At 41.7% G+C, this 65989-nt stretch overlaps 1 protein-coding gene across 1 annotated transcript; it reads left to right on the top strand.

The window, feature by feature from the left end:
* Positions 1 to 15768: 15768 nt before the first annotated feature.
* LOC147891345 (uncharacterized) lies at positions 15769 to 65386 on the top strand. The gene is made up of 23 exons (XM_087389948.1): positions 15769 to 15869; positions 15919 to 16130; positions 16309 to 16406; positions 16508 to 16633; positions 27229 to 27285; positions 27493 to 27558; positions 34922 to 35133; positions 53795 to 53869; positions 54030 to 54128; positions 60519 to 60645; positions 60794 to 60921; positions 61148 to 61214; positions 61335 to 61424; positions 61650 to 61712; positions 62119 to 62217; positions 62334 to 62435; positions 62526 to 62621; positions 63506 to 63578; positions 63710 to 63789; positions 63895 to 63966; positions 64047 to 64241; positions 64657 to 64803; positions 64893 to 65386. Exons 2-23 carry the CDS (start codon positions 15980 to 15982, stop codon positions 65028 to 65030), a joined length of 2361 nt encoding a protein of 786 aa, XP_087246074.1. The 5' UTR covers positions 15769 to 15869; positions 15919 to 15979; the 3' UTR covers positions 65031 to 65386.
* Positions 65387 to 65989: the final 603 nt, after the last annotated feature.

Below are 65989 nucleotides of genomic sequence, written 5' to 3'. Positions count from 1 at the left end.
GAAATTGAGAGAAAAGTAAGGGGGATAATGTAAGTAGAGAAGGGGGAAAGGGAACGAGTAACTAGAGAAGAGGGAGGGGAGCAAAAAGTGAAAAGAGACTAATATAATAAGGGAGAACTTGTAAGGGGGGGGATTAGGTTGTGATAATAGTAAATTTTAGAGGGAAAAAGGGAATTTAAGGGGAAGAGGGGGGGAAAAGTGAATGGGGGGGAATTAATTAGAGTAGGGAAAAACCGAATGAATAAAGAGGGGATTTTATAGAGAAGAGGGAGGGTATTTGAGTTTTGGGGGGCAGGAAAACAAAGTCACCAATAACCTATGAGTCCATGAATGTGTCGTACATGGGAGGAGATGAAAGAGTTAAAGAAGGTTTCATGCATGCCCACAATTGTGTAAAGCAAAAGAGGAGGCGGGACAAAGTCTAAAATCGCACGAGGGGGGCCGATGCAGTCGTCAGGGGATGATAAGAGCATGTGGAGCATAGGAGAGCCATAGGAGGTCAGTGAGTATAGGTGCAACCGCAGGAGTTGTGAGTACATGGGCATCAGAGTAGAAGCAGAGTAGTACAGGGGGGTCGGAGAGAGCATAGCACTTTTTTGGGGGATGGGTAGTACAGGTCATTGAATGAGGCAGTGGAGTGTGATGAGGCAAGAAGAGCTAGTTGGGGGGAAGCTTTATTAATAGGCAGAGAGAAAGGAGTAGGGAAAGAGAGGGGGGAAGCCTTTCCCTCTCATAAAATGGCGAGCGGGCAGGCAGCCCACGAGCCATTTTATGAGGGTGAAAGGCTAACCTCCCCTTTCCCTTTCATCATAGGCGCGGGGAGCGTGCCACGTGTCAGATATTCTGACTGCAGTTAGCTTTTCTGGGCAGGGGCGAAATTCCCATTCTACCATTACACACGACCCCAGCCTTTGATGATAAGTAGAAAGGTAGTCGAGGAAGGTGGAGAATTTGGAAGGAATCAGACAATCATAATGATAGGAAAGTGGAGAGGCACGCGAATGTCAAGAGGGTGAATATACAAGGTCTTTGTGCAGAATGTAGAGTAAGGGACTAGATGAGTACGTGGTGGGAGGGGAAGGGCTAGCAACATATGTGGTTTTGAGTGACAGGAAGAGTTTAAGTATAAAAATTGGAAGGGGGAGAAATAGTGGTTTAATGGGGGGCTTTAGAAATGGTAGAAGAGTAAATAGGAAAATAATGTTTAGGAATAATACAAGAATAAATAGGAAATAGATTGAGGGTGTAGGAGGAATGTAAGGGAAAGAAATAATGATAAAATTAGGCGCAAAGAAAAAATTAATTAAAGAGAGAGAAAAATATATTTTTTTGTTTAAGTCAATTAAAACATAGAAAGTTAAGAAATAATTAAGGGAAATTTTAAAGTAAGTAAAGACAAACAATAAGGAAAATGTATTGAAAAAGGAAGAGAAATAAGTGAAAAATAAGGAAAATAAGAATAGATTAAGTAAATTTAGAAAAAGATAAGGAAAATTAAGGCAAAATTTTAAATTAAGAAGTCAGGATTAATGAGTAAAAAGGAATATTAAAAAGGATAAAATAGGAATTATCTACGAGGAAAGGACAATATGAAGGAAATTTAAAAATTAAGAAGGGGAAAAAACAATTAGCAATAATTAAGGACCTGGGGAAAAAGAAAGAAACAATAATAAGTTATGAATTACTTGGAAAAATAGGTGAAGTGTGAGCTTGGAAAATGGAAAAAGCATGGTAATTTAGGAAAAATAAGTGAGGAAAATAGTAAGAAAATTTTGAAAAAATAGAAAAAATATACCGGAAATTTTAGGAAAAATCTAAGGAATTAGAAAAAAATAAGGGAGATTGAGGAAAAATACAGAGAAAATTAGAGACAAATAAGGGGGAAACAAGGGAATTCGAGGGGAAACATTAGGAAAATCAAGGGGAAATATAGAAAAAAATTAAGGGAAACTAAGTAAAGATAAGGGGAAAATAAGATAAAATTTAGGAAAATTAAGATAAAATATAGTAAAAAAGGAGGAAATTAAGAGAAATTAATAAAGAGAAGAGAAATAAGGAATCTAAGGAAAAAAGGAGAAAATTAAGGGAAATTAATAAAAAGAAGAGAAATAAGGAATCTAAGGAAAAAAGGAGAATTAAGAAATTAGTGGATGAAAAAGAAAAAGGAGAATTGTAAGTTTTCGAGAGAGAGGGTTTTAACAAAAATTAGGTAAAAGAGCAGGAAGAAGGGTAGAGAGAGTTGGGGGGGAATTATTAAGGGAGGGAGAGGGGAGAGGTAGTTTAAAAACAGTTGTCAAAAGATTTATAAAGGAAAGAAAAGTAATTTGCAAGGACAAAAGAGAAAATGAGAATTTTGTGTGTGTGCGTGTGTGTGTGTGTGTGTGTGTGTGTGTGTGTGTGTGTGTGTGCCCCTGTGTGTGTGTGTGTGTGTGTGTGTGTGTGTGTGTGTGTGAGAGAGAGAGAAGGAGAGTTTGAAATCATTGTACTCTAAGAAGCCTTTATATTACTTAGATGAATGGGCTTGTACACAATAACTCCACACACAAGTATATCTATGGGTACTACCCACCGCATTCGCAACGGTTCACATTTCTTGGTTGGGCCATTTATTTTGTATCAATCTGGGTTGATATAATTTACCCAAGAAAATACTTCATGCATGTCCTTTGATGGCATCCTTGGTAAGGAGGTGTGACTTTGCATCACAATAACACTTTTCTACCCACACTATGTCTCAAATAGTCAAGTTCCTTCATCAACTCCCTTCATCATGTTTTACTACTTGCCTTTTGTCTGGTGTCATGAGGCTTAGCTCTTTATTTGTTCTCTGTTGTGCATGGTCTTCATGACCTTGATGTGTGATCCATCCCTGCTACCTTTGAACTATGCACAATGTTGATAGGTGAGTTTGAGCTACTCCCCACTTTGCCCACAACTTCCCCATTCACTCGTGGATCAAAGCTCCATTCACTCGCTTCATCCTTTGTTCAATGGGCTTTCCTTAACCCAAACTTGATACTTGAAACATCCATTTTGATAGTCCACATTCTATTTTGAGCCATGTCCTCGTGGCTCAATTCTATCAAGTCTACTCTTGGCATTGTTTTTGGGTATTGCCTCACCATGGCATAGTTGGAGGAATGGCACATTTTCAGAATAATACATAAATCTCATGGACCTTAGCCTCAAAGATCTCATTCATTTGCTAGTAGATGTTTGTGGCCATCTTCAGATCAAGTATTAGATCATGTTGGTTCCATGCATCATGGAGAAACCCTAGGTGTTTGGATTTTTTATCAAAGCTAAGTCAGTGGGTTATTGCCATCTCATGGATCTTCCTTGCTCGTTCACACACTAGCTCATTTCCACGTCATCTTGGTGTTAAGAAGGGCCATTAGTTATATAGGGGGAGGAGCATCCATTAAGCTTTGCTCCTTTCCTCTTGTGTTGCCTTGCGTTGGGCTTGTTTAGGGTTTCTTCATGGAGATGGTGAACTTTAAGGATCCTCAACATTGAGATTATTTTTCCTTCGACATTGCCCTTGCCCTCTCCTAATCCCTTATTTTAGTGATTCACTGTTGTTGGACTCATGGATTTCATTGCATTGCTTGAGCCAAACTTGGAATTTAGAATCGATGGCCTCTCACTTGTTTGTGCTTCTTGCTTGGCTTGCACCTTGGCCTCCTCTTCAAATCTCTTCCTCATTATGTTGGCTACTTGGAATTTGACTTTGTTGCAGTTCTCATGCCTTTGTTGGCTCAATGCCTCACTCCTCTTCGATCGTGTTGACTTTTTTGTCTACTCAATTTCCTTTTCACTTTTGCTGACTCCCTCCTTCTTCTTCACACTTGGTTGCCTTTTGGGGGGGGTCATAGGATTTGATAATCCTAGCATTCTTGTGGCCAATGTGTTTATGGCTCTTCCACCACCATCTGCTTCCTTGCTATCATCGTTAAGATCAAAACTTTTGATCTCACCTACCGTATTTGGTTTGTCGTGATGGATTTCCATGGACGGCCGGATGGATATGATGTAATTCTAGGAAGACCCTTTATGCATGCCTTTATGCATGCAGTAGGTCTAGTCCATGAGTGGTCCTCCAATAGAATCTATCTACATAAGGATGAACAAATTGTAAGGGTCAGCTTGGAAGGCCCACCCTATCACAAGTAATCTATTTGTGGTGGGAGGGTAGAGTTTGACACACTACCTCTAAAAACGTTTTCAAAGCCTACAACAAGAAGGACATAGAAGAGGACTCATGAACATTGGTATGTTTCTCTACCAGAATCTGAGTTCTCATAGAATTGGATGCCTATCCTTGCAATCATAAATTTCGTTGAGAAGACTGGGACACCAATGGTGGCATATAATACCAAGTTACCTAGGGCTATAGTCCATGTAAACATGATTAATTTTTTGAGGGCACCTGAGGATGGAAAGTGGATATGAAAGGTTGAGACTAACCTCCATTGGTGCCATTACTATGCACCATGAATTCTCTTCTATTTGGGGAGCCAAATTAGACATAATTAAGGCCCCCTAGGATACCAAAGGGTAGATGAAATCCTTTAACCATGGATAAGGCCCTGCTAGAAACTAAAGCCCCACACGAAGATAAGGCCTCGAGGGCCAAAAGCACAAAGAATTCTCTTAAAGAGAAGCAACCTACACCAAGAGTTGTGGAGGATGAAAAAGAGGAAGAGACCGCAGTTCCCCAAGCATTTCAAGGTCTACATGGTCCAAAGTTGTAAAATACTTCTCGAGCAAAAAAAATCGACTGCCAAAGAGGGAAATCGATATGGATATGACGGTCTGCTAAGGTCAAGGAAGTGGACCTTGCATTAGAAGGCGAAGACCCCAAACCATTCTACATAGCCAATGACCTCACAATCGAATTTAAAAAGGCCCTAATTGCCCTCTTGCATGAATATGAGGATTGCTTCACTTGGAAGTATAGTGACATGAAGGGCATGCCACCCAAGGTCATGCAACATACCATCTCGATGATGAATGACATTAGACTAGTGAGGCCAAGACCCTACCCTATGAATCCAAAATACAAGATGATCATGAGAGTAGAAATACAAATGCTCATCGATGCCAAATTCGTTTATAATATCAAACATATGGACTAGGTGTCCCCCATTGTCATTATTCTGAAAAAGAATAGTAACATTCAAGTATGGACTGGGCATCCCCCATTTTCATTATTCTCAAAATGAATAGTAACATTTGAGTATGTGTCAATCTAAATAGGGTAAATGCTATAACACAAAAAAACCATTATCCACTACCCTTTACAGAGCATGTTCTAGAGAGAATTGTAGGAAAGGAGGCTTATAGCTTTTTAGATGAATTCTCTAGGTACAATCAAGTATCCATAGCAGCAATGGATCAATACAAGATAGCATTTGCCAATGGATTGGGGAGTATATACTTCTAGGGTGATGCTCTTTGGGCTCACCACTGCTGCTCCCCCAACATTCCAATGATTACTAATCATAGCTTTTAAAGAGCACTTTAGGGATTTCCTAGAGGTGTTTTTAGATGACTTCTGTGTACATTCCAATGATTACTAATCATAGATTTTAAAGAGTACTTGAGGGTGAGGCGGTTTTAGATGACTTGTGTGTACATTTTACATGGGATGATCACCTTAAATATCTTTGACTTATTTTTGAAAGGTGTCATTTCTAGAGGATCTCTCTCAACCCTCTCAAATGCCAATTTGGGGTCGAACATGGGGTTATATTACACCATGTTGTATCCAAAAATGGAATCTCAATGGATTACAACAAAATTAAGCTCATCCTAGAGCTACCATCCCCTAGTAATGCAAAAGGGTGTGCAAAGGTTTACTAGACATATGGGCTACTACCATAGATTTATTCATAACTATGGCCAGATTGTTTGCCCCATCATATTCTGCTAGATGGAGGATTGCCAAACCTTCTATGAAACCCTCCCCTAGACTCATTCTGGCTTCTGCCCTGATCTTGTGAGCACCAAATTGGGATTTAATATTCCATGTTCATATAGATGCCTCCAACTTCACAATAGGCTACATGTTGGTGCAACTGGGCAAGTATAATTTGGACTATCCAATATATTTTACTAGTCGCTAGCTCAATGATGCAGAGATGAATTATATGACAATGGAGAGGGAAGGCCTTGCAATGGTTTATGTTATAAATAAGTTTCATCACTACTTGTTAGAAACAAACAAGTTTGTGTTCTTTGTGGATCACTAGGTTCTCTATATCTAACCGAATCCATCATGCAGTGGATGCTTATTCTTTTAGAGTTTGATTTCACTATAGATTTATGAAAGGGACACACCCATTTTATGATAGATCATATGTCCCAAATTCCAAATGGAGAACATGCGGGAGTCAATGATAATCTCCCCAATGCCCTGTTATTCCTTGTAGACTTAATACCAGAGTGGGCAAGAGACTGGACACCTTTTTGCCAATAGGTAACCATAGACAAGGACTTCAATAAGGATGGAGCCCAAAAACTTATCAAAGATGCAGCTCCATACCAACTAATAGCTAGCCAACTCTGCCGAATGGGTAAGAATGGTATAATGTGCCACTGCATCCCATAAAAATGAGTTTGTAGAGGCGTTGGAAGAAGCCCATGGGGGCATCTCAGGAGGACATTTTGCATGAGAGCTCATAGCCCACAAGGTGCTACAAGCAAGTTTATTGTGGCCCACAATCTATGATTGTAGTCGAATTTGTAAAGCACTACGACCCTTGTCAGCGAGGTTCCATACTACTTAAGCAAGATTATATGACTCTAATGTTAGTCTTGACTATTAAAATCCATTGAACATGATTGACGAATCTAGCCCACCCAAATCTTACAAGTTTTGAGCCACAAATGGCTCAAGACCGAGGTAGTCATTGGGATCGCCCAAATTGGCAAGGATAACACAAGATCCATTTGGATCCCATATATGGATAACACAAGAGCTATTTGAAGATAGAGGGAAGGTTGTGAGACTCAGCATATGCCTTGGCACCATATGGTCCCAAGTGATTGTAATGAGAGAGAGAGAGAGAGAGAGAGAGAGAAAGAGAGAGAGAGAGAGAGAGAGAGAGAGAGAGAGAGAGAGATAAGGAAAGGGTTGCCCTCCTTTCAAAAGGTGACATGTATAAGGCTAAGTGGTTGGCTTTGGTCTTCACTCTTGTATGCGATCTTTGAGAAATACAAGCTCTCTTCTTGCTCATGTGTTGAGATTGAGGTTTGCTTGCTCTCCTTGTTTGCCCTTGGTGTTTGCCACGATCCCCCTTCACCTTCTTCTCCTTCTCCCTCCCCTTCCCTAATTCCCTCCCCCTCTCCTCTCTCTCTTTCTCTCCCCCTTCTTCTCTATGGAAACCCCATTGCAATGATCCAGTAGGCACTCGAGTGACACAATTGAAGGCCTTAATTGAAGGCCTATGCAATGCTCCCACAAGGAGTTGTGTGAGAGTGAGGAGCTCTATTGGCACACTTCCAGCATCCCCACGACACGTGTGTCTCCACCAAACAACACATATTTGGCACCGTTGTTGAGGAGATATGAGGTATTTTTGTGTTTGTTTAGCTTCCTCCCATAAACAACCCATTGCACATGCCTTTAGGCCTTGTTACTGGAGTTAGGGGTAGATTGGAAGTGGAAACTAGTGAAGAAAGAGTGGTTTTAGAGGAGGAAAACTCACTTTTCAACTTTCTGTCCATAAAGCAATTGTCATGCATTTGAAGGAAAGGCAAGAAGGCCACTAGCAATTGTATCTACCATATCAATGGCCCCAATCCCTACGTCTTCCCTAAAAGAGAAAAGTCATCATTGGATTCTTAAAGGTTTGCTCTCGGCCAATACCTTCCAATATCTAAAGGATCAACTTCATCGTGCAGCTTTGCTTCGACCCTTACTTCCTACACCAGTTCGATTGCAAGCTAACCGACCAAAGAAATCTAGAAGAAGGAGATGTGCGTCAAAAAGCAAAAAGCAAAGAAATCACCCCATGTGGATTCCTAAGAAACTTCTTGAAGCTTAATGCTACTACAAAGGAAACGAGTATATTTGGGTGCCTAAGACTGGCCACATAGCCACTCCACCTTCCTTTGGAAGCCCCATTAATACTAAGCAGTCTTTGATATCATCTAGTGGCAAGGCGACACTAGCACCACAAGAACTTGCCTCTAAAAGGAGGTAGACCCACAAGAACCTATTGGTGGTCCCTCAAAGAAATTTATCGCTAAGGCAAAGTTAATGGCAACTCCCTTCTACCCATGAATTCTCATGTTGCAAGGGAGGACATCATCAACCACCACAACAATCACCCAAGAACCTACTCCTAAAAAGGGAGCAGCAACACAAGAACCTATTGCATCGATGGAAAGTCTAAGCCAAATCACCTGGCATGCCCTGATGGATTCTCAAAAGAAAATCATAGAGTACTACTGAATCATAAGAACCTTCTCCTAAAAATGGAGCAGTGCCACAAGAACCTATAAACCATGCAATTCAACATTGATGAGCTGTTCCTCAAGTTTATGATGACCTTAGAGCCATACTGCTTCCATGCAATTCAACACTGATGAGCTGATAACGTTGCTTCTTCTCCTCTAAGGCGCAACTCTCCTCCCTCTTTATAGGTGCACTCAGCAAATATGCGGCTTGGAAGGAGGCCAATTACACTAAGCCCCTGTACATTTGATTTCATTGATCATATCTTGGGTCTAGGTGAAAATAGGCAGTCCACGACATAGGTAAAGATAGGCAGTCTCTGCAACAAGTCCAACCTTAGGTGAAAAAAGCAGCCCCGCTGCTGGTTGTAGTCTACACTAAGGAGGTCGTCTTATCACAAGTCATCATAGGTGACTAGGGTTGTGAAGTCCACAGAAGTTTCATTTATAGGGTTCCTAGATCACCCCATCACATTCCAAGTCAACATGGCATTTTTGTCCACACGTCATCGTCAAAATGTCAGCACACCTCCCCCATGCACTCACCAGCACATAGGTGAAGTATACATCTAACATAGATCCTATGGTCCTATTGTTATATAATGTTGGTTAATGCTTTAAGCCTAACGCAACAACTTCATAACATGACAACAATACTTTAAGGATAATGCCACCCACTGCAATAATAATGTTGACTCACTGTGCTATAATGCCAGTCTCACTATGCTAGTAATGCCTGTCGCTGCATTACAAATAATGTTGAGCCATTGTGTTACCAAGATCCCTATATAAGAAGGCCATTCTATAGCTCCTCACATTTCAGTGTACCGAGGTGATGCCAACATTTTCCAAAAATTCCAAAGCTTTCGTTTGCCCTCCAAAGATCCCTATATAAGAAGATGGACCATTATGCTACTCCTCACATTTCAGTGTACTGAGGTGATGCCAAAATTTTTCCAAAAATCCAAAGCTTTTGTTTGCCCTCAAAACTCAATCCTACCCTCTTCCACTTATGTCAGACAATCCCTTGTGCTCTATGAGTGTGGTCGATCACTTCTCCATCAAGGAACTTGTAAATGCTCTCCCAAGCCACAAGGCTTCCTCCACATTTCCATCTTCTACTGCCCCATTCATCTCCCATACTATTTCAGTTCCTCTCCCATCCCAAATGGAACATCATCCCACTCAAGAGCCTGAGCCTTTAGCCTAGCATTCCACCTCTAGGCCTCAAAAGAAGTGCCGATTTTCCGACACCGAGAATATCATAAACTACATAGAACATAACATGTAAGTCACAAGATTTCACCCCTTGGAGCAAAGTGGTTGGAGCAAGTGTAAGGAGTGATAATTCATTCTCAGTTCTGATGCAATGCTAAGGACTTTCGACTCTATTACCAAAATGCGGCAAGCTATCAGATGCTCTGGGACCTAGAAGTGGCCCCTCTCATTCATGCCATGGTCCTTCAATCGGTGGTGACAGGTTTCTGTGCTACATGAACCTCTGAAAGTGGTGGATTTTGTAGATAAATTCAACAATGCCTCCAAGACAACATGGTGGCTATATGCAGAGCACATACAAATTCTATCAGCTCACTCCTGCCACAACAAGAGTATATCTCAGATAATCATGACTCAAAAACAAGAGTATGCAACCCAACAAGCCTTCACCGCACACAATGCCTGGCTACAAAGTGAATACTACCAACAACAACTCAAGAGAACAGAGGCCACACTAGAGAAAGAGAAGGCCGAATGGTTGGTCATGGAAGCTAGTAATGTGGAGGTAGTCAAGGAGCTAAAAGCCAAACTATAAGAGAAGAAGAAGCTCTCGTCACATGCAGCGCCACCACCAAGCCACACTAGATCGACAATAGCATGAGCTTGTCCAGGCTCATAATATGGTTTGAAAACTCAGCTCACTCAATAGGCCAACCAAATAGAGAAGCTACATGCGGTCCTCCACCAACGGTAGCAACATAATATCCAACTCTAGGAATAGCTACAAACAGAGCAGAGGGCCTCTCCTCCTCATCAATAGCACCCCAACAAACTCCAAGAGAGACTATTGTATGCATGCACATTTGCAGCCTCACTCGCCTTCTCTATTTACACAATTGAAGACACCTTCAACTACTACCTCCACACCATTTTGGCTGCCACCACACGCTGGCCACAACCTCAATTTTGCACATTCGTTCTCCTCTACTTCCTTAGACACACTCCTTTGTCATAATAATTTGCAAGCACATCCTATTATCAGCAATAGCTACAAAGAAGTGACATTAGCTATGTTATTTTCCTCTAAACCAAACACAAAAAATGTTGTGCATTATAAGGACCACCGTGACTCCGGTGACTGGCCATCAAGTGGAAGTGATGTAGCTTGATGTGAGAAGCCTGTGAGCATCAACTCAATGAAAGAAATTAAAAACAACATAAGTGAGGAAGTCATCTCTGCAATGACATTATTTTGGCACAATAGCACAAGAGTTTCTACATTGTAAGTTGTGGAGGGGATGCAAGCAACATGAGGATCGTATAATACACATGGTTGACACAACATAGGTTAGTATTCTGACTTCTAATGTTGTCAAATACTATCTTTTTCCTCATAAATCATTATGCTGGTTAATCTTCATTTGCATCTTGCGTAATAATTTGGGGTGGGGGAGAGAGAGAGAGAGAGAGAGAGTGTGTGTGTGTGTGTTTTTGCAAGCCTGGTGGTTGAAATAACAACCACCATACTAGTAGCATACAATGTGCTACATGGCTCATACAATGTGGTAATGGCACATGGTGTGTAAAATTGCACATTCATATTAAATGTGACATAACTACAGACTAATGCATGATTGAGTATAGCCATTTGAGAGAGCAGAGCATCGATATTCTTATAAAAGAGATCAACGTGTGGGTAAAAGCCACCTGGTTGAGAGCTATGAAAGCTCTTTTTAGTAATGTTGAACACTTTTTCAACACTTTTACACATTTTCATATTTTTACACACTTTCTTCCACTTGCTAGCACTTTTTAAGCTCTTGTCTTTTGAAATTGAGGTGCACACAGAGAGAGAGAGAGAGAGAGAGAGAGAGAGAGAGAGAGAGAGAGAGAGAGAGAGAGAGAATTATTTTGCACTAACACAGTGCTTGAAATAATAACCACCACTGTGCTAGTTGAAGCCACCATGTTGGTGGTTGCATCTTGTAGACACCATGTTGCTACATAGGTTTTCAATGTACTCTATAATTTGTTGGATGAGCAGATAGAGCTATACATGAGATTTAAGGCTAAGAACCCTGACATAAGGATCAAGGAGAGGAGCTTTGAGCAATGCAAAATCTGGAATGTCAAGTGACTCAAAGATAAGAATTATGGTACTATAAAACACACATAGACTTTGACCTAGCCCATCAAGCTTTGTATGACCTAAGATGTGGTCTTACTAAAGCATTGGTTCATGGAGATAGAGGCCATGTCTCACATCTGAATGTCCCATTTGTCGACCACTTAGATCCTCATTGTGTGTTGCAAGGGCAAGCAACTTTAGCATGCTACATTCTATGTGGGAGCTTCTAGGTGGTACCAAATTGAATGCATTCATTGCAAATTCCCATGGTGTGGTGTGAAGGATAGTGCAAAGCAAAAGTGATTTGTCTGTCCAAATTAATTTAGGAAAGACAACCTTCTTGTTGTAAAATGGAGGAGATTTGAAATGGCTGATGTTGTAGGATTAGACAAGATGAGATGATATTGTCATACAAGACCACTCCACCACAGGAGCTTATTGATCGTATAGTAAAATCCATCCCAAAATATGTGCTTCACAATTTCATAGCATGCTGGTAAGACAACCAATTCAAGATGTGCCTTGCTAATTTACCCAAGGACACAATTATCTCTATGATTGATTTTGGTAAAGATTACTCACACAGGTACAACAAGCAAACATAAATTTTAGTGCATATCACCTACAACCACTTGTCGGATTCTATGATTTGATACCAGCCTTCTAGTAGACTCAAAGGATGTAGGAAAGTGCAACAGACATAGCGTTTCTAAATTTTGGATGACAAAGAACATTAGTCCTTGTTTGTCCATCATGCTTTTCTATTGTACTGGGAACTGGTAACCAAAGACAAAAATCCCAAGTAAAGGAAACAATAAAACAACATTTGGTGTGGTCAAATGGCGTTTCCTCTCAATTTAAGTTAGCCCATGGATTCTACTTTGTTGCAAGGGCTGTGGAATTTCTTTGGAACTAGCCATGGAGAGGGAGAACATGACAAATGAGGCTCGATTATTAAGCGAGCTCTTCATTGAGGTGAGTTAACATGGCCTCAAGACAAGTTACAGAATGCCCACGATGCAACAACATGGCTTGTGTCTAACCTCTCCACAGGGGCATAGTTGACAAACAATAAACAAAGACTCAATAATAGCTTAGTTCCTAGAGTGTTCCATAAGGTGAAGGTGGATAAAGTAGAAAGGAGGAATAGATGTGATTTGTAACACCATCAATGGATTGGACATGAAGTTTAGAAAGCATACGGGGCTTTTCACATAGCCACCTTTGGCTTCAAACATGATATTCCTACTTTCACAATACAATCAATCATCAATGCCTGCATGACACCCCATGATTTTCTCATGAGTGTCTACATCTATTTGAAGAGACTTTTGCCCTTCTTTCCTCGAGGAATTACTTGCTTTTGAAACTTCATAGCTCTGATAATGAGAGGAGACAAAGGCGTATTGCTTGTTATCTAAGAGTCTCTATCTATGGCCTTTCTTGGATGCCTTTCATACCAAATATCTCCAACCACTACTTCCCACTTCCCATAGCTCGTTTCATAATGATCCTTAAATGCTTCTTTCACACTATATTTGGGTTTGGTACAATGCAACATAAAGTATGGGTCTTCTTACTTGTTCTCCTCAAAGCCAATGACAATTGTAAAGTTATCCCCCTCTTCAAGTGCATCAGTGAAGTCATCGAATTCCTCCCCAAATTGTGGTCCATTGTTTGTCTCTTTGACACAGCCATCATGTAGAGGGTAAATTTGACGTAGCTTCCATTGTTTCGCATTGCTATGTCCTCACAATTCTCAAAATCTCCTAGATAGTTGTTAAATGTCCATAAGCCATTGGGCTAGATGCCATCTAACCAAGGCCGTAGCAAGTCTCAAGATAGTAATGGAAGCTGCCCCATGCTCTTGTGTGAAAGTGGCATTACAATCCAATGTCCTAGGTTATAAGGAAGAAGACTAACTCCATCATCAAAGCTCTACCCTCAAACGAGTTTTGTCAGCAGGCCTCAAATTTGAAGGGTAGCCTAGAATTTCATTTTGTCATCCTTTTAATTAACATGCTGTCGATCATTTTTGAAGGGCACTACGAGAAATTTTTCCCAATGTGGTACTTCTTTTTGTTTTTGAAGTTTCATTTCTCTTTTGTCCTCGTCGAAAGGGAAAAACCCCATTTGGAATGCATTATACTCTTCACTAATGTTAGAAAATAGTTTTGTAACATTAAAGATTATTGTATAGAGACAATGGACTCTAGTCTACAGCCTGCAAGTCACATGTCATAATTGAAATTTCAAAATCCAAACAACAAGGAGGCTAGGCCACAAGGCAATTGGCAACCACCCAAATGAACACAAAATACAAAAGAGAGAAATTAAATTATAGTCAATCATCATATAGGTATCATGATTGAACTACGAAAGTGAGAAATTCGATTATAGTCAATCATCGTTTAGGTATCATATAGGTATTCTTTCCACCCATGTTTCCTAATTATAGTGTGGTAATCCCATATCATGATTGAACTATGAAAGTCAGAAATTCAATTAAAGTCAATCATCATAAAGGTATGATATAGGTATCCTTTCCACCTAGGTTTCCTACTTATAATAGTGTGCTAACCCTACTTGGTTTCCTACATGTTATTAAAAGTTTTAACTTGGGATTTATAACACCAATTCCATCGAAACAAATTGTAAACAACATCTAATTTTGCAAACAAAATTCAAAAACCATTGCATTACCCAAAAGTTGCATTACATATGTGGGCTTCAAAGCAGCCTCATTACAAAAAAGGTATTAGTCCAAGAGACCCTGCCATTAGATATAAAGCTAAATACATTGTCACTGGCCCTTTACAGGCCCATAAGACACCTCAACTAGTAGGCCCTACACAGGCATGTAAGACACGTCAACCAATGTGTATTCCAATGCGAGCAAAAGTAATCAAAGGGATAAACTCAGGCACACGCGGGATCGTGCTACTGATGGTTTTTGACTCATACTCTACCACCACCGGTTCCTACCCTAGCCTTCGACTAGGTGCATCTCCTTCCTCTACAAACTCTGGCTACTTTGCTTCCTCCACCAACTTTGGCTACTTCCCACCAACTCTTGTTGCTGCTTGAATAGGCACATCAATTGGACTCTCACTCTTCTACATTCAACCGTTAACCTTAGTGTTAAAAACCTTAATTTAATTAAACACGTGTACCTCAGGCTAACCCCCACCCACACTCACCATACACAAATACAAATAAGTGATATTTTCATACGACGTACAAGGTGGCAAAACATTAAGATGGGGAATTAAAACACATATCCTAAAACCTATTAATTAATCTACCCTTCCCCTGCATTCGCGAATTAACCAATCTAAAACCTATTAATTAATCATCCCTTCCCTGCTTCATTTCCTTCCTCCTTTGCTCCCTTCCCTGCTCCGTGTCTCCTTCGCTCCCTTCCCTACTAAAGTCCTTCCCTCCTCCCCTCCTCCTTGCCTCCTTCCCTCCTCTATCCTCCTTCCTCCTTCTCTCCCTCCTCTAGCTTCCTCTCCCTCTCTACCTCGTCCCTTAGCCCTCTTTCCGCTTTCCTCCTCCCTTAACCCCACTCTTCTCCTTCAGCCCCTTCCCCTTCCTCTTCTCCTCCCTCCCTCCCTCCGTCCTGCCCCCTTCTCCCTCCCTCCTCCTCTCTTACTTCTCCCACTCCTCTCCCTTCGTTTTCTTGCTTGTTTGGGAAGCTTTTACAGCCCCCTTCGCTCCCTGCATTCTACCTACCCCCCTTCCTCCTTTTAAACTCGTTGTAGAACCTTCTTGATGGTGCAGGGCGGTGGCTTCTCAACGAAGCCACTAATCTGCATAGGTTAATTCACTCCTTTCTGCCCCCCACCCCCCGCCCCCCTCATCGTTTAAGTTGTAGGTCTTTATGCTTCGTCAAAATGTGCATTTAGTTTCAGAAATTGATGGAAATAAGCTTATCTTAGTTTGGGGGGGGAGGAGGGGCCTAATAAAAATATTAAGATAATTAATCCCAAGGAGGAGTCGCAAATGCCCCGGCACCATCTGCACAATCCTCACCAAACAAGGAAGGGAGCGAGAGACAGTAGTAGAGTGATCTTCACAGCCCTGCAGTTGATCTGCACTGCAGAGAGAGAGATCGATCTTCACAGCCTCAAGAGATACAGTGTGAGAGACTGATCTTCACTGCAATCCATGGATAATGGATCAGCTCCCGCAGCTCCCGACAGTAAAGAATTGATTCGTGCTTGGACCCCCCCTCCACCCTCTGGCCGTGGCCTCCGATTGAATAACTCCTTATGCGGCTCAAAGAAGGCTTTTTTCACCAGTGATGGTTCCCGCCGAAGTGCGTTTCCAATTTTCTGTGGCTTATTTACATGGAGCGAAGATTTTATTTTTTTGTTGTTTGTAGCACAGGATGTTGCCTTCATTTGCTCTTTCATTGCCGACCTGTTAGCGGTAATTAGTGGAAACTTTGCCACGTGGCAATGTCAACAATGATGCAAGAGCTGTATTTTCTGCAGTTACCTGGTACATCTGTGGCCCAACTGTTTATGACACATCCCATGTTGGTCACGCACGCAACTACTTAACTTTTGATATCATACGCAGAGTACTCGAGGTAAATGGGCTGTCTCTTTTGGAAGTTTTATAAACGCTAATGGTTATATGCGCAATTGAATGAATGAAAACATTGACGGTTGGCTTTTTGGCACTCATCAGGGTTACTTCAACTACCATGTTTTCTATGTCATGAATGTCACCGATGTGGATGATAAGATAATCAACCGAGCACGGCGAAATTATTTATTGGATGAATATTTGAAAACAGCTGCAGACACAACAAAGGTTTGACCTGTCCGATTTCTAATACATCTTAGTCAAAACTGCTAGCTTTCTCAAAAGCCGCTTCCAAGAATCTGTTAAAAACTCAGCATGCCAGTAAAAACATGCTGAAATAGAAAGTGACCCTTACTTTGTTATGGGTATCCCGAGAACGGGGATGTGCAATCCATGTCAAAAGGTTTTCGACTAATGCATGGAAGAGGGCATTTTTTTCGGGCAAAAAACAAAGAGGGCTTTTTTTTTTGTGGCAAAAGGAAGAGACGGCATGCCTTTATCATGCATCGAACATGTATCCTATTGAGTTTGGGATCGAACATGTTCTTTTGGGCTGGATCGAACATGTTCTTTTGGGCTAGATCGATTGATGTATGTTTTTACTTGGGGATGGTGCGGAACTGTGTTCTGTATTTGAATGTGCATTTTAAAGGGGAAACTTGGGATGAAACCAATCTGGAGGACATGAGAAATGTTTAAACCTGGATTGTGTTCACTCCAACACTGCTGCCCTAATTTGTGAGCTGAGCTGTCACAAGCTCTGTAGAAGCAAGAGATTCAGAGCTGCAAATTATATCAATAAAATCTGAGCCCTGGCTTGTGTGTTTGGGCTTAGCTGTCCAAAGTAGAGAATGTAAAATTCTCCAGACAGAAAATGAGTTTGAGATTCAGTCACCTATATGTTTTTTGTTGCTGCCTGATTTTGACAACCTTGAGTATGCTTTAGGCCTTTGGTATACTCACGGCCATCTTGCCGCCCAAATATCTGAAATGTGACATCTATAAACCCTCAGCCGGGAGGCATGCATGAACAAATCAGCTCTATGTGTGGTGATACCGCACAATTGTATGCTGTGTGAAGGTCCCCACTAGTTTACTGATGTGGAGGAAAATGAAGATCTCTGCTTTTCATTCACCATAAAAGCCCACTTTCTGAGCTGCAATGCCTCAGTTAATGAGTCTTGTGGGATACTATACCAGCCATTCATGTCGTCTATCTTACTGGCCTGCTTATATTGTGAAACTTTTTCCTATTATCAACGATGCATTGTTCTAGCAGGTGCCTTCCCAAAAGTTTTTTGCTTAGAACTATTCGTTTAGAAAGAAAAATGTTGCCTGCAGAAACAGTTGGTGTTAATCAGACCCCACTGCCGGATTGGTGGGGACACACTATCAGCCAAGTCAGCTGATCGCCACCTCTTGAAAAGAATTAGACACTATGGCTTCTTGGTTTTGGCAGCTACATATGTCAGGTCAAGACTGTCAACTCCATGCATAACAGGGAGCTAATATAGCACCCAAGCTGATGCTGTGCCCATTGTCCTTGACTGCGTCAGAATATCAGTCCTGGAGGTTGGAAGACATGGAATGGCCTTTTGATTGTCCCCTCGAACTCAAGCTAGATTTTATATGACTCTTTAGGAGTGATTCCTGTTGTAAAATTTTTTAATTCCTCTCGAAGCATTCAGGAAAACGAGTCTCCTATTCTCCTTCAAACCTATGATTTTACCACGCTTTACACAAAGATTGAGTTGGAAGACCTGAAGTTTAGAATTAAAAAGCTTGTGGCTGAAGTTTTCAAGCTGAGATTTGACAAAGATAGATGTAAAGTGCTAAAAGTTGAGAAAACAGCCTTATGCTTTGACTTTTTGTGGCTAAAAAATAAAGATCATGACATAGGTTCTAAAAAGAAAAGATACACAAAGGCAGTAACTGTAGAAGATGTTCGCTCTTGGATAGATTTTCTTTTAGATAATCTTTACATCACAATAGGTGATTCTTTGTTTCAACAAGTTATAGGAATCCCCATGGGCACTAATTGTGCCATCTTTTTAGCAAACTTTTATCTTTTCACTTATGAATTTGAGTTTATGCAATGTCTTATTTCTATCAATACCTGCCCTATCATTTTTCATAACCTTAGTCAAGTTAGGCGTTTTATAGATGATTTATTTGTACCAAATGTTCCTAACTTTCAAGACTTTATGTACAAAGACGCTAGAGCTTTTGGAGAAGGAATCTATCCTCGTGACTCTTGTGAACTGAACTGCACTTCAAGAGGGATTCTTGTGTTTTCTTAGATCTTAGACTTTCTCAATCTACCATAGGATTAGAGGTTGATATATACGATAAACGTGAACAACCTGAATATAGTGGTTTACACATTATAAAAATGCCTCACATTGACTCAAACATTTCTGATTTGGCAAAATATGGAGTCATTTCTTCCCAATTCCATAGATTTTCCCGCCTTTGTACAACTAAGGATCTTTTATCACTCAATGTAGTAATTTGATCACTTTACTAGTACACAAGAGGTATAATCCAAGGAAAATAATGAAAAAAGTTCGCACATTCTTAGATATGAAGTCTTTTATCTATGGTGTTTCGGCCTTAGGTTTGTTTAGAATGATTGAACATAAGCTGAAAACAAAAAGCGGGAAGCTGAATAGCCCGTTTTTCTTTTAGTTTCAAAAGAGAGTTTGTTTGAGTATACTTGTGCTTTCTAAGTTAGAAATGTATTGTTGCCTCTTTGTAGAAACGAGACATAAGCGTAAAGGGCCATTTAGCTTTTTATGTTTTAAATAAGAGAGAGAGAGAGAGAGAGTTTTTTGGAAGTTTTTGTTTCTTGACTTGCTTGTTTATTTTTGCTTAAGTCACCTGCTTCTTTTCTTCTTTATTTCTTGTTTTCATTCTCTTTTGTTTATTTGACGTATTTTAGTAAGCACTGGGTTTGCCCAAGAGACTTCGTGGGTCTTTAGAAACCCAGTATAGCTGCTTATGCTTGGGCACTGATGACGACATAAGTGTTGCTTTGCTTGCTAAGTATGTCTTCCTTTTGTTTTTCATAAAAGTTTTTGTTTACCTGTTTTTTCTTCTCTTTCATTTTCTCTTTTATTTTCTTTGTAGATTTTTAATCTTTAGAACAATAAAAATTCTAAATTTGTATGATTGGACTTATTCTTGAGAGTGCTCTCAACATTCTAAATTTGTATGATTGGACTTATTCTTGAGAGTGCTCTCAACGGAAGCAAGAACGGAAGAAGGAGAGAGAGATAGAGAGCCACACAAGTTTGGTGGGTGCAGAACCACCCTAATCTTCTTTTTCATTCATTTATATATGTGTTTGAGTATTGTACATAACCGGGGTAAAGGCACAGTGACCTTTAACCCCCACAACCTCCCACTTAAAGGACAATGTGCCTTTAAGGGAGAACAACCAGTGAGCATACTGTCCAATGCCCATCAATACACGACAATACTCAAACCGCTGACTAGGTAGACTCTTCGTCAGCATATCTGCAGGGTTATCATCTGTATGAACCTTGACAAGCTCTATGTGCTTGTCCTCAAGTGCCTTCCTGATGAAATGGTACCTGACCTCAATGTGTTTGGTCTTTGCATGAAAGACCGGATACCGTGCTAGGTGAATAGCCCTCATGGAATCACTATGCAATGTTGGTACACCTGTATGAATTCCCAAATCTCCCACTAGCCGATCAAGCCATATAGCCTCCTTGCAACCCTCTGTGGCTGCAACATACTCAGCCTCTGTGGTAGACAAAGCAACACACTTCTGTGCGCGAGACATCCACGACGCTGCTCCACCTGCAAAGGTGAACACATAACCAGAAGTGGATCTCCTACTATCCACATGCCCTGCATAGTCTGAATCTGTGTACCCAAGTACACGCATGTCTCCTTTACCAAAGCAAATGTACATCTCCTTGGTACCCTTCATGTACCTCATGATGCACTTAACTGCCTCCCAATGCCTCTTTCCTAGATTAGCCATATACCGGCTTACAACTCCCACTGCAAATGCAATGTCTGGTCTAGTAGCTATCATAGCATACATAAGACTCCCAACTGCTGATGCATAAGGAACCTTGGCCATCATGGCCCTCTCCTCATCTGATTTGGGACTATCTGTATGACTCAGTTTCACATATGGAGGCAATGGAGTACTCACTGCCTTCCCTCCCTCCATATTGAAACGCTGCAATACTTTTGTAACATACTCTTTTTGTGAAAGCCAAAGGAGTTTTCTACTCCGATCACGCGTGATGCGCATACCAAGAACATGACCTGCAAGTCCCAAATACTTCATATCAAAGGCCTCATGCAACTTGGCCTTTAATGCATCTAGCTCATAAGTATTCTTGCTAGCCAATAGCATATCATCCACATATAGTGCCAAGATTATCAGGCTACTATCCTTAGCCCTTTTAGTATAGAGGCAATGATCAATTTCACTCCTCCTAAAATCCTGGGACCGAATGAAAGCATCAAACTTCTGATACCATTCTCTAGGCGCTTGCTTAAGACCATAGAGACTCTTCTTTAGCTTGCAAACTAAATGCTCTTTGCCCTTTTCTTCAAAGCCTTCCGGTTGCACCATGTAAATTTCCTCATGCAAATCCCCATGCAAGAAAGCTGTCTTGACATCCATTTGCATAAGCTCCATATCCTCTACTGCCACTAGTCCAAGCATGCATCTTAGTGTGGTCATCTTCACAACCGGAGAGAATATCTCATCCAAGTCCACACCCTTCTCTTGCTTGAACCCTTTAGCGACCAAACGGGCCTTGTACCTAGGCACATCATCACCTGTGACCTTCATTTTGTAGACCCATTTACATGGCAATGCTTTCTTTCCATGTGGCAAAGAAACCAAGTCCCAAGTCTTATTCTTCATAAGTGAACTCATCTCTGATTGCATAGCATACTCCCACTTGCGTTGATCCTCACACATCATAGCCTCTCTGTAGCAAGAAGGCTCCCCGCAATCAGTAAGCATCACATAGTCTACCCCTGGAACAAACCTATCAGGCGGTCTAGACACTCTAGATGATCTTCTCAATGGCATTTCAGTTTGCTGTCCCACCTGCATATCAGCCACATTTGGCTCATCATTTCCACCAATAGATGATCCATCATCTACCCTTGATTGTATACCTGTGGGAGTACATTTGGTGCATGGACAGCTTGCTGTCTATCAACATATGCAGGTGGATTCACATCCTGGAAAGTGATTCTCCTCATTTCCACATCCCTCATGGGTGCCTTATGCATCTTCTTCTCATTGAAGACCACATCATGGCTGCGTATGATCTTCTTTGCTTCTGGATCCCAGAGACGATAGCCCATCTCTCCACTTTCACCATAACCCAGAAAGATGCATTTCCTAGACTTAGGATCTAGCTTATTTCGAAGCTCTTTTGGCACATGTGCATATGCCTCACACCCAAATATACGCAAATGAGAGTAAGAGGGCTTCTTGCCACTCCATGCCTCTTCAGGAATACCACCATCCAAACTCTTAGTAGGTGATCTATTGATCACATGCACTGCAGTCTTCATGTCTCAGCCCAAAAACCACCAGAAAGACTTGCATTGGAAAGCATGCATTGCAACCTTTCTTGAATGGTACGGTTCATCTTTTCTGCAACTGGATTTTGCTCTGGAGTACGAGGGGATGTGAGCTCCCTCTTAATCCCACGTGTATCACAGAAATGCTGAAAGTCATGAGAGAGATACTCTCCACCATTGTCAGTCCGTAGGCATTTAAGCGTCCTATCTGACTGATTCTCAACCAAGGCCAGCCATTTCTGAAATACCTGGAACACATCACTCTTCCGAGCTATAGCATAAGTCCACACTTTCCTAGTTGCATCATCAATGAATGTCACATAGTATTCAGCCCCGCCTAATGACCGTGTAAGCATGGGACCGCATACATCTGAATGCACCAAATCAAGCTTTTCAAACTCTTTCTTTCCCCTTCTTTTATGGGCTGATTTAGTCTGCTTTCCATAGAGACAGTGCTCACAAAATTCAAAATCAGAGAAACTCAAATGCGGTACATAACCTAAACGGCATAAGAGTTTCATTCCATTCTGGCTCATGTGCCCCAACCTGCAATGCCACAAAGAAGTGCTTGGCTGCTCGGTTATTGCAACAACATGATCAAATACCCCTGATACATGTAAGGGATACAAAGTCCCACACTTGGCACCCCTAGCTAAAAGCATAGAACCCTTTTGAATTTTTCAACTCTGAAAGCCAAAAGTGGTGTGAAAATCAGCATCATCTAGCTGACCCACTGAGATAAGACTCTTGGTTAGCTTAGGCACATGTCTCACATGTTTCAAAACAAATGCAGACCCATTTGCAAAAGAAAACTTTGTCACCTGCTCCCGCTATGTCACATGCATAGTCATTTCCAAGATGCACACAACCTGTCTTTCCACTATCATAAGTGGAGAACCATTCCCTATGGGGAGTAACATGGAATGAAGCACCAGAATCCAAAATCCAATCCTGGGAATATGCATCATCTGAAGTGGTAAGCAACTCTGCAGATAAACTAGACATGAAGAGAACGTCATTGTCACTATCATGTGTGACTGCATTGATCTCCTCGATCGTCACTTTTCCTTTGTCCTCCCTTGGACTCTCTTCCTTTTGATTTGCACCCCAATTTGCATTCTTTTTCTTATCCTTTTGCTCTCTTTTTAGCTTGTAGTAATCCTTTTTCATATGGCCCTTCTTGCCACAGTGGTAACACTCAATGTTCTGTGCCCTGGATTTGCTACGAGACTTCCCTCTTTCTTGGGACTTCCCCCTGAACTGTGATCTGCCCCTTTGCACATTTAAGGCTGCATCCTGCTTGTTGCCATCCATAGACTTCCGTCTAATCTCCTCGGCCAACAAGCTACCCACAACATCATCAAATTTCAGTACTCCACCAGGTGCAGAGTTACTGACAGGTGTAGGGAAGGTATCCCATGAGGATGGTAATGAACATAAGAGAAATATTGCCTTAGTCTCCGCATCAAAATTCATCTTCTGAGCCTGAAGCTGGCTGAAAATAATATTGAATTCATTCAAGTGAGAAGCAATGGAGACTTCTTCCTTCATCTGCAGCTCAAACAACCTCTTCATGAGGTAAACTTTATTAGAGGCAGTTTCCTTCTCATAAGTGGCACACAGTTTCTTCCACAAATCTTCCATAGTCTGCTCATTCCACTACTGTGAAATAAACTGACTCTGCAAGATGAAGTCTAATAGTAGACTTGGCTAATGCATCCAACTCATTCCAATCATCCTCAGACATATTTGCAGGCTTAGCTTCAATCCCTGCCAAGGGTTTAATCTGCTTCTTTTGAATAAGCACATCCCTTATTTGTTCTTTCCACAAAGAAAAGTTTGTCCCATCAAACTTTTTAATGTTGAAAAACTCCTTTTCAGACATGGAAGAGGATGCCATGATGCAAATGAAACAAAATCCCAAATGCTAGTGCCTGCAAGAGAGAATCACACCAAATACCAGGTGCACCCAAATGTGTATGCCACAATAGAGTGAAATATCACTAAAACTCAAAGCTCAAATCATCAAAAGATGTATCTGACTCATGTGCATATACTATGCATCCATATGAGCAAATCTGGCCCAAAAGGAAATGCCAATAAGTGCCAAATGACTCAAGCATAAACACCGTCCACTGGCATATGCATCAATAATGTCTCATCCAAGAGAGCATAGCACTATCAGTGCATCACCTGCAATGTGTCAAAGCTGTCCCTCAGCATAAAATAGCATCCATGTGCAAAGCGTCCATAAAAATAGCATCCCACAAGGCAATTTGGGCCTATCAGCGCATCCAATAAGGACCGCAATGCATCCAAATGGCCTATAAATCATCCACTGCAACCCAATGCATACCACGAATGAGCGCACACTGCTCAAACTGCAACCAGAGTGATCTGCATAAGGTATGCTCAAGAAATCATAGTCCCACGGTAATGACCGCTACTGAAAATAGAACCTGAGATGCCTTAAAACATGGGCGCCATTGCATAATCGGACTCAGCAAGAAAATCTGCAAATATCTCTCTTCTGCCAGAACTCTAAAATCCCAACCGATGAGTGAGAAATGGGAGTCAACACTTATCCACTGCCATGTGGCATAAATCTAAGGTTTCAAAACCTTAGAATGAAAAATGCATAACAGAGAGACGAAATCGAATACACAGAGATCTATAACTCTGAAAATCCTCCACTGAATCGCGTAAGAACTGACAGGTAGGGGTTTTTGGGCGTCTGGAACGCAATGGGACAGACGGTTTTGGAAACCGTGGTCTCAATCACTGGGTCCAACACATGGACTGAAAAACGTTTTTGGAAACAGAGCTGTTTGTAAACTCCACCGGAGTGCGAATGATGAGCAACATAGAAGTTTTAGGACCTCCTGAGTCCACTGGAACTGACAGATCTGCAAATGGTTGCTCCAAACTTGAGTTCCAACACTCGGGCAAAAAACGGAGGAACTGACACAGTGAGTCAGAAATCCAATGAAATGCTCCCAGATTCAAGAATGCAGGTGTTTCCAAGCTCCTGAAGTGAAGTGGACACCAAAAGCAAGCAATAGTTGCCTCTACAAGTCAATATGGAGTCTCTGTCATCGAATGGAAGAGGGAAAAGCTCAAAAAACGACTTTTTCTTTGAAACCACTTAACAGGCTTTCAAAACCACTTCGCAAAGCCAAAGTGACTTTTCCAAAGGTTCCTCCAAGGTCTCTGCACACTCAGATGCAAGTAAGGTCACCCACAAAGCTTCCCACAGAGCTTCTCCTTCCTCCCACAGAGCTGCTGAGCTTCCAAGCATTCACGCACGCTTAGCTAGATCACCTGGGCTCTGATACCAGTTGAGAGTGCTCTCAACGGAAGCAAGAACGGAAGAAGGAGAGAGAGAGACAGAGAGCCACACAAGTTTTGGTGGGTGCAGAACCACCCTAATCTTCTTTTTCATTCATTTATATATGTGTTTGAGTATTGTACATAACCGGGGTAAAGGCACAGTGACCTTTAACTCCCACAATTCTAGTCTTACAAAGGTATATTTTGATTGTCATTCCCATCAACTGTTCATGCTGATCTGGCATGCCTACCAGGCTGCCAGTGTATGTCTGATGGTGACCATATTTTCTGTCACATTGTCCCACCAAGAAGATGTAGCTACCATGGCTGCCTTGCTACATCCACCATCAATGCCATCTGGCATCATGAAGCGGTGAGTGCTTGGTTTGTGGTGCATCTTAATCTTGAGCATGTTAACCATTCCACTTGAAGTTTTATTACTTAAAGCTCTCACATAATTTAGAATTTAGCATATTCACATAAAGGCATCCACATCACATAATGAAGCATCATAAAGTCACATGATTTTATGAGTTTGCACACAGGATTTGAAATATGCATAAGCAATGCACCTCCTGCATAAGTTTTGCATGCTGGGTTCATAAAACTTTAGTACCTCAGGTGTTAGCCGTTGCTTTTCTTGTTAAATCACATCATGCACATAATGACGGATCCTTCAGTGTTAATCAATCATACATTATTAAACTGATAGCTGCTTCTAGCAATCCAGATGGACCAAATTGCATGTGCTCTTAGAGCAACTCCATGAAAGCATCCCCAAAGCACTATAGCTTTTCAGTTGATGGGCTCTTTCAATTGAATCCATAGTATTCTCCAAATTATTATAGCATGTGCACAAGCAATGAACATATGGAAAACCTCCTCTTTTATGATGCGAGCATCCTCTGCATTTGCCATAGCTCTTCCCTAATGTTTCCCCTCTAGTTTGACCACATGCTATATGCAGAATCAGCCAGAGAACAATGGTGCATTTGAGCCTTCCAACATAGTAGGTGTTCAATGTCACAACTTTTCAGTAAGTAATCGAGCACGATGTTGTATTTGGAGCTTCAAAGCCCGTTTTATTTTTAGTTCTTAGGTTGGTTCTATTTTTGGAGGTCATCTACAATATTTTCCTTCTCACTCCCTTATTTGATTATTTATTACTATGTTTGAATTTAAAATAAAGAAATAAATAACTAACTAATTAAAAAATAATGATATTCGTTGGTGTTTCATTCCCCTTGTGTTAGCAATGGTGGTTGTTACTATTTTTTCTTGGAGTATTGTGGAAATGTAACCCTCTCTCTCTCTCTCTCTCTCTCTCTCTCTCATTTCCAGTTCTTTTGTGCTTTGTTCCTTTCTTTTTGGGGTTGGGATTTCAAAGCTTAGTAAGCATTGGGTTTACCCAAGAGATTCTAGAATCTTTTTATACCCAGATGGCAGCTTATGCTTGGGTACCGATGAGAACATAAGCATAGCTTTGCTTACTAAGTAAGTGTTGCTTTGCTTGCTAAGTATGTCTTCCTTTTGCTTTTCATAAAAGTTTTTGTTTACCTCTTTTTTCTTCTCTTTCATTTTCTCTTTTTTTTCTTTGTAGATTTTTGATCTTTAGAACAACAAAAAATTCTAAATTTGTATGATTGGACTTATTCTAGTCTTACAAAGGTATATATAGCTTTGCTTACTAAGTTATTTGTAAATTTTTATTTTTTCTCATTTACATATGATTTTGTTTAAAGTCGCTTATAAACTCCCTTCTTTCCTTTGTTCTCGCCTTGTTTTATGAAAATTTTAATTTGTAAGATTGGGATATATTCTACTTTTAGGAAGCTATATATATATTCGTTTTGGGACTCCAAATTGGTTTAGAGGTGCTGTTTTCATGAAATGGCTTACAGGTGTTGGGCGAGTTGAAGTCTGCTTTTGAGAAAGAAAGACGGAAGCAAGAGAAAAAGGTGATACTCCTTTTTTTTAATAAAACTGCTGCTGTGGAACGTCTAGCAACGCTGAAAGCTCACCTGCAGTCCTTGTGAACTTATGATTGGCTAAGAGTTACTTTCAGTTCCAATGTTGGACATATTTGTTTCTTTCCGTTTTCAAATAGTTGGATTGAACTTAAAGATTCTGTCCATGTAATCATCTGAATCTTGATTGCAAAGCAGATAGAGGATGTCAAAGAGGAACTTTCAAATGCTCTCTCTACGCGGCAGCAGCAAGAATTAGATGATGTAAGAGCTGATTGTATAGTGTTTCATTATGCCTTGGCTGACAGTAGGTGATAAGATGACTGAAAAATAAGCTCATTACAATGGCGAGGTGTATGTATGAAATCATTGAGCTTAACATTCAAATAATAGCTATGTTTTATCTTTTCTGGGGGGAAAAGTTGTATGTATGCATGAAAATCTAAAGGCATTTCAAGGTGAGTGCTCACTGAAACCAAACCTTAAGATACTTGAAAATACTTTAGCAATAGAATCACTGCTATTATGACACTTTTGAGCAGTTGGCAACACACAAAACAGCTTCGGGTACAAATCACAATATGGCTCTACTCCCTGGAATAGCTTGTAGACGATCTTGGGCACTGTTCGACCAAATCGCAGCAGTGCTAGGCTCCTTGGAATCAATTCGCAGCAGGTCTGGGTGCTTTGGAGTCAATTCGCAGCATCTCTGGGCACCAGGTAGGGCTGGAAACTGGATCGCTGCTGCGCTCTTTCCGGGCACTTGTACACATCAGAAAGTCGAAGATATGATGCTGGAATGAATCGTGACTCAGCGTGGGAGGAGTAGAAGTGAATTACTGCAATAGGAAGAGGGGTTTGGGAGAGAGAGAATACAAGACACCACACTAGGGCCCAGGTTGGACCCTCAGGGTTATTGCAATAGAAATAGGCCTTGTGAATCTATCAAGTCTCGGGCAACTCAAGTCGAAAGGCGACTTCATTTATGGGCTCACTAACCTGGAAAGGCCCATAATATGTGGGAGATAACTTTGGGTATACCCTTTCTTTTCCTTTCATCTTTCTGAGTCGTGCTTTCTCAAACTTTAACAATACCGAGTCTCCTTCTTGGAGATTCATCTCTCTCCGATGTTTATCCTCAGCCTTCTTTTGCTTCTATTGAGATCTTTTAATGGCTGTCCGGACTTGGGAAAAAGCTGTGTCCAAATCTCGAACATATTGGTCGGCTGCGAATATCTCGTCCTTTGTTTTGAGGATGGTTGGCAAGGCCACCTTTCCATAAATGACTTCGAATGGAGCTTCAGCCTTTTGCTCGAGTACATAACACTTGAGAAGGTCTAATATTGTGGAATTGGCAATCTCACTCTGTCCGTCTGATTGAGGGTGAAATGAAGATGAGAAATCCAACTTTGTTCCCATATGATCAAATAATGCTTGCTAGAATAAAATAGTCATCTTGGGGTCTCGATCAGTGACAATTGACTTGGGCATACCATGATGTGTGAAAATGTGTGCCAAAAACAACCTGGCCATATGATCTGCTTTTATAGTCTTTCTTATTGGTTACCCCAAAGGGCATCACCAAAAACTCATAAAGCCCAAAAGTGGTCCGGAAAGCTGTCTTATGCACATCTTGAGGATGAATCCTTATATGGTGGTACCCACTCTTCAAGTCAATGCGGCGCTGAAAATCGTGGCCCCTCCAAAATATCATCTATGCGTGGGATTGGAAATCTGTTCTTGAGTGTCATCTTGTTAAGAGTTCTGTAATCTACACACATACGGTAGGAGCCATCCGTCTTCTGGACCAAGAGTACAAGAGAATAGAAGGGCGAGGAACTGGGCCTAATAAGTCCTTTAGAGAGCAAATCTTGTACCTTAGCCATGATTTCCTTTGTTTGAGCTGTGCTCACTTGATAAGGTGGGCGGTTGGAGGCGAACTGCCTAGAAGGAGTTCTATGATCATGGTTCTTGGCGGAAGCTCTCCTAGAAGAGAATTTGAAAAGCAATCTTTGAAAGTTTCTAGAAACTGAAATTTTTCTTTATCCACAGGACTTACCTCCACTTGAGGTTCATCCTCTCTTTCTTTGACAAAAACCATATATGCAGAAATTGCAGATTTTATTACTTTAGAAATGGAATTATTGGATACAACTGGAATTGTCTCGCCTCTTCCTTTGGCCAAAATCTTGTGCTCCTTATCCCGGTGCTTGAAACTGAGGGTTCTTGCTTTGATATCAATGTGCACCTCTTTTCTGTGGAACCATGGCATACCCAAGATAGCATCATAATGCTTGAGGGGTGAAACATAAAACACCTCGTGGTCCACATAATCTTGTACATGAATTCTGAGCTTTCCAATCAAAGGAGTGACTTTGACTGGATTCCTTTCAAAAACATGCTCTGCATCTAGGGGCCCTCCATATGTGGGCGCCACCTCCTCTTGGTGCTTTTTGTCTCTTAGATCCCGCTTTATGGTGCTTTCACTTGGCTTTTGAGGCTGTTTTGCATCCTTCTTGGACCTACACATCCAAAATCCAACACTTTAACCTGTTAAAGGTTAGCCTAATGCATGCATTCTAGTTCTTGGCCTATTTCTAGTCCCTTGTGGGTGTCCCCACAGTTCTCTTTTACTAATGCAATGCAAAAGTAAAACAATAATACTTATTCTTGGTTAACCACTCTAACTTTCTTTGGTTCCTGTTTAAGAATTATTCCTTTATTTTCTTAGGAGAAGTCCCAAATGGTGACACTCACAAACTGTTGTACAATCCTTTTTCAACTTAGACGTATATTTGGTCTCATAAATGTTTCAAAAAATTGTCTTTATGTATTCGTAATAGTGTACTTTCTTTTTGTTCGTGCACTGCTAGCCTAAGAATTATGAAAGTTTTATCCTCTTATGACCATTAACTGCAATACATAAGCCTTTAATACATATTTCTTGAGATATGATATGCATCTTCGATTCATGAAATTGTGCTATCTCATTGATGGCTTGAATCCTAACAAAGTGGCAGGATCCATGTGGCAAAGTAAGATTTTGTTTAGCTATATCGAGAGTCTTAAACTTGTCCACAATATCATAGTCTTCCTCCTCCTTCATGATCTCATCTGAAGGTTTCTCAAATTCAGTTCAATTTTTGGGTTGTGGCAGCAGTTCTTCCCACCAAAGAAGGGCCTTACCTGACAGATAACTTACTGCAAGCTGAATTTTATCGCCATCAGAGTAGGGGTGAAACTGGCAGTGCATCTGCCACTTATGTAGCTACGTGTCCACAAACTCCTTGGTTCTGGCTTTTTGGTCTCCAGGATAAGGGTCTGGAGTAATATTCGGCACAGAAGCTATAGCTTCAACATGAGTGAGAGCTTGGACAGTATTCATCATCATCGTGACTAAAGACTTAGGTGCTTGGATTTGTTGAACCAATTGGTGATGATTCAAAGCAGCCCCTTCAAATCTTGCATCCATATCCTTCAAAAAATTGTGGAAAGCAACCTTGATGACCAAATTGTCATATATTCCTTGATCATCACCCCTTGTCAAGTCCACACCTCGATCCATACCTTGAAGATCAGCCATAGCAAGTGTCTGCAAATCATCTAATGCTGAAGGGTTCTGGCAGAGGGAAGGCTGAAATTGTCCTTTTTGGAGGAGTGAAACTCTGTTTCGAAGCTGGAAATTTGCCTGGGATACAAGTCGACTAGTTCTTGTGCAAATCAGGAGCCTGAATCTGAATCAGATTTTCGGGCTAGTAGAGCTGCGTGCTCTAAAGTCAGTCACCTAGCTGTTTTCCGATCAGCTTTTGCAGTTTTACAGCCTGCCCTGCCCTCGACATTGCCGTTTTGCTCTAGTACAGCCGATTTTGATATTCTAGCAGTCGCCAAGTTACTACCTGCTGAACTTTGCGGCCCCAAACAAGTCCATTTTTGCTTTTCTTAGCCTGACTTTGCCAAATCTGGCACTTTCTTGCTTTTCCTGGGGTTTCTTCACTAGTGTAGCCTAACCTTGGCTAACTTAGCAGATCTACGAAATCTGGGGTAGCTCCTAGCCTGGAAAATAGGTGCCTAACCCTAGATCTGCCCTCTCCACTTGTTTTCCTTCCAAAATCTGAAAATTGACTCTCTAGGGCAAAGGCCGACTTCTTTCGTGCAGCCCTAAATTGAATTTCCCGAAAATTCCAAGCTTATGCATCACTTACCCCACATTCTCTCGCTCATCCTCTCCTACAATCAGGATAATCTTGCACTAAATCTACCTTCCTTTCTCAAAAACGAATTTCCCTCTAAATCTGAGACGAATTATATGCATGTATAGGAGATTTGCAAATTTACGAATTTGTACATACCTAGAGAAAATCCTGACCAGCAACTTCATTTACAGAAATTCGTCTATTAGGCGTTGCTTTGATACCAATTGACAAGGCCTGAAATCCGGACTTGCAAACAAATAAAAAGTAACAATCATAGAAACACCTAGAATAGGGCAGGTGTTGCTGACCACCCAACCATGACGTCTGCGAGTGAAGGACTCATGAGTATGGGATGTCCCTCCGAGCCAAGAGTTGAGCTGCTAGTGCATCATCAACCCAATGCCCAACCAACGTGGCGTCCCATACCACTACGAGGGGCTTAGGGGCCTTGAAACAACTATTGGATCTTGGGCTACGCTAGATGGCGATACGCGTCCGCACATGATCCAAGGGCAGTCCAACAATGAGGAACCTGACTCGCTCCCATTGCTTCCTTTCTTGTATAGTCTTGATCCTAGCAAGAAACTGTAATTCATCAGTGCCCTTGCAACTTCAACCCGAGAATCGCCTGCCTAGCCCTAAGCCTCCTAAGGCTTGCTGAGCTAGCCTTGTGTGACTAGAGCACACAATACGGTTTATGCACATTCATGCACATGACAAAAACTTGGAAGCAAGGCAATCAATGAGTAGTTGCCATCATCAGCCTTGGACTTGAAGATTCACTCATACATCATGTCAACATCAAATTGATTGCCAACCAAATTTGGAGCAACTTAGAAGGCGTCTTTGGAAACAAAATGACTAATTCCATATGATTCTTGAAGCTTAACTTTTATGATCTTAAGATGGAAAACAATGGAAAATTGAATGACCATCTTGTCAAAGGAGTGTCCAAAAATGCCATGGCGTACTGGGCTTGACATTGTGATATGAAGAATAACGCACCATTGCTTTGGGTGGACGTTTTTTTTTGGAAAGTTAGTCTACAAATTAATGGTTTGAAATTTACATTTTGAAACCTAAATCTAGTCCGGCCACTACATTTGGGGCACATGCTACATCTGATGTAGAAGCTATCACAAGTGTATTTCTGTACGTCTGTGACCATGTGACCTGTTCTTCAACTGGGACTCCTCATACAAAATTACATAAACTTCAGCCTCTTTGGTCTGGACCAACCACTGCATTTGGGGCATCTAATGCAGAAGCTATCACAAGTGTATCTGTGTGTGTCTATGACCATGGGACCTGTTCTTCAACAGGAACTCCTCATACAGAATTACATAAACTTCAGCCTCCTTGGTCTTCATATTTAATATCACATTTATGGGCATCTTCACTAGTTTTTGGCTAGCATACATGCGATCTACCTGCCTAGGGTTTGTATCCACCAATAGAAGCCTCTCGCATTGCGTCATGAATAAATCATTTGTGCTATAGTGCGAAGCCTCTCGCATTGTGTCATGGATAAATAATTTGTGCTCTAGTGCGCACCTGTTGTACAGTCTCCAGAAGGTTCTCAATGCAATGCTACAAAACGCTGAAGGGGTGGCGAAACTTGGTGCAACTGCTTATTGGAGTTCTTGAAACTAAGCATCTTTTGGGATGACAAGTATTATAAGAATATTAGCTGATTGCGAAAATTATTCAGTATGTGGATTTCACAGTTGAATGTTACCTGGTAATTTCTCAAAGAGATGGATGCTCAAGTATGTGTGGGTGTGTGGATTTGTATGTGTGAGAGCATATTTTTATACTATGGTCTACACCCACTGGGCTAAACTCCACAGGTCTTTAGAAACCTAGTATAGCTGCTTATGCTTGGGCATTGATGACGACATAAGTGTTGCTTTGCTTGCTAAGTATGTCTTCCTTTTGTTTTTCAGAAACTTTTTTCTTCTCTTTCGCTTTCTCTTTTATTTTCTGTGTAGTTTATTGGACTTTAGAACACCAAAAATTCTAAATTTTTATGATTGGATATATCTTACAAAGGTATACATGGTCTACACTCACTATTGGGCGCTGATGACATCAGTGGGGATGTCATAGTAGCTAGTCCCTATGGTTTTCAACCTTATGAGGATGTGTTTGGGAATGGTCCTGGATTCATCTAGGTATAATTTCTCAAAGGATGCAACCTGGCGTGTCACTGGATACATAGGTCTTCAAAACCAGGTTCATTGGTCTCACAAATGTCCAAGATTTGTTGCATCTGTGACAAGAACAGTAAAAATGAAGCATTCTGTAGTAAAGTCTGCAAACTTGAAAGTAGAAACATGGAAAAATTACGACAAAATTGAAGTTAATCCCAAACACACGTCTTTGCACGCTTCTATAAAGCAGCGTGTATGTGTTGCATCATCTTGTACAAATAAGAGAGACATCAACAAGATGTCTTGAAGTAGATGTAATGGCATTGGAGGGTGCACTGCTTAAAGATCCCACATTGATCCTGAATGGGTGAAGCTCTGGGAAACTGCATCTCTTTGTCCATTTCTCATTATAAGTACTTCGTTAGGATCACCTTCCAATTGACAGATGGGATCACATAGGACAAGCCTGCACACGTTGTCCATCTACATTGAAAATGGAATCACCCATTTATGGCTTCAATTAGGAGGTTGTTTTGTCGCAGAGATTAGAGGAGAATGGGAACTTAAGATTTGAGACAGAGCAACGAGACTCGAGAGTGTGGTTTGAAATCCAAAAAGTCTGGAAAGGTGTTAGGTAAGTGAGAAATGGGAAAAAGTGGAGAATCAGGTTTTGGAAGAAGGAGAGGAGTGCTGTTTGTCATTGGTAGCCAAAAGGAGATGCTGGCGGAGAGCAGTAAGGACATGCATGAATTTGTGAGTTTGTGTGCCTGTATAGTGAGGTTGTGAGCATTCTGTGTGAGGCTGAGCATGAGATTTAGATTGCTGGGGTGAAGAGCCTGTACGAGTGAGGCCGAAGGGTGAGCATGCTGAGCATAAAGGCTGAAGCTACGGGCTGGAGCAAACCATGACTTACAAGGCAACACAGGGTAGATGGTTATGGATGGGGGCTGTGTCGATGTCATTTGCACAATTCCCCCCAACCCATGTGTCTTTGAGTCTTGAGCCTTGAACATAAACTTTTAAACCAGCTATGTTCTACTCTGTCTCTGCTGTAACCTTTTGTGTGGGTCTTCAGCATAGGCTGTTGTTTGTTGTTGACCTAGTGGAAACTTACCAAGTTCACTATTTTAGCTGAAGATTCGAGGGGTTGTAGGTCGTTCAGTTTAAAAATCAACATGGTTTTCTTACACACAGCACTTGATGTTTCAAAGCACCTGTCTGCTTGTTTACCTTGATCTTTTTAACATTAAGTTGTTTGCTTTGATCTTGATTTTTGACCAGAAATTGAAACAAGAGCAGTTGAAGCTGGAGAAGCTCAATGAAGCATTTGCAATTGTAAAAGGAAAGGAAGACAGGGTCTTAGCTCTTCCAGGGAAGGAAGGGATTGAGATGCTTCTTGCAGATGGGGCTGCAGATTTCTTTGCTTCACATTTGGATGATTTTGGAAAATCTCGAGTTACTGATTTGGCAATATTTCGTGCTCATGCTGCCAAGTAAGCGTTTGATGCTCCTGCCAACCTATAATGCAAGAGAATAGGCAAATTTTCATGACCTGTTTTGCATCATAGACCTCTGCCTCTGCAATTGCCTTTGTATTAACCTGGGATTCTAAATATGTAATGTTGACGAGTTGGTCATCATTGTTGTATGTCATGCCTCAGTCTCTTGCATTTAGTAATTATTATGTACATATTGAAAGAGACTGCTGTAAAGCAGCATAATTGTGCAAGAAGGCTCAGATGTCAAGGGAGAGGAGAGAGAATGAAACTAAATTGCTTGTAAATTGAAATTGACGAGCTACCTAAGCATCCTTTGTATGCTTCAGGGCTGAAACGTGACGTTTGGCATCAAATCGTGATTAACACGAGTGTAAAGTTGTTGATGTGGCTCAAGCTGTGTATTTCACGCGTGCATAAGCAGTCTTACATAACATTATTAATCAACCTGTGAGATGTTTTATATTTCTGCAAACCTGAGCGGAGCACTATCCAATGAACACAATCGCCTTATGATCTGAATTGCTTTATGACAGTGTATGACAGTCAACAATTTCGCATCACATGAAACGTGTTAACACCTCTGATGATTTTAAACTGGTGAAGCCATATCTGCATCTGTTTGAACACAATTTCAGCACGTTTTCATGATACTTTACAGCCATGGAGATCTGATGCATGAGCCAAGTATCATTATGGTAACAATCTCTGCTCATTTAGGCTCCACTGTCCAGGCTCTTTCTGTATCAATGTTTAGGCAGTTTCTACACTAATTTTTGGCGATAAATTCTATATATCTTAAGTGATATAAATGGATGCTCAAGTATGTGTGGGTGTGTGGATTTGTATGTGTGAGAGCATATGTTTATACTATGGTCTACACCCACTGTTGGGTGCTGATGACGTCAGTGGGTATGTCATAGTAGCTAGTCCCTGCTATGCGTGATGGAGTTTATTGTTTTCAACCTTATGATTGACTATCATGAAATTGAAACTGCACACGGGGTTGTGTTTTAAGAAGATGAGTTTGGGCTAGAAGTCCTCTGATCTGAACCTGTCAGGTTTGAGATTCGGCTTTTATTATTGATGCAGATGGATGAGATTGACATACATAATTTGCCTGCGTTCAGGCAGCGGATGTCTGGTCCCCTTTCTCAGGCTATTTTACTGGAGTATATTGGTTGAATACCAGGGCCTCTTTTTGGTATAAAATTTTGGCCTGATTGCTAGAGGGCAAATGTTTTCAAATAGCCATAACTTTTGATCAGGAAGATTTTGCATGTGGTCCAAAATGAAAAAAGGACCGATTTTTGAGCTCTACATGCTTGTCACATCAGCACCGTTGTATGCAATTAGGAGTGCAGGGCACAGGTTTCAGTGACACCTAGCTGCACAGTCATCAATACACAGCAAGGATTCAGGGATTTGGGGCCATCCCAGCAGCCGATTTGCAGTCCAGAGGTCGGCCAAAAGGGTTGATCGGATCGGGTCACTTGAACTGACCAAGCAGGTCAGTCAACCGTCCCTGCAGGCCCGTCGATCAACTGGTCTGTTGGTCAAACTGCTAGCTAGTTTTCTGTTTTTCCAGGGGCTGCTTGTCCCTGAGCGTACATTCAGTTCTGGCCATTTCTGCTCCAGTTTTCCCAGCCTGCACCACCAGCTCGGGCAAAGGTCCACACAGCCATGGCATGGACAGCAGTCAGAGAAGACATTTTTGGGCCTGTTTGAGCAGCATAGCTCATTCTCCCATAGTCGCAGATAGTGGAGTTTGCAGCCAGGTTTTGTGGTCATGTACAACCAGTAGTTAGGTCATTTTTACCAGCATTTATATATCATAAATAAGGCAGAGTACAGTAGCTAGGAAGATCTCTGCTGTCTTTGCTTATTGGCATTCATTTTTTCAGTATGTTTTCCCAATAGTAAGTCCCCCGTCTTACATTGGTATCAGAGCATGATGGTTCCTTAGGATGTGAAGAAGGGTCAAAGGGAGTCCTGGCAGCGAAGCATAGTAATGGGAATGCAGCAAAGGAGAAAGCATGGTTGGGAATATTTTCTAGTTTTGTATTTTGTACCTACCCCGGACTAGTGGTAGCACCATACTCCATTAACGTCTCCCTCCCTCCCTCCATCCTGCATCGGGTTGGCTCCCATCTCCACTTGCTTGCATTGACCCCTTGCGGCAAAGTAAGGGGGGGAATTTTTCTGTGGCAGTCAGTGTCGCAACAGTCGATGGATCTAGCAGTCTTTGGTCATGGACCCGTCCAGCTTTGCAGCTCTTATGAAAAGCGTTTAGGGAGCAGGATCGTCTTCTTGTGCACGTCGGTTCTTTTTCGAGCAGTTCCAGGTCAAGTGCTAGCAAAGTTAATCATTCGCTGAGGGATCTTCCACCTCAGAGCACAGTTTCATGGACTATTCTTCAGCAGTCACCATCATAGTCAATTCTTCATCCACAAGTTCCATCTCAGAACATAGTTCAGTGGACTACCTTGCAGCAGCTCAGACATTGGCTTCTCTTGGGTCTACCAATCCAAGAGACCAATCAGTTTCTGGAGTACTTGCATGTGCTCCTCAGGTTCTTCCACCCATGAGGTTATTGCAGCCATTTCCACAGCCAGCTCAGGCGTTCTTCTATCCCTGGGACCATCTCAGTACAATCAGCAGTGGTGGAGGTTGCATCTCTTGGGTCTACCGCCTGAGGAGGTATTAACGTAGTTCTCAGTGGTGTTCTATCTCTTGGGACATCTTAGCTCAGTTAGCATTTACAGAGGATGAGTCAATTGGGTCAACGACCCAGGCAGATCACCCAGTATCAGCAATGCCTTCTCTTGGGGCTCCCACTTCAGGGGATCATCCAATATGTACAGTTAATTTGGATGGGTCTTCCATCCTTGATGCAACATTTTCATCAAGGGATCATATAGTTTTTACAATCATTCTTGATAGGTCTTCCATCCTTGGAGACATTCAGGCCCATCAGCAGTTGCAGTAGATGAGCCTCTTGGGCCTCTCACTCGAAGGGATCGTCCAATTCCCACAGTTAGCTCTCTTGGGACTTCCTCCAAGGTGACACCCTAGTTGCACCAGCTAGTATTGATGGGTCTTTCACCCGTTAGGACTTTTCATTAGCTACCTTCAGTTCCTATGGATCTTCCACCCGTGGAGTTCCATTGGCCACATCATTTGTTGTCAGGCTCATTCATATTTCACCTTCTCATCAGGAGTTTTCAGGACTAGTGGGCTGAGTCCAGTCCCACTGGTCTTGAAGCTCAGCAGGAGAGCCGTCTCAGGAGTCTTCCAGGACCAGTTTCAGGCCTAGTGAGTGGGAATACCCTCACAGAGGATGTAGGGGGTGTTGCAGTAGCAGAATGGAGGATGATCATTTCTCGGCAGTCAGTGACAATATTCAGACAGTGTCCTCCATGGTTCCCCTTCGTCAAGTTTTAGGGAGGCAACAGTTGCAATGTCAATCAGTAGCATTCAAGGTGTTCTCAGCGGTTCCAGACATCCCACGGTCCGTTTAGGTAGCACCCCATTTCGTACATTTATTAAAGGGGTGCTCAACAGCTCCCATTCCTTCGGGCAGCATCCAGTACAGTCTCTCCCTTAGGGATACGCTCGCCAGTTTCAGTCACCTTTCAGCTCTTTTTGGATACAGCAACTCTCTCTCAATTCTCAGGGAGACATACATAGTTCAGATTCTAGAAAGGTGACATAGTTTTTCTCCTTAGCAGCAACAGAGGAGGTGTTGGGGTAAAGGCACATTGCCAACCCTTCATTAAAGATAGGACACCTATGACTGTCTTAAGACAGTCATAGGGCAAAACCTAATCCTAATAAAACTAAAGAGTTTGTGGTGTGGCTCATCACTTCACATCCGCACATTGGAGTCTTCTCTCTCTCTCACTCTCTCCCTCTTGCCCTTCTTCCCCCTTTCAGGCCCTTCAACTGGTATCAGAGCCAGCCTCTCCTACCCTCCTCCACTCCCTAGCCCCTCGGGCCTTGAGCCCTCAGTACCCTCAGCAGCGCGCGCGAGCAAAGCAGCAGCAAGCAGCGCCGTACGGACGTACGTCGTCCGTACATCCGTACGGACGGGCATTGAGCAGCGACGACTCGCATCGCGGGCGCGGGCTACGAGCGTGGGCACGTGTCGGATCTGGGCGCAGGGCGGCAGCGCGTCGAGCAGCCATGGCGGCGGCGCATTGCGCAGGTCAGGGCGGCGCAGCAGCGCGCCACTTAGCAGGGGAGCAGCGCATCGGTGCATCGCGCAGGAGCAGCCGCAGGCTCCCTTCGCGCGCCGTACATCTGTACGGCCGTACATCCGTACGCTTGGCCGTACGTCCGTACATCCGTACGGACGGCCCTGTGCCGTACAGTACAAACTACCGTACTGTACGCTGACAGGCCCTTCAGCAGGGAGCTGCTTCCGATTTTTTGCAGCAGGGAGGTTTTTTTTTTGGGGATCTGTGTCAGAGGAAACTTCTCTCCTTGGATCTGGCTTTTGCACAGGTACAGCAAGTACGAAAGTACAACAGGTACTTTTTTGTTGTTTGGGGAAAGAGCACTCTGCTCTTCATTCCTCTTGATTCAGGATCATCTTTCAGTTTTCAGAACTGTGTTTTCTTGAAAGTACAGCAAGTACCTTCATTTACCTCGTGCTTGAGGTGAAGAGAACCACAGTTTGTGGTTGATTGCACAGTTATCTGTTTTCGTGAAGGAAATGCCTTGATTCTGCAGAGGTCTTTTATGCTTTTACTGGGCTTGAATCTCAGTTTTTTGGGTGAGTAGATCATAGGGCTTTTGCCTGGCAGTTGATGCTTTGTATGCCTTGAGGTAGTGTGGTGCCAGAGAGCACACATTTGCCTCGATTTTCGCAGTGTGGAGGTGACATTTTCTTGCAGGTCACATTTCTTGTGCAACACTCAGAGAACCTCAGTTGAGCCACGCTTGGCCAGGGCGCATCGAGTTTACTCGGTCCCTAACTGTCCATCGTTGACAGTGCTCAAAAGGTTCCTCATTGAGTGTTTGTACGTTGGGATCTGTGTATGTCATTTCTACACAGGGCAGTATATGCATTACACTGTTGGTTGATTTTGTCAGAGAGATTTTCATATTGCATGCTACCTCAGTGTTGAGGTGTTCTTCACTTGGTTCAGGTGTCAGATCAAGGGGCTTTTGCCCAGATTTTGTTTGATAGCACTTGGTTACCGACAGAGATCTTCAGATGCATTTTATCCCCTTGGTGTAAGGGTGGTTGCTTGGGATTTATCCCATTTTCTGTTGCAGGTTTTGTGACAGGCTGAAGTGTCATTTTTTTTTTTTGGGAGTTTACCAAGTGGTTTATGCATATTAACTCAGTGCAATACCTCATCTGAGGTGGGAGAAGTGATCAGTACAGTCAGTACAGCAGTGTTTACAGCAGTGTTTGTGCCTTGTCAGCTGATTATGCACTGTTAAGCACTTGTTGAGCAGCTGCAGCAGTCTGAAATTACTGTTTTTATGCCTCTTTGAGCACGGTACAGTGTGTCAAAAGGTACAGTCTTTGCAGGGACATTTACTGTTTTGCTGCAGATTTTCCTGACAGTAAAAACAACACTATTGTGAGTGCTCCTGGCTCTTAATAGAGCAGGTTTTTTTTCTGAGAAATCAGAATTTTTATTCAGTCTTTTTTTACTTCCAGTGAGTCAGATACTTTCCTTATCTGATATGGCATCAGGGGGAAGTGATTCTTCAATTCTGAACATAAAGAAACTGGAAGGAGCACACAATTATGCATTATGGGCAGAACAGTGCTTGAATGTACTTCTATTAAAGAAGATTTCTAAGCCCATAAGGGTGAAGGGTGTCAAGCCATCTGACATGGCAGCTGATGACTGGGAAGAGCTTGATTTGTCCGCAAGGGCAGCTATCATGCCCACTATTTCTGACACTCTTGTGTTCAATGTTCAGGCTGAAAAGACCTCTTATGGTCTATGGCAAAGGCTAGAAGAATTGTATGCCCAAAAGAGCTCAGCCAGTAAGGTTTATTGGTTGAAGAAGCTGGTTGATCTTCGCATGAAGGAAGGTACAGCTATGACCTCACACTTGAGTGAGTTCAATGCCATCTTTACACAGCTGATTGCACAGGGATTGAATCTTGATGAGGAGTTCAAGGCTACTTTCTTGCTGTGTACCCTCCCTGAGAGTTGGGACACTTTCAAGACCACCCTGTCAAATTCGAATGTCACTCTTATTTATGCTGATGTAGAGAGCTCTCTCCTTATGGAGGAGATGAGCAGGAAGAATAATGCGAGCAGCAAGTCTTCAAATGCCTTGCAGGTACAGGAAAGAGGCAGAACTCAGCAGAAGGGGAGATCTGCTAGTAAGTCCAAATCCCGCAGTCAGTCCCGTGGCAAAAAGGATATTGAATGCTTTTATTGTGGCAAGAAGGGACATGTGAAGTCTAAGTGCTTCAAGTTCATACGGGATCAGAAAGCCAAGAAGGCTGAAACAAAGGATGCAGGCAATGGAAGCAAAGGCAAAGGCAAGGCCAAGGCAGATGACTTGGATGCAGTGAATGTTGCAGCAGAGGACAGTGACAGTGACATACATGATGTTTTATGCTCTTCTGCTGTAATAGCACATGCTTTGGTTATTGATGGCCATGACATGCACACCTGGCTCTTGGACTCAGGTGCTTCTTTTCATGTTACTCCTCATAGGGAGTGGTTTACTTCCTACACAGGTACTTATGGAATTGTTCATCTTGGGAACAACTATGCATGTCAGATTGCAGGGATTGGCAGTATACAGATAGTATTCCCTGATGGACGCATATTTATGCTTGATGGTGTCCGCCATGTGCCGCAAATCAAGAAAAATCTGATTAGCACTGGCTTATTGGATGACAGTGGTTACCACACCACATTTGGGGATTCTAAATGGGTGATTACTGATGGCCAGGCTGTAGTGGCTGAGGGTTTTAAGAGTGATACCTTGTACCCTCTTTATGTTTCCAGTGTGGGTAATCATGTTGTTGCCATAACCGAGCTGCCAAAGGTTTCATTGTGGCATAGCCGGTTGGGACACATGTCTGTTAAAGGAATGCAAGAACTGTCACGTTTGGGTTATCTGCCGTCTCTTTCTTTTTCAGATTTGCCTACTTGTGATCATTGCATATTTGGCAAGCATTCTGTGACTCCTCATAAGAGGAGAACTCCCCAGAATAGAGCACCACTTGATCTAGTGCACACTGATTTGTGTGAGATGCCACAATAATTACTAGGGGGTGCAAAATATTTTATTACTTTCATTGATGATGCCACACGCAAAGTGTGGGTCTATTTCTTGACGCATAAGGGCGATGCCTTAGATGCTTTCAAGAAGTTTGTCGCTCAGGTTGAGAATCGGACAGGTCGCAGGCTGAAATGCCTTAGATCCGATAATGGGGGTGAGTATGTGTCACATGCTTTTGTGCAGTTTTGCCAAGCTAAGGGCATCAAACAGGAACTCACAGCTCCTCATAATGCATCTCAAAATGGTGCAAGTGAGCGGATGAATCGAACTATTCAGGAGAAGGTTCGATGTATGTTGTCTTATGCTGCATTACCCCATGGCTTTTGGGCAGAAGCCGTAGTTCACATTATTAACAGGTCACCAAACAAGGCTTTGGAGTTGAAAGTGCCAGAGGAGGTGTGGTCTGGCAAGCCACCTTCATATAAGCACTTACGTGTATTTGGCTGCGAGTGCTTTGCTCATGTACGCAAAGAACTGCGCACCAAACTGGAGCCAAAGTCTATCAGATGCATCTTTATGGGTTATGGTGACGAAGGTGAAATGGGGTACAGGTTATGGGATCCTGTTAAACGGAAGATTATACGCAGCAATGATGTCATCTTTAAAGAGGATAGTGTACACAAGGAACCCGTGCAACCTGTGGAATACAGGAGGGTTATTTATGATGATGTTGGACAGCAAAGAATGCCCATTTATATGCAGCAGCAGCCTGCTGCAGATAACCCTGTTCAAGAGGGTATACAGGCTGAAAATCAGCTAGATAATTTTGCCAATGATGCACCACTGGATATGCCACCAGATGAGGCTGTAGAACAGCCAGATATGATGGTACAGCCACCCGTCATGCATGAAGAACAGGCTGGACAGCAGCCTAATCCGGAACATTTTGTTAGGAGGAGCACCCGTGCACAACGGCCTCCTGCCAGGTTTGTTCCAGGAGCCAATAATGTGGCTGATTTTATCATGCTGACAGATTGTGGTGAGCCTTCCACCAGCTTCAAGGAAGCTATGGGAAGAACAGAGAAACAGAAGTGGGAGAAAGCCATGCAGTCAGAAATGGACTCCCTACTTCAAAATGATACATGGGACTTGGTGCAGTTACCTGCAGGCAGAAAGGTTTTGCGATGCAAGTGGGTTTACAAAGTCAAAGTGGATTCAAATGCTTTACCTAGGTATAAGGCCAGATTGGTTGCCAAAGGATTTAAGCAGGAGAAGGGCATTGACTTTGATGAGATCTTTTCCCCTGTAGTCAAGATGACTACTTTGAGAGCAGTGTTAGCTCTTGTTGCTCATGACGACATGGATTTATGTCAGATGGATGTGAAGACAGCCTTTCTTCACGGAGATCTCCATGATGAGATCTATATGAGTCAGCCAGAGGGATATGCTGTTAAAGGGAAAGAGCAGCTTGTGTGTAAGCTCAAGAGGAGCTTGTATGGACTCAAGCAGGCGCCAAGAGAATGGTACAAGAAGTTTGATGCCTTCATGCAGTCCCAAGGGTATCATAGGTGTGAGACCGATCATTGCTTGTACACCAAACGGGCAAAGGATGGCAGTTTGATGCTACTCATCCTATATGTGGATGACATGCTTATTGCCAGTAAATCTCAGCATGAGATTAGTGCTTTGAAGAAACAACTGCATAAGTCTTTTGACATGAAAGACTTGGGTGATGCAAATCATATTCTTGGCATGCGGATTACTCGTGACAGGTCCAAGGGACTTTTGTTTCTGTCACAGAAAGAGTACATTGACAAAGTACTGCAGCGCTTTAAAATGGAGGGGGGGAAGTCTATTAGTACCCCGTTACCTCCACATTTAAAACTCAGCAGTAAGGACAGCCCCAGATCAGATGATGATAAGGCTGAAATGGCCAAGGTTCCGTATGCATCTGCAGTTGGATCTTTGATGTATGCCATGGTTGCCACTCGTCCGGATATTGCTTTTGCGGTGGGAGTCATCAGCAGGTATATGGCAAATCCAGGCAAGCGGCATTGGGAAGCAGTGAAAGGTGTCTTGAGGTATCTCAAGGGTACCAAAAACTTGTGCATATGCTATGGTAGGCAGGATGCATTGGTGCATGGTTTTACAGATTCAGACTATGCAGGGAATGCAGATAACCGGAAGTCTACTACCGGTTATATTTTCACATTTGCAGGAGGTGCTATATCATGGGTGTCTCGGTTGCAGAAATGCGTTGCACTGTCAACTACTGAAGCTGAATATGTTGCAGCCACTGAGGCTTGCAAGGAAGCAATATGGCTTACTCGGCTGGTGGGAGATTTGGGCATTACAGGAGATATGCCAGTTTTGCATTGTGATAGTCAGAGTGCTATCATGTTGGCAAAGAATCCGGTCTTTCATCAGAAGACTAAGCACATAGAAGTGAAATATCATTTCATCAGGGAGGTACTGGAAGCATTGCCGCCACATCATGGGATTAGGATGAGACCATTCTTATTATATGGTCTTGTATACAGTAACTGTATATTGCTGTAATTTTTATTATTTTCTTCCCTTTAGGCACATTGGCCTTTAGGTGGGAGGTTGTTGGGGTAAAGGCACATTGCCAACCCTTAATTAAAGATAGGACACCTATGACTGTCTTAAGACAGTCATAGGGTAAAACCTAATCCTAATAAAACTAAAGAGTTTGTGGTGTGGCTCATCACTTCACACCCGCACATTGGAGTCTTCTCTCTCTCTCACTCTCTCCCTCTTGCCCTTCTTCCCCCTTTCAGGCCCTTCAGGAGGCAAGTGTATTCCAGCTTTCTCTCACAAAAATCATGCAGAGAGCAGTACCTTAATTTCCAGGAGTGCATTAGTGACACGACCCCAGCACTCTTGAGATTCCTGACCTGAAGCAAACACGAGAACACCAGAAACATGAGGATCTGAGCAGGTTGCTCACTACCCAACTGCGACATCTACGAGACATGATCTTAAATCATGAGATGTCCCCTCCGAGCCACGAGCTGGGCTACTGGCACGAACTCCACGAGCTGGGCTACTGGCACGAACCCAACGTGTAGACCTCTTTGTGGTTCGTACCCTTACCTCTCAACCCGAGAATCAAGCGTGCCTAGCCCTAAGCCTCCCTAGGCTACCTGAGCTAGTCTTCTATACCCCCGTACACATCATATACCAATCCGTGCAGATGACATACTTCCTCTCCTTTAAGAACTCACTCTTGAGTTTGTAAGAAAAAACGAGAATGTCCTCTTGAGGTCAGGTAATGTCTCCCATGTTGTGTCCTCGACACAATCCTTCCACTTCATCTTGTATTTCGTGATAGTTCTGTTCGTGATTTTCACGAAATTCAAGAAAACTCTCAGGTTCGTGTGGAATAAAAGTCAAAACAGTAACTTCTTTTATTTCTTGAGGAAAAACAAGCTGATCATCAGCACCCAGTAACTCTTTCAGTCTACTGACATGAAAAATTGGATGTACTTTAACACCAGGAGGCAATTCTGGTTTATATGCAACCGGTCCAATTCTTTTAATAATCTTGAATGGACCACAGTATCTGGCGGATAATTTCTGGATTCCTCGGGAATACATAAGTATGCCATCGTTCCGTCAGAGTACTTTCTGGGTGAAAGATGTCTATTAGCATAAAAGCTATCTCGATCCTGGGCACTTCTAATAGACTCCTTGGCAAACTGCAACATTTCTTGCATGTCATGCAAGAATGTCCTTGCAGCATCATTGTTTATTCCCTTGAACCCAACCATAACTAGTGACTTAGGTTGAAATCCGTACATAAGCATAAAAGGATTGTAACCTGTACTTGAATGCTTTGCACTGTTGTAAGCAAATTCTATCATGGGGAGATAGTCTTTCCATGAAGATTGTCTCTTATTAGAAACATATGCACGAAGCATATCTTCAACCAACTGGGTAGCCTTCTTTGTACTGCCATCGGATTGTGCATGATCTGAGGAACTCATACTTAGAATAGTTTCCAACTTCTCAAAAACAAGTGTCCAAAAGTGACTTGTAAACTTAGAGTCCTGGTCACTGACTATGTCGGAAGGCAAACCATATAACTTAAATAATTGGTCCACAAACTCGTGAGCCAACTAAATAGCTGATACGATCGATCTAGTAGGTAAGAATCTAGTCATCTTTGTCAGACAGTCAACTCTGACCCAAATGGAGTCATGACCCTTGCGCGTTGTAGGCAAACCCATAATGAAGTCCATGGAAATATTCTCCCATTTATGACCATGGATTTGCAATGGTTGTAATAAACCTGCACTTCGAAGGTGTTCTGCCTTAGTGACCTGACAAACACGGCAACCTACAACATAGTTTTCAACAAATGCACGCATCTTAGGCCAATAAAAGGTATGTTCCACAAGAGACAAAGTCCTATGGATGCCTGGATGTCCCGCGCTAGGAGCATCATGACACTGCCAAAGAATTGGATTGAAGATTTGGAACATCTGACACATATCTTTTCATTCTAGAATAGGAACCTTTCCTAATCATCCACTGACCTTAGGGGTTGGAGGAAGCCAGAGAAGGAAGGGCAGCAAGCCATAGTGAACCCCCTAGCAGCCCCTTATATAGGCTGCCCAAGGGGGGCTCTTTGAGGCTAGGAAAGGGCCAACTAGTAGGTCGGCCTACTAGCCTCTGGACCAACTAGAAGTCAGCCAGTCTCAATATCGTTGGTCCACACTAGAAAAAGAAGTGTATGCAGTAGTGTATGCTCTAAAGGTTTGGAGACACTACTTGTATGGCTCAAAGTTTCTTGTATTGACTAATGATTAGTCAATAAAGTATGTGTGTGACGGGTCGAAATTATGGGGAAGAAAGGATCGATAGGTAGAGTTAATGAAAGATTTTGATTTTGAAATACATTATCAAAAGGGTTTCTTGAATAGTGTGACGGATGCCTTAAGTCGAGTCAAGTTCATAAATGCTATGCATACCTATTTCAATCCTTGAGAGGGCTCTGTGCAACTGATAGTCATTTTAGTTCTTATTGGCAGAAGGTTGAGGATTGAAGCTCCACGGTATGTGTGTGACGGGTGGGAATTATGGGGAAGAAAGGATCGATAGGTAGAGTTAATGCAAGATTAAATACATTATCGAAAGGGTTTCTCGAATAGTGTGACGGATGCCTTAAGTCGAGTCAAGTTCGTAAATGCTATGCATACCTATTTCAATCCTTGAGAGGGCTCTGTGCAACTGATAGTCATTTTAGTTCTTATTGGCAGAAGATCGAGGATTGGAGCTCCATGGTTGTGCCACCTACGGTACAGGCGGTGGGTGTCATCTAGCTTTTTACTTTGAAAAGCTACAGGTCTGCCCTCTTGGAATAACGCTGCCTCAATTGCGAAGTCACTCGCATCGGTCTCTAAAACATAAGGTCGGGAAGGATCGGGCAGAGGAAGGATCAGGCAGTGCAAGATCAGGTGCTTCCTTGACACTTTGTTTCAAGGTCTCAAAAGCATGGTTCATTTCCTTATCCCAAGATATAAGCTGGTTAGACCCGCGTCCACGACCTTTCAACATGTTGGTCAAGGGTAGTGTGATTTGGGAGTAATCATGTACGTACTTTCTTAGAAAGATCGTAAATCCTAGGAAAGAACAAAGTTGTTTCACTGTATGAGGTATGGGCCATTCCAAAACCTTTTGAATGCGATCTAAATCAATGATAATATCTTCTGAAGAAATCTTGTGGCCTAAGTAAAGGATCTCCTTCATGAAGAAGTCACATTTACTCATCTTGGCATATAGTTTATGCTGTCTTAATAGAATTAAGGCAATCCTGAGGAGTCCAATGTGGTCCTCTAACGAGCGGCTACATACCAAGATGTCATCTAAAAACACCACATCGAATTTGCCCAAACAATCGCGGAACAAATCGTTCATATTTTGCTGGAAGGTAGCAGGAGCATTGGTTAACCCAAAAGGTAATACCGGAAAAGTGGTTCTGTCAATGTGCTTAGCATAGATACGGATTTGGTGGTAACCCGTGCGCAAATCAATCTTAGTGAAATACTTAACGGCCAATCGGTCTATCACATCATTCGAGCGAGGAAGAGGATACTTATTCTTAATTGTCACCTTATTTAATCGTTTGTACACATCCTCCACGAACCGTCTTTCTTCTTTCTTAAAAGGACAGGTGCACCCTAGGGTGATTTACTTGGGTGAATATAACCCATGTTTAGATAATCTTGAAATCGTAAAGCTAACTCGTCCTCCTCAAGTTGGCTCATCCGATAGGGTGGAATACTAATAGGTTGAGCCCCGAGTACTAAATCCATGCGATGATCTACTGCCCTTTCTAGAGGTAAACCTTCCGGTAGTTGTGCAGGGAATACATCACGGAAATCATCTAACAACGTTCTTAAGTCTCGGTGTTCTGAAACAACAAATGAGAAAAGCGGAGAAATCATCTAACAACGTTCTCAAGTCTCGGTGTTCAAACGCGCTTAAATAATTTTTGTTATTAATTGAAACAACAAATGAGAACAACAGAATCAAAACACACTGATATACATCATAATGAGGAGTGTTTAATATATTCCGAAGGTGCATCGTAGATACAATAGGTTCCTGAGAAGTGAGAATATCATCACATGTAATACAAACTTGGGTGTCCTTATCCAAAAAAGAGTGTGTATGTTCTTTCCATCCGATCCGAATATTTTTTAAACCACTCTATTCCGGTCAACAAGTCCACATGTTCCAGTCAACAAGTCCACATGTTCCAAGTGCATAACATAGCACGTAAGGGTATCTGTGTAGTCTTGAATGCGGATAGAAAGCTCGTCGATCTTGCAATTCCAAAACTGCTTCCTGGCTGGAAGGTGCACCTCATAGGTGTGATCGCTAAGTGTTGTGGACAGCCCCATCTTCTGCACAAAATTGATAGAAAGCTCGTCGACCTTGCAATCCCAAAACTGCTTCCTGGTTGGAAGCTGCACCTCATAAGTGTGATCGCTAGGTGTCGTGGACAGCCCCATCTTTTGCACAAAATTGTGAGAGCTGCCCAGATCAAAGAGAATGTGAACTCTGGGGTCCCTTACTTCTCCATAATCTCGGAAAAGGTCATGGGGGTCAAATAACGAATTATTAAAAGTGCAATTACATGAAAGTGGGCAAGTAATGACATTTACAGAAATACGTGTCATCGATAGTTGGTTAGCTCCCTTAGCCTTGTTTCCTTGGCCTGCTTGGAGCTTTGGTGCTTGTACTTGCGTCTGGTTCTTGCGCTTAGGAAATTGTTCCTTTTGTGGCCCCGCTCCTCACAAATAAAACAAAATCCTTCTTTCTTTAACCTGAGGTTTCAATAGCATAGCTCATTCTCCCATAGTTGTAGATAGGGGATTTTTGAGCTTAGTTTTGCAGTCATGTATAGACAATAGTTGGGGCATTTCTAAAGCAGTTAGGAAGATCTCTAGTGTCTTCCCTATTGGTATTCATCTTTTCAGTATGTTTTTTACACAGTGAGTCCCCGCATGTTACATGAAGTAATTCAATTGGTAAGCCCTCTACTTCAAATGGCATTAACCATCTAAACTATTGAGAAGTCCACTAGGAAGGGTTTTACACTTGGGGTACACAATTGAAGTATCTTGACCCAAGTCGATGCTGAGCATCGGATTGGTGTGCGTTTAAAAAAGAAATACTTAATGCATTAGGTGAAATTTCTTAATTCTTTACACTAAAGCAAAGAATCAAGAAATTCATCTCAAGGTAATTGAAAAACACAGCTAATAATGTAGGAGAAAATGAGTATTTTTTAAAGAATATAATGCAATTGACAAAACCTTAAAGAATTGACCAAATCTAACGTTTGAGAGATGTGTGTCATCTCTACTTGAGAAAGGAAGGGAGTTGAATGAAACTACAACAACAAGTAGCAACAGCTTTGAAGTACAAGAACAATTCAACAAAGCAACTGAGAAGTGTTGCCATTGCAAAAGGATGGGTCACTTTTAAAGTGAATGTAGATTGAAGAACAAGCCAAATTGCAAGAAGCTAGGGCACAGGAAAGAAGATTGCAGATTCAAGAATAAAAAAGCCAACTACATAGAGTCTGGCAATGATAGAATGTTGTAAGAGCCACAAAGACAAACTTTATCACCTTAGTTCATGCTTGTAAAAAGTCATCATATGAGTAGATTTGGTTTTTTCTTTTATCAAACTTGACCACATGAGAGTAGCTATGCAAACACCCAGGGGGCCTATTGACATGTTATAATACCACGCTTTACCACCTTGCAATGTATGTACTAAGGGAAGGTGATGGACAACTTTTTTGTAACTCAAATCTTACCACCTTGCAGTAGCCTATGCATCGTGGCACCAAGCAGAGGTGTTGAGAGTTGTGGTGCCATGAGCATAAGAATAGAGGTAAGGTATGAGTAAAGGTTTGAAGGCAAGAGCATGTCGCTACATTGCAAGGAGGCATTATTCCACATGTCAGCAAGCAATGCAAGTATGTACTCCATTCCTATAAAAGGGAGGTCATTTTCATGCAATACATATGTAAGCTCTCAACTCTTTTTATGAGTACATTCTTTGCAAAAGAAAAAAGTCTTTTTTACAAGTCTCAATCTTGTAACCTAGTTGATCGTGAGTCTGTGCTTTTTTATCTTGGCTCTTTATCATGTTTAGGATTCATCCACCGTAGACTAGTTTAAGCATTCCATAGATCCATGTTTGTTAACCTAGCTTCATCTTAGAGCAACTAAGGACAAACCTCTTTGAATGTGAGGCGTCAACCTTTCTCCAGTCATTAGGGTGATCACTAGTCCGTTGAAACTGTGGAAGCTTGCTGTCAATGTTTTGGCCCACAACTGCAAGTTGATCCTTGAGAACCTTTACCTTGACCAGGCGGTTGTTGATAGGTTCCTCTTTGAATGTTATCTTGAATAGCTGATTTTGGAGGCAGTCAATAGAGTGAACGAAAAAAGCGAGTAAGCCCAAAAAAGCGAGCGACAATTAATTGAAGTGATTGGAAAATCAAGCAAGCAAAGAAAGAATCTAAGTTTTTTATAAAATAATTCCTTGAAGTATAAAGTATTCAAAGTGGTTATGTGTCACATTTCTTGAAATTGAGTAGTCTAAAGTTAAGGACTATTGTAACATGTTGGCAATTATCTTGGGGGGTCACTCATAAACATGTAACATACCACTTTTGTGCATTGAGGGGCATTTTTTAGTGGGGGGACTTACATGTTGTTTGTGTGCATGAGGGGGTTTATAAAATAGCAACTTAATGTAATTTATATATGTAGATATTCTAAAATGTAAACACATACATGTGTTCAACCATTTACATGACATGTAAATTGCAAGAATAGGGGTAATTTTTAATACATGCTTGCTTGCACATGCTTTATGGGTTTATGAAGAGTGATCCCCAGAGTGCAATTAAAAGGTAGAGAATGCTAAATTTTGGTTTTTTTTTTGACCAAAATAGACAGTTTCTTCTCGCTCCCCATTATGGGAAACCTTGCTTTAAACTTGGTGCAAAAAAATGGACAGAATCTCACAAAATTCATATTCTGACACACAATTTTTTTAGATGGTGCAAAAAGGCATGATATTGATCTAAATCATGCCTTGTCATTTGATTTGATATGTAACATTATGCCATTTATATTTGACAATAAAAAGATGTAGGGATGTTAAAAATTCATCTTTTGGGCCAAAAAAATTATATGTTGACATCTTGCAAAAATACAGGATGTGAAAATGCCCTCTTTTGGGCCAAAACAGGGAGTGCGTTAATGCGCTTCCTGTTTTGGCCTAAAAGAGGGCATTTTCACATCCTTGTATTTTTTGATTTACAAGTTCAAACAGGGTCATGTTACATATCAAATCAAATGGCAAGGCGTACTTTAGATGATTACCATGTCTTTGTGCACCATCTAGTAAAATTTAAAATGCACCAAAATATGAATTTGTGGTTAATTTGTTGCATTGGTTAGATTAGTGGGAGCTAAGAATAAATCATTAGGGAAGGATATTTTTCCAGTAACAAAGAAACATGGGTTTCATTCCAAGAGTGAACAGAGTTAAAAAAGCTAAGCATTTACATATGCATGGAATCTAGACTAATCCATGCAAGGAGTCCTTGGAAACACCCCACCTGTGTGGAAGGTTGCATCGATGATCTCAATTACTCTAGTGGAAAGAGAGAACTTGATTGCAGTTACTGTAGGGTTTGTCTTTAATACAAACAATGAATTGGAAATTGAACATACAAACTATCTCATGGATGATGTGAAATTAGTGTTAGTGGCTGAGAAAGTTATATGCATATTTAACCTTTTAGCATTGAGGAAACATATGGACTTTTGAATAAGTTATTATTTTTTGCTACTGAAATGGGGGATTTATAAATCTTTTATTGTTTTTTATTGCTCGCTTTTTTTGGCTCGCTCGCTTTTTGTCGCTTGCTTTTTGGTAATCCTCCTGATTTTGGAGAGTAAATATTTGTGCTGCATTGTTGGTCTTGTATAGATCCTTCAAGATCTTCTAGAACTCAAACGCGGTCTCTGCTTGGTGAATGCGTAGAAGCACTGCATCTGGAGTTGTCTCGATGATCATTGATAGTGCCTTGTTCTTGAGCTCTCACTCTCTGCCGCCATTTGGATCTGCCTTTATGATTACCTTTTTGTACAGAATTGCCTTGGCTTTTGTATGAGCTTACTTTTCTTAGTATGTAAATTGTACAATAGTAGACGGCCCTGGAGTTTTTGGATTTCTTGTTCAAATGCTTAGGCCAGAGGTGGATGTTGTGTATGGTCTATGCAATTTCGTGCTCTGCCTAAACTTTTAGTTCTTGCATCTGATCTGCAATACCATGTTGACTCCTTGTGTATGATGGTTTCTTCTTCCTCTTGATCTTTCGCGTCATGGTTTAGAAATTTTATGGATACAATCTTGTAACTGGCACTTGAATGGCTCTTCAGTGAGGGCTTTTAAATGAAGGGTCAAGCAAAAGGCAAGAGTGGTATTTCACATCGTTTCAGTTTGACAATGGAGCCTGGATGTCTTCAGTTGCAAATATATTCATATAATATTTGGTAGAGAAAGGTTTACTATGCAATGCCACTGCCAAAACATTTTGATTTTTCTTTTTTCTTTCTGATCTTGTTTAATTCATGGTGCTGTGTCTAGAAAGGTTTACTATGCAATGCCACTGCCAAAACATTTCGATTTTCTATTTTTTCTTCCTGATCTTGTTTAATTCATGGTGCTGTGTCTTCTAGATGGGAATTTCGCCTTATCTTCTATGGCAATTGAGTTTTATGAATACCTCCTACAATTATAGCTGCATAGCTCTCCCTGTTTTCAGCCTGCCAACCTAAGCTGACATTGTAAATCTCTAAGAAAAGAGCTCTTACTGCAGGTATGAAAAAGATTTCATGGATGACATGCAGCTTTTGGGTGTCAAGCCTCCTGATGTACTCACTAGGGTCACAGAGTGAGTAAAGGCACCTTACCAAAAGAGACCTGATGGTAGAAATTGACTTTCTACTTGAGATGCACATTTCTGGGTTTGTCTTGCTTCTTAGCTTTACTAAACCACAACAGCATTTTGCCTCTTATTAATAATTTGGTGTGGCTGTATGGGATTTGTTCAGGTACATTGATATTATTATCCACTTCATCCAGAAAATAGTAGATAGAGGTCTGGCATATGTTGCCAATAGCAGCGTATATTTTGACACAAAGGCATTCATGTAAGTATCATTCAAAGCTATTTCTTTTTCTGCTGGATTATAATTATTTATTGTGTCAGCATTCATTGAGAAGAAGTCTGATACTGGTAGTAGCTGCAGTCCTATGCAATGGATTTTTTAAAGATAATAGTTCCATGACTTAATACAGACGTATACTCCCTCCTCTTTTCTCTCCTTTGAATTCAAACAGCTGGAAACTTGCTTGTATGTTTGATGGTGATAAAAGCCTACATATTCAGAAGCGCACATATATAGCTTGCTATGGGAGCTACATTGTTGAGTGTGCTAGTTTATTTCCTAAATGTGAAAACTGCTTCCCTACAGAACCTGTGAATGGGTGTTCGTTGTCAAAAATGGGAGTTGCAATATAACATATTTATTGTAAATGATCTTCCCAGCGTGGACTGCTGCCTAATGCATTTGGAATCAGGTGAAATTAGTGCCGAAGTTGATATAACAGTGTGCATCGCAAACAGATATATTACTTTGAAGGAAACTAGACACAATCAATAAGGTGTATATCGGTGGAGAATCTACACATTATTTTATTGTTTGAAAGACACTTACCTGAGTAGAGACCACATTATTAACATAGCTTGTTTCATACATTATAATCAGTGATACCTGAACGGTTATGAAAAAGGAAGAAGTCTTTAAAAAGGATATAGCAATTTAACTAATGAATGTGCAACATTTGAAATATTTGTCCTTTGATAAGACCTTAGTGAATGGGTCTCTGCTAGATCGCCCTTGGTACAAAAGTAGATCATCTATACCTACTGATTTTCCATCTTTCATGGATGAAAGGATATTCAATAACAATAGATGATATCATGGATGATGGGATATTTAACATAAGTGTACTTTGATTCTTGGCCAAAGCAATGCATGCTTGATGATTTCATAGATGATGGATTTGATGTTAGTGTGCTTTGATTCTTGGCCAAAGCAAAGTTACAACTTGTGGATAAGTCTCTGTAAAATCTACCCCTGGTTTGGGGAAGTACCCTTTGGCAACTAGTCTTGCCTTGTAGTTGTTAATGGATCCATTTTCTTTGACTTTCTTTTTGTACACCCACTTGCATCCTTCCACCTTCTTTCTAGGTGAACCATAAATCTGAAGTGGTAGTGTCTAAGATTAAGCTGCCACGAGATGCTCATGCCTAGGCCTCTCTTGAGAAGCACGCTGATCCTCCCAAAACTCTCATGCATGGCTGCTCAGTAAATGACACTCATGTCAATAGCTTACAGCTGCAAATGAATATTGCCATCTTGGGGTGCATACTCATCATAAGCTAGCTGCGCATCACATAGGGCTGGCTGCCCAAAGCCACATCATGCTCAATAATCTTTGTTGTGAAGAGAGGTTCTGACACGTAATTGCTTTGTTCAACATTGCTTGACTAATTCATATTTATGGAAGTATCTTGGATTGCACGTGCTTGCCATTCTTGACCTCGATCTTCCCTCTTTTTTCTACATTCACCCCATTTTCTCACAATAGCGACACTTTTTCTTATTGTAGGTCTTGGTTCCATAGCTTGAACCATGATCATGTGGTTGAATAATTTTGCAGCAGCCTCTCCTCCTGCAGCAGCGCTTTATGCAGCAGCCCCTCCTGTAGCAGCTCTTCATGCAGGAGCCTCTCTTCTTGCAGCAACCTCTCCTGCAGCTCCTTCTGCAGCGTCTTCTTCATGTAGTCTTGCTTATTTAGCTCCCCCTTGATGCAGTCCTGCTTACACAGCCTCTCCTATATGCAGGTCTACTGAAGCAGCTTCTCTTACAAACTTCTTCTCTCTACACTGTACAATCCTACATTAGCACTTCTCCCTATGCAAGCTTGTACCCCGTTATGCAGTGCTACTCCCTTTCAACAGCTATACTCTATTTCAAGGCAATCTGTAGCAGGTTTTGCAATGCTGTTTTCCACATCTTTGAAGTTGCATCAGGGAACTAATCCTAAATCAGAATCTTCTTTTTAAAGCATTGGCTGAGTGTTCTTGATTTGTGGAAGCAACTGTAATTGTGCATGCATCTTCCCTCCCACTTGGCATCTTCAGTACCCTTAGCTAGGCTATCTTTTGAGACAATTGTTTTATAGACTTACTGCTCAGTCATCAGCTTCATTTCATGTATTGTACATAGTTCATGCTATCGTTTGAGTCTTTCTCAGGTTAGTCTCACGTTTGGAAGGTGTTGACAAGGTTTACTTTAACACCTTGATCTTGTATCTCACTGTAATAAAGAGCATGGATAATGGAGGGATTTAAGGTGTATGAATAGCGGAATGTGGAAAATCCAGAATTGTGAAAGTATGGTGTTATGTATGTGGGAGGCATATGAGCTTAAACAAGAGGGGGCTGCCATTGTATATGATGAGTCCATGCATAGCTCCTATGGCTAGTGAGAGACTATCATGGATTGTGTTTGGGGCCCTATGATCCTTTGATGCACATTGGATGATAATCTTTGACAAGTCTATGCTTGGAAAGACGAAAGCATCACAACTGAAGCTCTCCAATGTCCTTATATTAATTCCCTACATGATGTTAGAATTATTGTTATAATTTAGCAGTCACCAATGTAATATAATAAGTAGGTTAGGGGCACTTTTCCCTCACTTAGAGGTTTTTCACCCTAACCACAGTTAGTTCACTAACTACACTTAGACAAAATCTATCACTCTCTTCAGTTGTAACTCTCTTCCATTTGCAACTATCGTTTTCAGCTCTCACTCTCCTGCTCTCTCTCTTTCACTCACATTTGGTATCAGAGCGGGTTGACTCTGCTCCCTGCGTTCTTGCTCGCAATCTCCCTGCTCCAAGCTCAACAGCTTGCTGCCCATCCGTACCAGCTCTTGCGCCGTACCAGCTGCTGCACCGTGCAACTTCCACCTGTACAGCCGTACATTTCGTACGGTATCCGTACAGTTTGTCGCCAGCCTGTACAGATCGTCGTACCATTCCGTACAGCTGCCCGTGAATAAGTCTGTACAACCATCGTTGGCTGTTCTGTATGTCCGTACTAGCCCGTCGTTAGCTCGTACAGTTCGCCGTACAGCCCCACCCCGTACAGCTTTTGTACATTTCGTTAGCCCGTCCAGCTGTCGTACGCTTGTCCGTACCTACATGCGGCGGTAGCGCCTTTCGTACCTGCACGTGATCCGTACATACACACGGATCTGAAGCGACGTCCGTACAATTTGCCAGTCCGTACCTCGCCTTACAGTTTGTAGACGGTACAATCGTACAGCTCGTCCGTACAGTCGCCAGATTTGTTCATCCGTACAGTCGTCAGATTCGTACACTGTACTGTACGCTCGTACACAGGAGGGTACATGTCCGTACAGACTGAATGTACATTCCGTACAGTTCCGTACGTTTGTACGGAGTGTGTCATTCGAGGCAGATTTTTGCTTTGCAGGCCATTTTGTTGACAGATTTGGACACATTTTGTGTATTGGGAATTTTGTCAAATTTGGGGCTTTTGCATTTGTTGCAGAGATTGCAAAAATTTGGGGCTTTTGCAATCACATTGCAATTTTGCAGTGAAATTTGGGGGTTTTGCAGGTAGAGAGCAATTTGTGCAACATTTGGGGCTTTCAGACCATTTGCCCCTTTCTGGTTGCAATTTCAAGCCACAAATTGGGGCTTTTTGTGTTGGGAGAGCAATTTTGCAGGTTTCAGTTCACACTGCCTTTCTGTAAGTGTTTTCAAGCACTTTTGGCAGGTTTTGGGAGAGATTGGATGCTCTGGCATATTTCTGACAGAGACATTACAGAGATTTGAGTTGCATTTTTAGCCAGTGTTTGGCTGTATTTTTCGGGAATTGTGCATTCCATTCCCAGCAAGGGGATTTAAATTTGCATTTGTTGTATTTTCTTTCTCAGACATGGCCCATCAAAATCAGAATGATTCCCAGTTCAGTGGTCTCTCACAAGAGGTAAGCTGGATGGTACTAACTACTCCCTTTGGAGTTTTATGGTACGCAATATTCTGATTTCTCGTAATTTGTGGGACTATGTAAATGGGGATGAGATCCGGCCAGCAAATGTGGCACCTAATACCCCTCCCCAGCAAGGAGGAGGCAGAGGTCGTGCATAGGGTACAGCTACAGCACAAGTTATTGGTGCAGTTATACCTAACACTCCAGAGCAAAAGAGATGGATTTCACGTGATGCTTTAGCTTTGTCATGTATTTCTCTTTCAGTAGGACTAAAAACTTTTGAGATAAGCGATTGCATTGAAGTATTGCATTTGTGAAGCCAATTGGCTAAGGCTTCTACTCAAGGACATCGGCATGCCCAAATAGAAACTACGCTTGTTTGTGAAAATAGAAGATTTGTGCCTTGCAAAAAGATCCCATGTTTCATGCCAAGACCAACCACATAAAGTACAAACCCATTTCATCAGAGAAAGGTAGTTGCATAGGAATTGCTTTGCACCACAAATCAGTAGGTTGCTGACATTTTTACAAACCTCTGTGCGAGATGAAGTTTGAATGGTGCAAAGGATTATGCTGGATTTGCAAGACATAAACCTAAGTTTTGTTTTGTTTTGAGAGCCGGCTTTGCTGTGTGAGGCGCTTACTCCCACCCGACATCTCATGAGCATAAGCATTAAGGGAGATCAATAGGCTTTGATGCATCTTTGTAAGAAGGCATACATCATGTCTTTAGCGACCTCCCAAAAATCAGCTGATGCTTACCAAAGTGCACCCTTGCAATTCCATACTATCATGGATTCATTTTTTCTTGTGATTTTGCTGTTCTAAAGGCCCCCCCCCCCTCCCCTCCTGGCATTGAAAGCTTTTGCATTCAACTGGTCTGCATTACCATTGTTAGGTCAAATTTTAATTAATGGCTATATGGGGTGTTTAGTGGGTTTGTGCGGGAGGCCATACTGAGGATGGATTGCTGGAGCCTGAGATATGTAGTTAAATGTGGTTGTACAAGGTCGTGTTCCCATGAAAGGGGGTAGAATGGTTAGTTTTTAAAAAGGACCAAGGCGATGTGTAAAGTCAGGTGTGTATGGAGGGAGTGTGGAAAAAGAAAGGACAAACACACACTTGTGTTTTTTTGGGGGAGAAGATGTTGGTTGTATGGAGGGGAAGATTTTATGTGAACATGCAGTGTACAAGTTTTTTGTAGGATCGACGAGCACAAAAAGGGTTGTAAGTAGAGTGTACAGTTAGGTTGTTGTAGGTGTGTATGCATGTGGGCTGCTAAGAGTGTTTGTTTGTTCATGGCTGGAGCAATGAAGGATTGATGTGGATAGTTCCTTGGGGGGAGTATGATGTGGTTCATGTCGAAGAAATGTTCCTTGTGAGTGATAGTGTTTGATGTCGATGTGAGGCAGATGCCCAGGTGATCTTGATGTTGAAGTGGATGTAGGGGTGTTGTAGGCTCTGGGAAGGCTCGGTAATAATTTCTTGTAGAGGAGTGTTACAGGAGCAATGATTTGGAGGTCTTAGTGATAAAGGTTGGCAGCATGACTTGCATTTATGGGAGCATCTCTTTGGGATTGGCACTTGCACACTTGCATTTTGGACGGCATGGTCAGCATTAGGCTTTTGCAGCTATTAAGCATGCGTTGCATACTCCGCAGCTGGGGGGAATATGCTAGGTGAAATTTAATCAATGGCCATCAGGGATGTTTAGTGGGTTTGAGTGACCCTGGTGCAGGAGGCCATAATGGGGATTTTGGTAAAGCCACCTCCGCTATGGAGTCTAGAGGGAGGTGCTATGGGGGCTTCTGGATGTGACCTGTTTCACGTCGACAGGGTCGCCAGAGCCCAAGATATGTAATTTAATGTGCTTGTGCAGGGTTGTGTTCCTATAGGGGGGTAAATTGGTTAGTTTATAAAAGCGGCTTAAGCCATGTGTAATTAAGGTGTCTAGATGATTGGAGTTTCTGGAGAGAGCGTGGAAAAAGAAGGGACGAACACGCTGGGCGTTTTTGGGGGAGGATGATGTTGGCTGTAAGGAGGGGGAGATTCATGTGAATATACGCACCACGGTGTGTAAAGTTTTGGCCAATGGGATGGAAGTACAGCTTTTGGTGTGTCCACCCCTGCAAATGAAACAATTTAAATGTGCCTCCATTTGGGCTTGAATTATGTTTGCCCTTTCATTTTCCAACACCTGTAAGTAACAGCTATGTACTAGGAAGGTTTAAGTGGCTAAGCTAGTTTTGATGCATTTTCTGAAGCACATGTGAGACTGATGTTCAAATGCTTGTGGTTTGAAAAGCTAAGCCACTTGAACATCACGGTGTCAGCTCCTAGCAGTGTCAACGATTTGGTTTTTTCATTTGGGACTTCAGCACGGTCAAGATCTGAATTCACATTCATGAGAGCTGTTGCCTGGCTGTATCTGGTGTCTTTCTTCAGGAATGCTGGTTATACTTATGGAAAGATGAATCCATGGGCTATTGGAAGTTTGGGACTAGCTTCTGAAAGTGAATCAGACTTTCAGACAAAAGAGAAGAAGAATAGCATTGATTTTGCTCTTTGGAAGGTATTGCATTCATTTGCCTTTCGGGGTTCAATCTGATATTAAATGTTTCCTTTGCAAATTCTTTCCTTTGAGCTGGTTAATGGTAGTTTATGGTACTTTTTTAATGCAATGTGAGGCCAAATGAATCACTTCTAGCATTCTGCCATAGGCAAGTAAGCCAGGGGAGCCTTATTGGGAATCTCCCTGGGGACAAGGCCGTCCTGGTTGGCATATCGAATGCTCTGCTATGGCTTCAGAGATAGTTGGATCAGTCATAGACATTCATTCTGGTGGGCAGTAAGTATCTATGACACATGTCAAGTTTTATATTCCTAGCAAAATAATGCGCTTTATATTATTCGCAGTTTGTGCCTTATAAACACCCATGTTAGCTAATTTGATCATATGAACTAGCCTTTACCTGAATGATGTTCTGTTGCTAACTTTGCTGACATTTATGTGTTCAACACTTTTACACCTCATATGAACTTTAATGTATGATTTATGATTTACTTTTTCCCAGAGATCTAATGTTTCCACATCATGACAACGAGTTAGCACAATCAGAAGCATACCATGGCTGCTCACAGGTATGAGGAACATGGGAGCTGTTATGCTTTTAAATTCAGTGTGTGAGCAGGCAGATTAGTTCATTAAGCTTTGGTTAGCTTCTCAATGTTTGGTTGTCTTCTGGTGTTGTTTGTCAGCAGTGGGTGAACTTTTTTCTACATTCTGGGCATCTATCGATTGAGGGTTTAAAGATGTCAAAATCACTAAAGAACTTCATTACAATCAAAGAGGTACTTTCATAGTAAATGAATGACCTATATCTTGGTTATTTTTCGTTTATAGAAGGAACTTTCCCAAGCTTTGCAATCTGTTGGGGATTTTCTCTGTGATCTAATCTTTGCTAGCTGAAGGGCAGCTTGCTCTTAAGCATACAGACTCTTTTTCAATCTGTATATAATTCTAAATTTGAGCGGAGCAGCAATGAGGTATTGAAACAAGATTCCATTTTTGAGTAGGCATTGAAGATGTACACCTCGAGGCAGTTGAGATTTCTATTCGTTAATCAAGCATGGGATAAGGTAAATTGGATAATATTACAATGCTTTGAGGTCTGTCTGGGATTTCATCTTCAAAATCATGTTGCCATTCACGATAATTAATTGTAAGGTAGAAAGGGTATTGTCAGCCAGTTTACTGGATACGTTCTGCTACAATAAACGGTGTGTGGTCTATATCTTTCGTACTTCTACTGTCTTCAACCCAAACTAGGAAACCATGCAAAAAAGTAGCTTTGGTTGATGCATCTGGTCCCGTGCATGAGGATCCTTTTTAGTGGTTGTCCTTGCATATTGCTTTTTGAGAGAGGAGCTCTTTTTCTTCCTGCATTGTTTTCTAGTGTGCATTTTAGGTACGCTATTGACTGGCTTGCTTCAATCTTCCTTGTTTGAAGCTATCATGATGTTGCTAACACCCGCATCTCTGCAGCCATTAAATTTCAGTGACTCTGTAATGAAGGAAGCTCTCGCAAAAGAGAGAACCTTGCAAAGCTTCTTCAAGATAGTCAAGAACTTCTTGAGAAAAGCTGTGAGTTAGTTTTGATGTACGGATATTATGATTAAATACAGAGATGAATATGCATGTTTGTATTTTAGGACTTTACGGCGGTAGCATGCAAAGCATTCACTGAACTTCATGTGCAGGGTCTGGAAGGGGACGCTTACTCGGAAGGATTTGTAGGCCCTCAAAGGCTAGGTGATGAAGAAAGCAAACTACAACATGCCTTACGACAAGCACAGTCTGAAGTAAGCAACAAACAATGCTGTCCAGGTTTTACTGTGTTGCTAAATTATGGATTTTAAAGGTTAAAAAATACTATTCATGAATTGTCACAGGTTCAAGAAAGACTGGAGGACAACATTGATACAGCTGGTGCTTTGCTTGCCCTTCTCAATTTAGTCAGTGCAGTGAACTCATATGTTGATAAAATGGTAAGGCTTTTGAACTGGTTCCTTTGCTGTTATCTGATTTATTTTTCCCTGAGCATTGACTATAATATTCTTATGAGTGTTTCTTTATCAGTTTGTTTTGGAATGAATGAGTTGTCAATCACATCCATGCCATACATGTTTGCAATGAAGACTTTTGCAAACACACGCATGCGATTGGATTCTGTCATAGAGAAAATACTTAAGAATATATTCCAAGGTAAGCTTCGATAAGAGCATGGAGTTTCCTAATTATAATGATACCAGCTGAAAGTCAACCCCTGAAAAGTTGTCTGGACCCCTTAAAAGAAACCTTCTAGGTGGGTTGCTTGTTTGGGGTCCTATCTGAATCTTTGCCATGCCATTTTAATTTGTGCTTTTAACTTAATTTGTTACACGTTCAGCTATGAATGAGAATTACAATGTGCACAGACAGCTTGTGGCGTTTCTCCTATCTAAAGACACATGGTATTGATTTCTCCTATCTAAAGACACATGGTATTGACTTCTGACCTGGGCCTACCTTACAGCGGTTGCCCTGGCCTACAAGGATCTTCTGCCCCTAAGCTTCTCTAATTCCCAGGCTCATTTCTCACATCAGGGGCATTGATATTGTAAACACTATACACATCTTTATATTGGTGTAAAGAATGACCTTTGTTACTTATTGTCATCATTGCAGAACTTATTTCCTGTTATAAAACTCAGCCCTAGTGTTTCTGAAATATTTCAAGGGGAGACCGTTACAGAAACTTGGAATTTTTTGGGAATTTGGTTGGAAGTACATACATCATGCTCACTATGAAGGTTTCATCCATCAGCTCACATCAGCCCCTGAAGATTGAGTTGCTAGACTCAACATTATGACCTTTTATTTGTTCAAACAGATTAATGGGCGTCCAAGGGCAATTCTTGTGAGAAAGTCAGCAGAATTTATCACAAGGATGCTGGTGATATTTGGTAAGATTACATTGAATACTTTTCTTTGGCCTTTCATAAGTTCTTTAAACTATTGCTAGTTCCTAAAACAGTGTCATAATCTCATTTGTCATCTTGTGCAATGATCATTGATTTAGAATTCTCTTTTGCAGGTCTCTCAGATGCAAGGGAGAATGAAATTGGTTTCGGTTCTGATGCTGCAACCAGTTCTGGGAGTCCCGAAGCCATTGTGGTGATTTGGTGTACCTTTACACTCTTGGAAAATAAGTCGATAATATCCGTGAGCGTTCTGTTTAATTGAAAGTACAAAATGATCAAATGATTTTGGCTTCTGCAGAGTCCCTATCTTGATGCAGTGGCAGCATTTAGGAATGATATTCGAACAGCTCTACTGGAAGGTGCTTCAAAGGTATATTTGTTCTGTCCTCCCATATGATGATGTCAATGCTATAACATGGATTTTCATCTGGACACTTGGAGCATTTGCAGGAAAAAATCCTGGAACTTGCAGATGCATTTCGCGATTACAAGATGGTGGATCTGGGTGTTCGTCTAGAAGACACAGCTGGTGGGTCCATATGGGAGCTGGTAGATCCAGAGACCCTTAGAAGCTTGCGGGATGAGAAGATGCGCGAAGTTAGGGAAGCTAAGCTTAATGGCTTGCGATCAAAGATGGATCGAAAGGTATCTTTTGCTGTGAAATCGCAAATCAAAACAGGGAGCAAGGCAAACAAACCAAACATCCCCCCCCCCCCCCCTCTGGAAAAAAAGAACAAACAAACTAACTAACGAACGAAAGAGTTCTAAGTAAAAACTTTTCATCATTGGATTTGCGAAGCCACTTGGCTTTGCCTGCAAAGTATGGTGCAGTTGCCAGCTCAAATCAAGAATTTAGGCACAGGCATTTTACTTTTCGTTTAATGTAAATGCTCTGTAGTCTTGCTCATTAACAATTGTTTCTGCAACCTTATAAGGTTTTCAAATCTTTCACTCATTTCTCAATTGATTATGGTCGCCCTTCAGTATGTAGCAAACTTAAAGGTATTTTTCATAGAAATGACTTAAATGGTAATGTCATTTCGACATCGTGACCATATAGGTGAAGGATTTAGACAGATACAAAGCAGCATTGGTGGACCCCAAGGATTTTTTTATCAAGCAAAAAGATACATATAGTGCCTTTGATCAGCGAGGTGTTCCTACTCATGATGCTTTGGGAAAAGAGCTTTCCAAAAATGCACGCAAGGTAAAGTATTGTTGTCTTAAAAGATGAACAGCTCGTCCTTTGTAGGTTGACGGCCTCTGCTGATGGACTTCTGCATTGGTGCAATTCAGGATGTGGAGAAAAGGATGAAAAAGGCACAGGAAGAGCATGAAAAGTTCAAGTGTAAGGTTACATCAGATCCTACGGAGGTAGATCGGCTTACAGCAGAGATAGCAGACCTTCAGAAACAGATTGAAGAGCTCCTATAATGATTGATTATATGTGTGTACCATAGTAGATACAGAGAATACCTTGATTCTCACTGTTTCCCTACCTCCCTTTGAGGTATACTTGGATTGGCATCTGCACCTTTACAGAGCAGAATGTGCTGACATGTTGAGGTGGGCATGTTGTATTTTGTGAGAGGAAAACTGTATAGAAGGCGGATCTATTTCACATGCACCCCCTTTCACTGTAACAGAAGCAGACTTCACTGCTTCTGAGATTTTAGGTGACTCGCCAGACACATCAATTTTTTAAAGCGCGGTACTCATACTGAAATTTATAACCTTTTGGTACATCCTCTCATAATCAATGGAAATACTTATTTTCTCAGGAGCCTAAACTGATGCTAACTATTTTAGTGGGACAGTTTTTGCTAAATGATTTGTTTTACTTATTTATGGTTGTATTAAATGGCTGAAAACCTTGAGAAAGTCGTAGCTCGCAACCACCTGCTGGGAGCTTAGATATGCGGTCTGGATGGGGTGAGTCGAAATGGAGAGTGCATGCAGCCTACGCTCCATGGGCTTGACAATGTTTTGTGAAATTGAAGGCAGCCAGCATACATAGAGTATAAAAGGTGGTGATCAAGAGGAGGTGGTGATCATTTTGAAAAATTTAAGTTATGATTCATGTAGTGAAGGGCAACTCACACTATGTCGGCAATTATGCCAAAAAATATCTCGAGTCAACCGCAACCTTCGCTAAACATTTCTTGCTCATCTCTATACTATCCCCTTGAAGGCATGCCATACGTTTGTTACAAGAACCATAAAGAAGGTAGATGTAGCTATCTACTTGAAACATAATCCTTAGTTTGATGAGATGGTGAAGAGGCATGCATTTTTGGAGGCAATTGGGCATGAGATACGTACAATGTGGTGTGCAATATATTCTACATTGACATAATTAGATATTTTGATAACCTTTGACTAGGATGTCCATG

Source organism: Dipteris shenzhenensis, chromosome 18 (genome assembly GCF_047967505.1).
Source record: "Dipteris shenzhenensis isolate YYH24624 ecotype China chromosome 18, Dip_SZ_1.0, whole genome shotgun sequence".
In the NCBI taxonomy this organism is placed as follows: domain Eukaryota; kingdom Viridiplantae; phylum Streptophyta; class Polypodiopsida; order Gleicheniales; family Dipteridaceae; genus Dipteris; species Dipteris shenzhenensis.
Note: the sequence above shows the minus strand (reverse complement) of the source record. Positions and strands in the feature narration are given on the sequence as shown.

Coding starts and splice junctions, on each gene's coding strand:
- LOC147891345 (XM_087389948.1), top strand. CDS start 15,980: ATGGATAATGGATCAGCTCCCGCAGCTCCCGACAGTAAAGAATTGATT. Junction 27,559..34,921: donor AGCAGCAAGAATTAGATGAT/GTAAGAGCTGAT, acceptor ATTTTTGACCAG/AAATTGAAACAAGAGCAGTT. Junction 54,129..60,518: donor TTTGACACAAAGGCATTCAT/GTAAGTATCATT, acceptor GTCTTTCTTCAG/GAATGCTGGTTATACTTATG.